The sequence below is a fragment of the Strongylocentrotus purpuratus genome, unplaced genomic scaffold (assembly GCF_000002235.5).
Source record: "Strongylocentrotus purpuratus isolate Spur 01 unplaced genomic scaffold, Spur_5.0 spur5_contig_860, whole genome shotgun sequence".
Taxonomy (NCBI): Eukaryota; Metazoa; Echinodermata; class Echinoidea; order Camarodonta; family Strongylocentrotidae; genus Strongylocentrotus; species Strongylocentrotus purpuratus.
In genome coordinates, this window is record NW_022145569.1 from 217,765 (window position 1) to 283,247 (window position 65,483).

The 65,483-nt window shown below is 38.4% G+C and overlaps 2 protein-coding genes across 5 annotated transcripts; one reads left to right on the forward strand and one right to left on the reverse strand.

Moving 5' to 3' along the window:
* Positions 1–2,000: 2,000 nt before the first annotated feature.
* Positions 2,001–35,398, reverse strand: LOC115929482. 3 transcript variants are annotated; one of them, XM_030998477.1, is made up of 7 exons: positions 35,331–35,398; positions 30,774–31,084; positions 15,614–15,719; positions 7,983–8,113; positions 6,950–7,084; positions 5,442–5,585; positions 2,001–3,674 (listed from the first exon to the last, which is right to left on the reverse strand). In XM_030998477.1, exons 2-7 carry the CDS (start codon positions 30,936–30,938, stop codon positions 3,603–3,605), a joined length of 753 nt encoding a protein of 250 aa, XP_030854337.1. In that variant the 5' UTR covers positions 30,939–31,084; positions 35,331–35,398; the 3' UTR covers positions 2,001–3,602. The 3 variants fall into 3 exon arrangements, with proteins under 3 accessions (XP_030854337.1, XP_030854343.1, XP_030854347.1); XM_030998483.1 differs by lacking the exons at positions 30,774–31,084; positions 35,331–35,398 and adding an exon at positions 25,653–26,279; XM_030998487.1 differs by lacking the exons at positions 30,774–31,084; positions 35,331–35,398 and adding an exon at positions 23,492–23,643.
* Positions 35,399–40,714: 5,316 nt separating this feature from the next.
* On the forward strand, positions 40,715–58,775 carry LOC105437709 (extracellular signal-regulated kinase 2). 2 transcript variants are annotated; one of them, XM_030998496.1, is made up of 13 exons: positions 40,715–40,908; positions 48,797–48,895; positions 49,583–49,612; positions 50,498–50,588; positions 51,323–51,453; positions 52,344–52,513; positions 53,408–53,605; positions 54,424–54,558; positions 54,928–55,033; positions 55,712–55,970; positions 57,476–57,580; positions 58,181–58,290; positions 58,560–58,775. In XM_030998496.1, the coding sequence occupies exons 1-13, from the start codon at positions 40,843–40,845 to the stop codon at positions 58,758–58,760; spliced, it is 1,701 nt and encodes a 566-aa protein (XP_030854356.1). In that variant the 5' UTR covers positions 40,715–40,842; the 3' UTR covers positions 58,761–58,775. The 2 variants fall into 2 exon arrangements, with proteins under 2 accessions (XP_030854356.1, XP_030854361.1); XM_030998501.1 differs by lacking the exon at positions 57,476–57,580.
* The last annotated feature ends 6,708 nt before the right edge of the window (positions 58,776–65,483 follow it).

The following is a 65,483-nucleotide window of genomic DNA, read 5'->3' on the forward strand; positions in this document are numbered from 1 at the left end:
AAATACACAATAAATATCCAAAGCTAGGTATAATGACGAGCTCAATCTTTTGATACACAGAAGTGAGTACACATACATAGGAGATTTGTAGAACTTTCCCACTTGCTATTCATTACCACTTCAAAGATACCATATCATCATATGTGAACCACCCCCTCAATGTCCTCCTATCTGGGGAAGTCCTCCTTTAAGTGTACGCATAACCGAAACACGTTTTGCTCTCGATATACAGGGTTTCATGTTGCTATACTGCAGTCAAACAATGAGCTTCAAATATTTCTTCTACAAAGAGATATTGAAGTTCAAATACACGCTTAGTGAACTGTAAAACATTGTGTTGAGTAGCCTACTTAGAGCATGGGTACACACTCACACAGAATTGGGCTCGCACAGAATTAAAGTCTGCCTTGAGTTCAATACACACCCTTTCTTCTTTAATACCGGTACTCCTTAACGGTTTACCTATACAATGCCAGGTCAAGTTTTTTGAGGTTGATTTTATACATTTTAGCTATACACAAATAATTTTTTTCAGGTGATACACTTTGACTTGAATAAGCTATATGCAATTCATCACATCATCTACCAATTAGTCTTGGTAATTTAATTTCCACCTATCTTGCTTTTTGATAGGTCTTTAATATATGAATAGATATAAGACACCGTAAACAAATTATACAAGGTGTAAAAAGTAGACTAACACAGGAAGAATTAAGGAACAGATGATCAGTTTTGTTAACCTATCCTAAACAGTGAGCAGGGACAATCCTACATGTTCTTATTGTGGCAAGAAATATTATTACTGTGATCTACAGTCTGGTGACTTATCCACTAGACCACACCTGGGTGGAGAGTGGCAAATATAGGTTACATCTTGCCAAAGGATGTTAGTACTGGGCTCGGATTTGAACCCCATACCTTGTGATCTACAGCCCGGGGTCTTATCCACTATACCACAACACCTTTGAATTTTCATCTTTGCAATGACCATTCTAATCTCTGATGCATTTAGGCCTTTATCATATATAAAACATTACTTTTTAAAAATCACAAAACAAATCATAGAATCATTTGACGGGACAATCCAATCATAAATAAATTAATCACTGAATATATCACGTTGTATATGGCACATTAATATATTAAGCAGATTAAATAGCATTAAATATTGGCGACTACATAGTCAGTATCTATTTCACAATAAAATGATACAATGCAAGTTGAATCGCCTTGATGCAAAATGGACGAAAGTAAAACAACTCAATAGATTGATTCTCAACAAATTTCCAGATCAAGAAACCTGAATTTCACTACATGTACATCATGTATTTCATACACCTCATTAACATCACATATTTCAGGTGTGGGCACTTTGCAAAATTTGATGAATTGTTTATAACAATACATGACTGATAACTTAATACATTTTCCACCTATACATTATGTAAACATTCCAATTTCAACTGAACTTAAGCACACTTTTAAGCTAAACCCTTGTTCATATTCACTGAAAGATAAGGCAAGGCTTTCATGAAAATGATTGGAGGGATATTATTTTAAAGTGCATCACATATGCAAACACACACAGGGAAATTTTATGCACATGGACTTCACTGGTTAAGTATATAGGAGCAAAATTTACCTCTAAATTTCTGGGACTTCTGGCATCTGTCTAAAGTGTCCTGTTTGTACTCAGCACACATTTAATTCTAACTCATAACAAACTGAAGAACAATTAATGTTCTACATCAACATATAGCCAGATTCATGTCTAGCAATACATAATTATTATAGCAATACATTTCTAACTAAGTAGAATATTGTATGAATTGAATATCTTTAAGTAGCATTTATGATTACAAATACAATGTACATTTCATTTCATAAGGCATGGTTATTTACATTTTCACTACAGTACTTCTTGTTTATATTTACAATTTATTAAGTCACAACATGACTACTTAAATACCTGCGTTTGAATTTTCTCTACCTCTTCTTGGTTACTCAATAACAGTGTGTAGCAAAGAATTCAATCTTCTTCACCATTGGAACAGATTCTGCCCATCTCATATACCTCTTATTATCAAGCTTCTTTCAACAATTTGGATTGAGGTTAACTATCATAGTAGGTCTATGACCAAATACTGTATAAGCAGTTATTTTTGCAGAGGTTTCATTTTCACGAACTTTGCAAATAACTTATTTTTCTGCTCCATATTCATTCAATGATTCATTGGAGGCGTTTGGAAGAACAATATTTTGGAAGCACTTTTCATGAGCTAAGACACAATGAGGTGATAGTCTAATATGTCAGACATTAAGTATTTATAATTGTAAATAATAGTTTTAGTCTCATCCATGCATGATTGTATTTTGTCTCCTGATAGCCATTCAAACTCTGACTTGATTCACATTTTTCTAACATTTCTTTAAAAATTTCTAATGTTTTCAAGAGAGTCAGAAAAAATTCACCAAGACTGCAACGATTCTGATGTCTCTTAGCATGCTCCATCTCCCTGTGATATTTCCGCTTGTAAAGAAGACTTCTTCAAGAAACACAACCTCAAGAAAGATTACAGAGAGTCCTTTTCAGGACTCCTCAATCCTCCCTCTCTATCACATGGTGCACCTGCAAGCCTACTGTATAAGAAGACTTCTGTTATGTAAAGGATTCATTAACACCTGCATAAATAAGTAAATCAGAGAACAGCTTTATAACCTCCTCATGCAGCAAGTAACACCTAACTAGCATGTAGGTGGACGGCATGGAGAGGTCATGTGATGCTATCTCTAACACCACACTCTAAAAAATCAGTAGGAAGCACCACAATGGAGTGTAGAAAAATCTTGTAGAGGGGTTGACGCTAACACCAATCTTGAAATCAGCAGTCAGGACCTAAAGACTAGAGTAGAGACCGATGTCCCAGAGAGGGGGACTTGTGTTCACGTTGGCACTTCACTTGAAACGGCATTCAGGAACACCAGGATAGAGTGTAGAATGAGAGAGGTGTCACAGACGGGTGATCTGGTGCTAACGCTAATGCCAATCTTGAAATAAGCAGTACTTGGTACTTGGTTGGGTAATCCCTTTGGTAGATCACTCAGGAAGCTATACTGGGATGGTAGGTGAATACGGACCACCAGAGTAGAGAGATTGATGTCCCAGAGAGGGGGACTTGTGTTTACATTGACACTTAACTTGAAACAGCATTCAGGAACACCAGAATAGAGTGTAGAGAGAGAGAGAGAGAGAGGTGTCACAGATGAATGATCTGGTGTTAACGCTAACGCCAATCTTGAAATAAGGTGTCACAGGTGGGTGATCTGGTGTTAACACTAACGCCAATCTTGAAATAAGGTGTCACAGATGGGTGATCTGGTATTAACGCTAACGCCAATCTTGAAATAAGGTGTCACAGGTGGGTGATCTGGTGTTAATAATAACGCCAATCTTGAAATAAGGTGTCACATATGGGTGATCTGGTTTTAACGCTAACGCCAATCTTGAAATAAGGTGTCACAGATGAGTGATCTGGTGTTAGCGCTAACGCCAATCTTGAAATAAGCAGGTAGGAACACTGCACTTTAAGTGTCAAGAGGTATCACAGAGGAGTAAATTGGCACACAGCGTTGAAAAGCAGCTCCAGGCACTTGCACATTTGTGTTGCTTGGGGCTACAAGAAAGCAAAGAATATCAAATTAAAAAAATTATTATATAAAAGTACAATGTTATGACCACTGATTTGACACAAATGTGAAGCATCTATCCTAAAAAAAGAAATATTCTATTATTTAAATGATTGCCAGCTTTAAAGCTTATCTGCAGTAGTTTATAGGAGAGATTAGACCACACTGCAAGGTCACTGGACAGGTGGTTATCCCATCAACTCAGCTCTCAATTAATATAAGATAAGAAAAAGAGGATCATGGGGGACCAATGGTCACCGATTAGGCATTGTTTTCTATATAGAGGGAGCAAGTAGCTACAAGTAGGACAGTGTGGCTTTAAAACCTAGAAAATCACATACAAATCTATGACCTAAAGCCCTTGAAAGATGGCAGTTGTGCATTTGATGAAATACCCAATCACAATCCACCTGTCAAAATGTGGCCCAATAAAAATACCAGAGTTATCAGAGGTTTTGTTTGGCACATGCACACCAGCTTTGCAAGTCTCTTGGGCAACCAAGTCACTAATCCTCAAATACTTGACGGGTAAATTCAGTGAGTCAGCCACGACCTTTACAGAAACACCAACAAAATAGACGGAGATAAAATTGATAAACTCTGCCCTGAAGGGATTTGTAACCTACAATTTTTGGATTAAAGAAAGAATGATACGAATCTAGATCTTCAATGATCTAGAACCTTAAAAGTCCTGCTCAACCCTGTATATATCTAAATTTCTGTTCTACAGATGCAGTCATCAGGTATGTGTATGTACATTTAGTTGAATGATTCCCCCCCCCCCCCCCCCCCCCATCTTCGTTCAAAACGTACATATAAATACAGGATGATTGCATTTAGAGAAGAGAAATTCAAATATAGTGAGGGAGGAGAGGCAGAGAGAGAGACAGACAGACAGAGAGAGAGACAGAGAGAGACAGAGAGAGAGAGAGACAGAGACAGAGAGAGACAGAGAGACAGTGAGACAGTGAGAGAGACAGAGAGAGAGAGATAGAGGTAGAAAATTGAGTATTTGACTACTGTCAAAACAAAGACAGAGAACATACATGTAGTGAACGAGAGAGCAAGATAGAGAGAGAGAGAGAGAAAAAGGGAGAGGGAGTAAGAGAGTGATGAAGAGAGATGGAGAGAGAGCAAAAAGGAGAGAGTCATAAGACTAAAGATAGAAACAGAGGCTCTCAAGTCTCAATACATGCATATAACATCCAAAAAGTAAACAGCGATAAAGACAGGGCGTTTAGGGGAAAGCGATTGAGAGAGAAGGATAGAGGGGGTGAGGAGAGGGGAGGGGGGGGGGGGTGGCAAGAAAACAAAAATGAGAGAGAGTGAATGAATGTGGTGAAGAGAGGGGAAGAGAGAGAGAGGCATTAGACTAGAGATAGAAACAGAGGCTCTCAATACATGCATATAACATCCAAAAAGTAAACAGCGATAAAGACAGGGCGTTTAGGGGAAAGCGATTGAGAGAGAAGGATAGAGGGGGTGAGGAGAGGGGGGGGGGGGGGGGGTGGCGAGAAAACAAAATTGAGAGAGAGTGAATGAATGTGGTGAAGAGAGGGGAAGAGAGAGAGAGAGAGGCATTAGGATAGAGATAGAGACAGAGGATCTACAGAAATGTACATGCATATAAAATCCGAAAAGTAAACTGGGATAAAGACAGAGCATTTAGGGGAAAGCAAGAGAGAGAAAGAACGATAGAGTGGGTGAGGAGAAAGGGAGGGGGAGAGAGAGAGGGGGAATGAAGATCTAGCTACCTGATGAGTACATTCAAAGAGTAGACAGTCATAGACCTCCTCTCCTTCTTGACCTAGCTTGACCGCCATCAGGTGTCTTCCTAGACTGTCCTCATAGTGGACGGCTCGGATGATCTCTACCAGACCATGCCTCCATCGTACCACCTGAGAGATGCACACAAACACAGAACACAAGAGCAAACAATTATTCTAGATGAACATTAAAGGCATCGTTTATCAATGTTAAATCTGAGATGCACGTGTTATCAGTGTCTGTGATATGGTGTAGTAATGAAGCCCTAAACAAAATTGAGCTTCAAAATGATCAAGAAGTGCCTCAAACAGTAAATATCTTTGAGTGACCGGTTTTACTACACTCGTTTTCCCCCCATAGACTGTAGTGTTATGAAAACCGTAAACGCAAAATTTGGTTTCGATTTCCAATCATAAACATCTTGATAATCAGACAGGTGATCGGCTAAATCCAGGATTTTGTTTCAGAATCTGAGACAAAGTTACTGGATCCCTTTAATGTGAATAATGTGCTAACCCTAGCATGACCAGAGGACACACACAAAGACAGAGATAGACATGTAGAAAGAACGGAAAAGTTATTCATGAAAAATTAAAACTCTGAATTGCGATTGAGGTCTGACTCAATAAAGCATGCCGAAAAGCATGCTTTCACTGTTTTGATGCCGACTATAATTCATCCAGCACAACTTGTGCATTGTGATACTATGAATCAACTACTGAAAGAAAGTAGAAGTGACTGCAAAAAGATTTCACTAGTTCAACCTGGCTGCTTCCAAGGGTCAGATTTGCAATGGAGGGGGGGGGGGGGGGGGGGACCACGTCTTTTGGTTCAGAACTGATCACCAAATTTGATTTTCATTGTTCTTTGATAAAATACTGTTTAGAATTATCAGCCCTTTTGTCACTCTATTTTGGTGGTCACACTGCATCCCTGATAAGCTTTCTGATGAGCAGGTATGACATGTCAACATTTTCAATGGTGACTAATGTTAAAAGTTGATCTCTTGTTATTAACACTTAGAATTCTATAAATTTGTTATTAACAAAAATGCTTACGAAAGTAGCCAAAGCTTTCTGAAAGTACTGAGATCTATCACAGTATCACTTGAAAGTTTACATGGAGATACAAATCACAATCATAATCATAAAACCAGGGTATTTTGTGATTCTGGGTGAATCTATGGATTTACATCTATGTCACTAATCACTGGTTATTTTATAAAATGTCATATTATCCAATATGTATGTAATACCGGTATATTTTATGTTTTACTTATTTCATTGTTATTTTGTCTGTTACCATATACATGACCAATATGAAAAACAGCTTTGGCTCATATTGTCATCCAGTATAAATATTTTTAAATAAACAAATATATAAATAATAAACAAATAAATATCACATGATTGCAGGGCCCTTAGGAAAAACAGCATTAAGATTTATGAGGCTACCCTGGGTAAATAATATTATTATTATTATAATTATGACGAACCTGGGGCGGTCTGATACCGGCTGTCATCTGATATCTATCTTGAGGGATCTTCTCCAGAATCTTGATGCCATACTTGGAAAGATTCAAAGTGACAAAGTCCTGGTCACTTTCTGCAAACTTGAACTGCCCATCCATCTGATGATAGACAATTAAACAGAGAGGTGGGATTAACAGCGTGTCCACACACAAACAAAATTATCCCAAAACTCTATAAAGAAACGTCGTATAAAGAATCATCCTATAGCGAACAGGGCATCCACACACAAAACATTCTTTATCGACTTCTAGTTCAAAACATTGCCCATACCCTACTTTCGTTATACGTTTCTTTATACGGCGTATGATGATGATGATGATGATGATGATGATGATGATGATGATGATGATGATGATAATGATGATGATGAAAATGATGATGGTGATGATGATGATGATGATGATGATGATGATGACTGTGATGATGATGATGATGATGATGACAGTGATGATGTTAATAATGGTGATGAAATTGACAGGATGATTATACTTATGATGAGCACTAAATCCACTGAGTTATTAAGCTACCATTACTATCATTGTTACTTGACATGAACCTGGTCCAGGGAACCGTTTCACAAAGCCTTTTTTCAATGACAAATGACAAGATTCAGTGACAAACCTGCCGATGACCAATCAGAAGCAAGGTTTTAGTAGCTTATAACAGTAGCTTGTAACTTGTTATTGATGAAAAGTTTTGTGAAATGGGGCCTTGGTCTTACCTGTGCCTGGTCCAGGGCTTGGATTAGATCAAGGTGGTCTTCTTGTGAGTGTTGTAGACACTGAGCTGAGGCAATCATCCCTACGTAAAGCTACCATTACTATCATTAATGGACCTGAACCGGGTCCTGGTCTTACCTGTGCTTGGTCCAGGGCTTGGATTAGATCAAGGTGGTCTTCCTGTAAGTGTTGAAGACACTGATCTGAGGCAATCATCCCTACGTAAAGCTACCATTACTATCAATGTTACTGGACCTGAACCGGGTCCTGGTCTTACCTGTGCTTGGTCCAGGGCTTGGATTAGATCAAGGTGGTCTTCTTGTGAGTGTTGAAGACCCTGAGCTGAGGCAATCATCCCTACATACCTCACCATGAAGTCCACTGATAGGGTCAGAGGATCCCTTACAACTGAAAGATGAAAACAAAAAGAGAATAAATGTTATTATTATTTATTATTATTTTATTTGGCATTTTGTATAACAAATAACAGACAAACATAATACAAAGATCGAATATACATAGGCTACATGAATGATTTTTAAAACAAATATACATGTATGGCGCCATACAAATGCTGTTCATGATCATCTTCATCAGAATAGTTTCTAAATAGTTGAGAGGCGACTTGGCTCAGTCTGTAAAGCGTCTGGCTGTCAAACCAAAGATCATGGGCTCAAATCCAACCCAGGCAGAAGACTGAAGCCTGCATTATGTGTTATCATTCCCCTACCCTGTTTCATAGACCCAGGCTATGTTACAGTGGAAAACACTCTGTCCCTTGGATAGGACGTTACAAGTAGGCGCCACGTAGAGGATAGTCACCCCCTTTGCACATTAAGAACGCCCTACACTATTTGTATAAGAGTAGGGGAAACCCTGGTGTAATGGTCCACCTGCACACCCCAATCAGTTATAATGGAAAGAGATATTCAAGGGTTACAGTGATTTAGTTCACTATTCACCTCCCAGGCAGGAGACACTTAAAGGCCCACTGCACTACTTGTAGCTACTTGCGCCCTCTATATAACAAACAATGCCTAATCGGTGACCATTGATCCCCCATGATCCTCTTTTTCTTATGTTAACTGAGAGCTGAGTTGATGAGATAACCACCTGTCCAGTGACCTTGTAGGGCGGTCTAATCCCTCCTGTAAACTATGGCAGATAAGCTTTAATACTTCATAGTAATCTCCTGCTCTCTCTATCTCTTTCCCTGCATCTTATTTCTCTCCTTGTACTATTCTTATAACCTCTTCCCTCTTTCCCACTCGCACTATCACTGTGTCTCAGTATCGCTTCCTCTCATTGACCTTGTATTGTTTTGTCTCTTGTATTTTGTATGATTTTTAAAAGTAAATACAACAGTACCATTTTCCTCAATAAAATATAATTTTCAAAACAAAAAAAATAATAAAACTAGAAATTTAATTCGTCATGGGGACGAATTAGGTGGTCTGTCTTCAAGTCTTATGAGAGATTATAATATTTACTATATTGAGAAAGGGAGAAGTTATATAGACATGTAAACAATGATGATCATCAAGATGATCTTGATAGTAATGGTGATGACGATGATGATGATGATGATGTTGATGATTATCATCAACAGACCACGATGACATCAGACTGAACAAAATTAGAAAACATTTAGATAGCGTATAGTCTCAGCTACAACATACTCAAAAATCAACAAAAACCAAGCCGAAATAACGGCGATATTGCTCGCAAAAGACAAGAATGTAGAATCCAGATTTGAGAAAAAGTCATCTCCCATAAGGATTACACGCCAAAAGTAATGGATCTAGTGATAATAGGGTAATAATAAAGTAAATATGGTTGTTTATTACATTATTTGCGATTGTACGTGTTTTAATATTCAAAGGAGATGGTAGAGTGAAAGGTCAAAAAGAAAAAAAAGTGAAGAAAAAAAATTGTTGGAGACGCCCGGACTCGAACCCGGGACCTCGAGGTCGGAAGTCAAGTGCGTTACCGATATACCAAAACATTTCCCATAGAGATTACACGTAAACGGAAAATGGAATTATCAAATCCCACTTTGTAAGTGAAATATGAGCATGATCCCGGCATCTGATCGAAAAATAAAGGACACACTTGTGATAGATTATTGTCTCAGCTACAACATACTCAAAGCTCAGCGTAAACAAAGATAAAACGGCGGAGATATTGCTCGCGAAAGACGAGAATGTAGATCCAGTTTTGAGAAAAAGTCATGTCCCATAGAGAATACACGCAAAATGTGAAAAATTGACATGCCTCCTTTAATCGCAAAAATACGCCATAATACCATTGTCAAAATGAAATATCATGGTGACCGCATTTGTAGAGAATATACTCAGGTAGAACATATCAAAATTTGGAAGAAAATTAATCAATATTTACAAAGATACAATCAATTTTCCAAAAATATGATGACGTCATAATATGCAAATTGAAATTTTGAGTTCGGAGGCCATTATGATGACGTCATGAGTCAATTGAGGGTCAAATGAGACATGGAATCATATCTCAAACTCATGCTTTTTCTAACCATGATATAAAAGTTGGGGTCAATGGACTATCTGAAGAGCTATTATGATTTTTAAAATGGCATGTTTTTGATCAAATTTGCATTATATTGCCCATAGCAGCACGCGCGGATTTTGAACTTTGACGCGCGCTCACGGCCTTATGAAAGGTCAAGGGTGACTGAAAAAAAATGTAAATTGTCATTTACGGTAAGAGCAATCTAAATCATGTAAAAATTTTGAATTTGACCTTTTCTGCGCGCTATGAGCGCGCGCAACGCGCGCGGGGACACTTACGGACGGAAAATTTTGAAATGCTTAAAATGACCTGATTCGTACTCTCCTTTAATAGTTAAGTGATTTTGAGCATTTGTAAATTTTGACGCACGCGTACGTGCGCGTCATGACCTTTATGTGACCTTTGATGACATGACTTGTTGACCCTTGACCTGAAGTATATGTGATATGAATATGAATGACCTTTGCTTATGGATCACGAAGATATGATGGATAACGTGATTTCACAAAATGGCGCCTGGATGACGTCACGATAATCTGATGACCTTGAAAATGTTCCTGTCACGTCTCATGACAATGACCTATGACTGTGTCAAAATTGAAAGAAATTAACACAACCGATCTTGAGTTAACCGATAAACAAAAAACGGGAAGAAATAAAAATAAATAATAATAAATAAATAAATAAATAAATAAAGAAAGAAAATTCTGACGAAAACAATAGGTGATCTGTCGAAAACGACAGACCACCTAATAATAATAATTTAAAAGATGTTAGAGGGCCCATACTTCCTACGATAAGTAATAAATAAACTCTCCTGAAGATGGATGTATGGATAATCCTAGGGGGGCAAAGGGGCAAAGGCTACAGCAGAAATGTCCTCTTCTTGTCTCTTCTTACAAAGTTAAAAGTAATGCCTTCCTGGACAACACTTACTATGTCGGCATTCAAGTTTTTGTGAACATACTAATTCTTGAATTTATATTTCTATGTGACACTACATGAACACATATCACTATAATTCACTTAGGCAGTAACATTTTCCCTGGATAAATGAAAATAAGTTGATAAGCCTTTTTCTTAATCCATCTGAATCACAATGTAATAAAAAGTACTTGTGTACATTGTAGATGATGATCAATGATTAAACAGTACAGACAGTGGACTGTGGTAGAAGTGCTTAACTACATCACGTCCTTGATCATGGATATAAGAAAAAAAAGGAATCGTGAGTTTGCCTTTATGTTTTCTCATGTTCTTTTGGCAACCATGGATTGGTTCAATGTTGGAGAGACGCAAGATATATAAAAGAGTGCCTCCTTTCTGCCAAAAGCTTTCATGTGAATCCTAATAAATGGAGAATGATATCCAGACTAAGCGAGCAAAGCGAATGAGATTAGGGTGGGCAGGAAGGGGGTTGGAGAAGGCTGTACCCAATTATCAATTCATATTAAGAATCAAATAGGATGGTGAAGATGTTCAAGGTTCGACAGGGAGAGTGAGAACTTGGAAGGGTGAGAATAAGAAGATGGTGACAGAGAGAAGACCAGAGAAGGGAGACAGAGGCAGGGAAAGAGAGAGAGAAGTAATCAGATGAAGAGAGAGAGATAGTAGGGAGAGGCAGAGAGGAGTAGCAAATGGAGGAGCGAAGTAGCAAAGAAGGAAGAGGGGAGGGGGGAAAGAGCTGGGAGAGGGAGGGGGAAGTTGAGAGGAGATGGGAGTAGGGAAAGGGAGAAAGAATAAGGGAGATGGATAGAAAAGTACAGAGAGGGAGCTAGAAAGCAATAGAGAGAGAAAGAAAGAAGTAGGGAGAGGGAGACTTAAGTACATGTAGGGCGATAGGGACAAGAAGTAGGGAAAGAAATAAGTAGGAGGATTTTAAAAATAAAAATAAAAAAAGGAAAAAGGAAAAAGAAAATAACACAAATAAAAGAATAAAACAAATATTGCATTAGAGAAGTTTGAAGGACAGGAAGGTGTAAATGGACAAATGTCTTCTCTTTTAGAAAGATATCCAGTGATGAAGAGAGAATTTGCAAAGATGAGATCAAACAGGTTGAACTAAGAGATGGGACAGACAATCACAACTTTTGATGAAACAGAAAGATAGTAGAATATTTATGATCACAGACTTAAAGAAGAAAAGATACTCCTTAACATCAACAAAGAAGGAAGAACAGAAGTACGAAGAAAAGACGAGAAGATAGGTTTGAGGCATGAACATCTCAAGACATCTTATTAGAGCAGCTGTGCTTCCTACCTACACCCTCCATCGAGACATTCCATCTCTCGGATCCTTTACTACCCAACCACGGGATTGTAAGAGGAAATTGAGAGTGGCACGCTCCCCTCCCCCTACCCCACGCTTAGATTAAATCTGCGACACAAGGGGAGGATCTGCGTCTCCTATCGTGATTACCGTGCCACGAACCACACAGAATGAACAAGCGTGACAGCCGCTCAGGCATCCAAACAATTTACGGATTCGGACCTGATCTCTTTTTCATCTCTAATGCGTAAGAGATGGATTTTGTAGCGTGTTTTACACCAGGGTGCGGGGATAATCGCCTGCCCCCGGCCAGCTTATCTGTCACATGCGCCATCCATAAACCTTGGAATTTCCTTTCAGAAAGCAGTGGGGTCACCGTGACCTTTCTACAGCATCTTCGGTTGCATCCCTTACCCCCCTCCCCTCCTTTAAAACTTCCTACACCACTGCAGGCTAGAGCCCTTATACTTAAAGTTCTTTACTCTTCTCTCCTTTACAACTTCCCAGCCCTCTGCAGGCTGCAGGCTACAGGCCTTTTATGTTAACACCCCTCACCCTCCCCTCCTTCATTGCATCCTATGTGTCTGCAGGCTACGATCCTTTGACAAAATTAATGGACTATTAAACCCTCCCCTCCGTTTGAGCTTTTCAGACTTTAAGCCTTTAATATCTAACTTGTAAACCCTCCCCTCCTCTACTACTTCCTCCAAACTCTTTAAACTCAAAACCTTTCACATTTCAATCTTACTCACTCCACTCATACTGTACTTCCAACAGCAATTTAAACTACAAACCTGACATATTTCGAACCTAAAGTACTGCTACCCATTTTTTTATTAGTATTTTGCCATGTTTTCTCCAATGTCCTTCTACACGCATGTACTGTATACATTCTCTATTCTTATTACTGCTAACTGGTTTTATAAAACGACCAAATAATTATCATCCAACTGTTTCCATGTAAATCTGGGCATCGATAATTAGCAAAATGTTTCTTAGCAAAATGTAAATTAGCCAAATGTTTCTTGCCATTAAATCGACAGTCAGCAACGATTCATGAAAGGTTAATGTTGCAAAAATTTCTAGTTTTAGAGTTAACCTGACAAGTTTATTACTATAACCCCAATTCCTCTTGGACCAAAATAGGTTTACTGACTCATAAACTAATCTCAACTGACCAAAAAGCTACAACATGGTACGACTAGGAAGGAAAGGGCATGCCAAAATTAGAGAACCATGTTCAAGATAAGGTTCAAGGTGATAAAATAATTGAGGACTAATTAAAACAATCAATCTTCAAATCTGCTGAGACAAGAATGTTTCCATCAGTTTGTCCTGAGGAATCTGCTTTAAATTGAAGTCAAAAATAGAAAAGAAATTGCCATTGCATTTAAATTCAATTAAGAAATTTAAAATAGCATTTGTGTTGAAATTTGTAAAGCAGAAGTGTATAAAATGTTGATTGGAAATCTCTTGAGCATTGTCTTCACACTTAGGGGTGGAGACAAGATCTCACTTGTGGCCCTGAAGTCTAACGGTTCAAAATTGACTTGTAAAACTAGCCGACGTCTCTAAGGTCCCGATTCTACCAAAATGGTTTCGGTCTTGAGAATATCTGTTTTCCTTCAGGCCATCCAAAGGTTCATTGAGCTTGGCTGGGTTCCCTGAGAAGTCCAGATAAACTACAAATGTTCCAACATATAAACTCCTCTAGATTTGTCTCACTTTAAAGAACCTATGTCACTATTTGCCTGGTAAAGTTGTAGTTAAAACCTTTAAAGGCCCACTGCACTACATACAGCTACTTGCGCCCTCTATATAACAAACAATGCCTAATCGGTGACCATCGGTCTCCAATGATCCTCTTTTTTTATGTTAATTGAGAGCTGATTTGATGAGATAACCGGTAACTGTCCAGTGACCTTGAAGGGTGGTCTAACCCCTCCTGTACACTAGTACAGATGGGCTTTAAGTTTCAATTGATGACCCACCAATAACAATGCAAATTCACATGGCATCAAAACATTTGACTGATTCTAGTTTTAAACTTCATTGAAGACAAGCAGTCATTGTAAAGTTCTACGAGCTGTCAAAATCTCTAGGTTCATTGCATCTAAACAGCAACCAACTCCCAACTGCTCAGAATATTTGTGTTAACCATACAATTACTTGTGGTTAAGACCTTTGAGTGAACTTTTGAGTTCTAGAAACTACGAGTACATACACAAAGCCCCTCGAAGTGTTGGGAGCCCAAATTTGCTTTAAAAATTGATGGCAAAATTTCACTTAAATCGTCGCTGTTTTCACGAAGTGACGGTAGTGAAAAAAAATTGCATTCACTTTGCGTTACGATTTTCCTCACTACCGTCACTTCGTGAAAACAAGGACGAAATTGTGTAATGATGTGAAAAAAGATGTCATGTAACACTCAACTCTGCAAGGATTTTCAAAACAATTATGTTTGAAGACGAATATTGATGAAAGAATACAAAACTTGGGTTTTGTGTTGTATGCAGAAAACCTAAAATCTTTTATCAATATTCATCTTCAAACACATTTATTCTGAAAATCCTTGCAGAAGTCAGTGTTAAATTTCATCCTCTTTTATTTCGTCATACAATTGAAGTGAATGATTGCCATCGACTTTTTTAGGCTCCCAGAGGCTTTAACTACAAGATAACTTCTAACTAATACATTAGAACTGTTGCGTAAACCTAGCTATCATTTCTTGCTGAAAGACCAAATGTTTCATGAAGCCTGCTTTAAAGGGTTTACAATACAATACAAACATCTAAATAAAATATTACAGGACAGTGATACACATATGATTACAACTTTCAAAAATTCAAAATTTTCTCAATTGTTGTCCGATTCTAGTCAAACTTTTCATAATCGAATGCCACGTCAGTGTTTCCTTTGACACGTATACTTACAAGGAGGTTTTCTGTCTACCACTATACTGCTGTCTTTGTACCCTATCTTTATACCCTGGTGTACCTATAGTGATTACAACTCTCAAAAATTCATAATTTTCTCAATAATTGTCAGAGTCTAGTCAAACTTGTCACGCCAGTGTTTCCTTCACGTATACTTACAAGGAGGTTTTCTGTCTACCACCATGCTACTGTCTTTGTACCCTGGTCGTGATGAGGTGACAGCTTTGGGGTCTTGACGGAGAGGGATTGCTGCTGCAGGATGGGGCTGTAGCAGGGAGGAGAGAGAGACAGTGAAGAATAATAAATAATCATACAAATGGTGCTTATAAAGCGCTTACCACCGAAGTCTCTAAACGATAATGATAAACAATTACATATTAAACAAAACAAAATGAAAAGAAAATGCAAATAAACCTACAAATTACAATACATATGAAATATACATCAATGTGAATAGAGTACATGTAAGTTAATCATCACTAGCAATTTTTGAATAAGTGTGTCTTAAGACAAGTTTTGAATTGGTTAATAGTCTGACAGTTTTTGACATTCAAAGGTAGTTTGTTCCAAAGTTCAGCAGGAGCTTCGCAGAAAGAGCGATGACCATAAGAAAGAGTTGACACCGAAGTAGACACAAGGTTTAATTTTGAAGATGACCATAGAGACAGGAGAGGAACAGTGTGAAAGAGAGATGGTCAGATAGGAAAGTGAGTATGAAAGATACAGATTATATATTTTTCAACATCATTCAGATTTCAGAGTAAAGTATCAAAAGTTGTCTCATCAGTCTTGCTTTTGAAATGCTTTTTATAATGCCTAGAGAGCTAGCTGGTAGTTGCTTTTTATACATTTTTAGGGGTTCCTATGTAGCCTTCTATGTAACCTTTTTCAGTGTTATTATGTATAATATTTCTGTTTGTTCCCCGATAAAATGATATTCAAAATAACAGAAATAATGGTGATGATGCAATTTGTCCTCACATACAATGATTTTCAAATAACTTAAATCACCAACACTTTACAAACTGGTTTAGATTACTAGAGTTGCATTGTCATAAGGCCGTCTTCATCAGCTCGAGATTGCCAAATAACCCACTATTTTCTGATTTGGGAAATAATCCCGAAGTTACAAATTGTATCTTCATCAGCTCAAGACCTCAAAACTTGAAACTCGAGCTCCAGAAATTAGCTCAAGATATCTTGCTCAGCGTTCGTGCATAGTGCAAGTCTTCGGGCTGGTGAGGACGCACCAGACAAATAGCTGGATATTCTGCAAACTAGCCCAAGATATCTTGGGATGATTATCTCGACCAAATATCCCGCTAATTGCGAGTTCGGCTGATGAAGACGCAAATTAACTGGATAATTTGCGATTGGGATATATAGTTCAAATAGCGGGATATTTGGCAATCTCGAGCTGATGAGGACAGGCCTACAGATTTTTTGCAGAAACTGCAAATCATGAAGTGTGTTAGAAATTGAATTAGCCATCTCAAGAAAACGGGAACAAGATCCCCACTCTCCCTCTCTTCTTCCTTCCATCTCTTCTTTTTCTTGTTAGGTGGGTGGGTAGAGCATTAAGATGACTCAGAATCAGTCAGAAGATATATCGTGTGAATGATCAAGATCTGATGCTGATAAGAGGTCACTTAATCTCGGAGATAGATACTAGTTAAGTTCCCACAACAATTGTTAAGTCTAAGTTTTAAGTCAAGGTTTTAAACTTCAAATTATGTTGTATTTTTTACTGTGCACGCACACTTGTCGTTGCAAAACTTCAAGTTTACTCAAAGCTATAAACAAAGTGCCCTCATAAGGTTAGCCCGATAACCACGATCAGCGGGTTTCCTAATACAAAGTTTTGTGCCATGTGGATGCACTTAACTTTGAGGTTATGCAGGCTTGTATGTCTGCTTGCATGGCTTATACTTTAATTCGTTGAATATTTTTTGTTTCGGTCCCGTCCGAACCCTCATCATTATTAGTGGATCATGGTTTATAAGTTAGGGGGTTTGGTAAAATTGAAGCTTTAAACTACAATAGTGTCGTGTGAACTTAGCTACTAAAAGCAATAAATATATTATAGATGAATACCTATGCTCATGGGCTCTGCAGAGGCACTGTCAAATTGGCATCATGTGCAAAAAATAACAACTCTCATGGTACCTGGAAGGATCCACATCTCAAGGGTATACACACTTTCACCATCATCCAATTTCCCATCTTGCTCCTCTCCTTCTCAGAAGATATAAAGAATGATAAATTCATTTCTTTATTTTAGCCCCTTGATTAGATGCCTTTACAGTGCGTCCCAAAAAAAACTATACACTTTTGAAATGGCTGCCGAATAAAAAAATATATGATTCTGGGGGAAAAGTTTTATATGAATGGAAAGCTCATAAACTCAACTTTCATATGACACCAAAAAGTCTGAAAATAATTCATGCTTGGTTGAGCACTGCTCACTTTTGTAAAGGGTATGAAAATTAGGTTGCGCAGGAATTAGCCTTCCAATTTGTGAGAGGTAAATCCTTTGGTGCTTACAAAATCGAGGGTGATATGAAACATTCATGATTTGCTGAGTGAATTACATGGTTTATAAAAACCAAACTTTTATGCATGAGTGAACAGGAATTTCATTTTTTATTGTAGCATTGTAACTTTCCCTGGTAGACTCAGTGGATAGGTGTGTTCATGGGAGTCAAGATGGGGTGATGGTACATGTTGTAATTTCCATCTTACAAAATGTTATTTTTTACATCTGTGACTTTGAATAAAAACCTTCACCCCACATTTCAGTTATTGTAAGATAAGTTGAACATCTCATTGATTTAATTAATAACCAGATGGGGATTATGTAAATTGATTATTCAAATACGGTTTGTTGAAAAGAGGAATATCACATATGTTGGCTACTTATTCTTCAGGTTACCCATTTACCATTTACATAAACTCAAGTGCTAAAATGACTGGTTGGTTGGTTGATAGATTGAGTGATTGACTAAGTTATTGATTAATTATTATTGAACGATTAAATTGATTGAAAAACTGAATGGTGATTGAATGCTTGATTGATTAATTGATTGACTGATTGGCTGATACCGTACATTGTTGATTAAGTGATTGATAGCTGAATGTAATGGATTGTCAAGTTATGCACAAGCACACCCAGGCAGAGAGAGAGAGAGAGAGAGAGAGAAAGAGAGGGGAAGGGGCATACATGTCCTCTTGACCCTTATCCAATCTACCAAACAAAGTCCTACCCTACATTTCACCTTCCCTGCACCATGTACCATCACCCCGTCCTGACTCCCATGAACACTTAACTGAGTCTACCATGGAAAGTTACATTGCTATACGGTAATAACAAATGCAATTCCTGTTCACTCATCCATAAACCACAAATTTCACTCAACAAACCCAAACTCATCAAAATTTATCATAAATTAGTCATATCATCCTCAATTCCGTAAGCTCCAAAGAATTTACCTCTCACAAATTGGAAAGCTAATTCCTGCGCAACCTAATTTGCATACCCTTTACAAAAGTGAGCAGTACTCAACCAAGCATGAATTGTTTTCGGACTTTTTGGTGTCATATGAAAGTTGAGTTTATGAGCTTTCCACACATATAAAACTTTTCCCCCAGAATTATATCTTTTTTTATTCGGCAGCCATTTCAAAAGTGTATAGTTTTTTTCGGGACGCACTGTATAGTGACCTTTATAGGGATGCTCCTAAAAGCTGCAGTGTAGAATATCCTTTGATTTAAGCATCTTAAACTTCAACTTAATATCGTAAAATAAGGTTAACAACAGATTACTAAAGGGGGTATCTCACTGAGCGGCGGAAGCTTACGAACGTTGCGAATAAAATCAGCGAATTTTAGTGACGTTTCGCGATAATTAGCAACATTTGAGCGCATGTTCCTGAAAGTGTTTGCGAAAGGCAGTTGGCGACTATCAGCGACTGTAAGCAAATTTTAGCGACATTTTTTGCGAAGATTAGCAACTATTTGCCAATCCTTTGCCACTATTTGTGAATGTTTGGGACCTTTTGATAACTCCTGGTACTCAATGGGTCAATTTTATAAAGGAACCGTATGATAGCATGGTTGCTAGCATTGGCGAAACAAAGAGAACTGACGATAACAAAGAGTGACACCGTCTTGCAACCGTTTGCAAAGGCTTACAAATGTTTTGCAAACGCCTGCAACTGTTTGCGTAAAAATAAATTAGCAAACAAATTTGATGCGACAAGAAAAACTGTTTGCGACAATGAAAACTGTTTGCGAACTTTCTTGCAACCGTTCGCAACCTTTTACGAACCCTGGTGAAAACCCAAATTCGCTACTTTTGCAAGCATTCGCTGCTCAGTGAGATACCCCTTTATACAAACATTGATAAAGGATATATAGTCAGGAAGGGAGAAGAAGAAACTTGAGAATCTAAGGTAGCAGTGACACCTGTCTGTGGTCTCTTCTGAGAGTTCCTAATATCCTTCAAAGCTTACTTGGGTTTCAAATGTTTGGAAGCAACGCAAAAATCAGGAAAAAATAGATTTAAAATTCACAGGATTCAAAGTGTCCTGTTCCAGAGCAACATTGCAGTTACTTTAAAAGAACATGATGTTCATGGTCCACTAAATAAAAGATTTGGTTTCATTTCGGTATTCACTCATGGGTATTGATCTGTACATTGATATGAATAAGTGGCATATCCAGAAAGAGCAGAGTAATAAAATGTATTTTACAAACATATTCCAAATATATTTAAAGGAAATATTATGGAGGGCAAATGTTGAAAAGTAACACCTCTGGAAAAAATGTCAATTATGATTTTTTTTTAAGCGTATAATAACTTTTGTGATACAAGTGTAATCTATGAGTTGTTTTTTTTGTAATCAATATAAACATGTGTTTTTATATCAGTATTATTCAATTAATAAATGATGGAACAGAAATAGTAGTGTATAGTTTGGAGGTTTCAAATCAACTATCTAAATCTAAAAAGAAACCAAACAAACTGTCACTTGACTCTCATATGATAGAGTCACTTTAGAAATTAGTAAAAAAAAAAGAAAAGAAATCACAAATCAGAGGATGAAGTAAGAATAGATGTAAGGTGAAATAAAGATTTAGGCCTACCGGTATATAACTCAAAATTTACATCTTTAATTCTATAGGAAAATAAAAAAATCTTTTCAAGGGGGTTGACCATTTGACCTCTTGGTTAACTTGGCCACTGCCAAACGTACTAGGTGCAATTTGATTGTTAGGATCCACATTGACCTTTATATTCCAGGGTTATCTTTCCTGTCTAGAGATGTCAATATGCAAGATTTCATTATAGTCTCTGAACCTCTTTTCATTTTTTATTTGTGTCTGTAGAATGCATTATTAAAATTGATTGATTATAAAGAGTTTATTTCATAGAAGGATCTCTCTAAAAAAAACATGGTTGACCATGCTCATCTGTGGTCAAAGTGTTTATATACAAAAGAGAAACCGTTTTCTCCTTGTAAAGCGCTGTGAAACCGATTGTGTGAGAGTGCTGTATTTAACCAAACATATTAATATTATTATCATTATTATTATTAAGTGCTAACCTAGGGCTCGGCAATCTATTGTTAACCCTCAACAGCTTCTACATGTACCAAGTCATGCATCATGTCACAATATCAATTTCTTGATGCATTTTTAAAAATTGCTTTTTTTTTTGCTACAGCCCACGAGTCTGTCAATCATATTTCATAAACTATGGACAGATGTATCAGGGAACGAAGCAGGTTAGTGGCACCCCAGGCCTTGATCCTAGCACAACCCCCTGCTCCCACTCTCCCCAAATTCTGGATGTCGAGGCTTAGCGGAATTCCTACCCCTTTCTCGCTCGGAGGTGACGAGTGGTGAGCCTTCCCTCGCTGCCTTGAGCGCCACTTCCAGTTTTGAATTGAATCATAACAGGATGGTCATAAATTGCCTAGATGAGGTCAGGCCATTTAAATTAAAAAATCTATTCTGAACCTGCAACAGCTTAAAGGCAGTTCATTGAAACCTGTACATAAGACCAATCAAGGGAAATATGAAAAGTGGTCTTTATAGGCAGGTGCTTTTATGTACAGGTTCCTTTAGTGCAGATTTCAATGGGTTTTTTTTTTTTAAAGTTTACTTTAAAGCCTACTTCTACTTTAAACATGTACTAAAAACAACACACACACATTCAAATCATTTGATTTCTTAAATCTCAGATGAACTAGATGGATGTTATTTTTAGATGCTGAAGTAGAAAGTTAAGCAATAAGATTTGAAAAACATTTTGTATCCCTGGCCTAGGATGTAAATTCAAATACAGCCCTCTGTAAATGTACATGTATGCAGCCCTGAAAAATTGGCCCGTGGGGGGGGGGGGGGGGGGGAGGTATATGGTTTGTGTGACAGGACTCCTACATGCCTCTGTGAGGTTGCAGTATGGTGCACTTCTAGGCAAACAGTGGATGACCCAAGATGACATTCCATTTCAGATTACACTGAAAATCATCTCATATCATAGACGGAGCATTATCATTTCTGGCACTCGTGTAAAGAACTTTTGAAAAAAGCGTATTTTAAAACAATATTGAGACACATGTAACAACTTTCATTCCAATATGCTTCTTCAGTTAGTTTAGTTTTGTAAGGGTTAAAAGGGCTGCATGTAGCCGATCTAGCTACAGTACATACGGTAGTCATTGATTCCTAAGAGGAAAGCTTTCAGTGAAGGAATTTCCACACCAATAGACCTTTCTAGATTTCAAGATTCATTTCGAGAATAAAAATTTCAATCTGCTGTACAGGTGTACTGCAGACTGTATGCAATGCATGTAGAGCCTACATGTACGCGTTTTCATGCAGTTAACAACTAATTTATTCATAACCCTTACCAAGTTTTGTACTTTTTTTAAGGGAGGCTTTACTACTTCAGCTAGAAGGGATTAGACCACACAGCGAGCCAGCGAGGTCACTGTGACAGGTGGCTATCTCATTAACTCAGCTCTCATTTAACATAAGAAAAAGAGGATCATGGGGGACCAACAGGCACCGATTGGGGAAGTTGTCTATAAAGAGGGAGCAAGTAGCTATAAGTAGGACAGTGTGCCTTTAAGTATTTTAATAATTGATTTGTTCTGATTTATGTTTTTTGAGAATGGGACTTGTATGTTTAAGCTTACATTTAAAAGTATTCAACAAAGGCCCTAATTAAACTAATCCACCTTTCATTTCTTGAGTTACAAAAAAACCCAAAAACATCAAATTGGGTATACATGTAGATATATTGCAATTGTTCACTGTACATATGTATACAGTACCCCTGAATAGCCATGGACATTAAGGAAGAAAAAAAATCTCCATATGGGCTGTCCGCTCCTGCCTGAAAAATCAAGTTCCCATTTCAAAATAATGGATTTATGCTAAAAACCAACTGTCTATAATACATTAATATCGTATCGGGTGGCAGAGGGCGTTCGAAAACTACTTTTCGAATTATTCGCATTTAAAGATTTGTTTTATATTTAAACTGCTTTCCATCCCGAAAATTGGTTTAAAACATAAAAGACTAATAAGTAGTAGAAATGTTGTAGTAGAACACGGCCACAATTTTTTTTTCTCGGAAATAAGTCAGTTTTTATAAAAGTTTGAGGCGATTTAGTGCTAACGCCCTTCTGCTTAAAGTTTCATTTTTTACCTGAAATTTGAGCTAACGCCCTTCTGCCAGCCAGGCGACGATATATCAGGTAATTATGTAACCATAACAATATCATGATTACCATAGACTATTTCACTTACAAAGTATGAAGCAATAGTTGTCCAAATATAAAGTTTCAAGGATTCAAACCTCCACCCCTCTCCCCCCTCAACAACAAAAATCCCATGTGCCTAAAAAAGTGCACTGCTGTGGCAAAGTGAGGAATGGAGGTACATGTACTTAACTGTGCTTCCAAACTCTACGTACAGCTGTATGACTTTTCTAAGGAACTATTTATAAGGAAAACAAAAACTTACATTTTCATTGTTTGTCAGTCTTGACTCCATTGTTCCACTTTCTATCCAAGTCTTCAATGATTTTTAATACAGGCCTTACACTAAACCTAACCGTACATGAATCCTATTAGGACTTCTCGTTTGAGAAAGGTTTTTTAGAAAGGTCTAGATGGTCACCAAACTCTCAATTTGTTTATCTGTATGAAAGACAGCGTCCAGATTTATGACTGGTCATTGTAAGAGATAATCCAGAAACCTAACAAAGGACCAGGTAAAAGTGTAAACACTTGAATGGCCATAAGGTATGTGGATGATTTAAGCTGTTTTCACACTCACCTCCAAAGAGGATCTAGTCTGGGTTAAAACCTCTTTCATATCAGGGGTACAAGAGGAAATCCGGATCAAGCCTGTTCAGACCGAATACCTAATCTGAAGGTTATAATAGCATCTCTTGATCCGTACTTGATGTGGACCCCTCGAACAGCTTCCAAGACTAGGATCAATTCCACATTTAGTTCAGACCAGAAATAGATTCTTGGTATCAAAGCCTGTCTGTACTAGTTTGGCCAGAAGGGATTAGACCACCCAGCGTGGTCACTAACAGGTGGTTATCTCATCAACTCAGCTCTCAATTAACATGAAAAAGAGGATCACGGGGGAACATGGAGGACCAACAGGCACCGCTTATAGGCATTGTTTTCTACTGTAGAGGGAGCACGTACATGTAGCTACAAGTAGTGCAGTGGAGCTTTAATTATGAACATGATCATGCATACATGTATGTACATTTCCCACATAGTGCTTTTATGTACCCACAATTATTAAATAACATTATGCACACTTTGACTGTAGTATGTACAGAGCATGCATGCATCCATACAGGATGTTATAAGTCATTCAACTATTCTTGACTCTTTTCCAAGTTAGTGTGTATCACTGACAATGATGCGTCTGCTCCATTACCTTGCCATGGAACCCCTCATTAATTTGTGTAAATTTCCTGCCCGTGACATATAGGGGGTGTATAGTGAGAGAAAACGTGTGTTCACCGCTCTGTTGCTTTCTAAACATCCTGTATACCGTTAACAACTAAATCATTCATAACATTACCACGTTTTGTGTATAATGATGGTTGATTTGTCCCAATTTATGTTCCTTTATAAAGAATGTGACTTATAAAAGCTTACATCTGAAAGTATTCAACAAAGGCCATAATTCAACCAGTCCACCTTTCATTCTTGAGTTACAAAAAAAAATACAAAAAAACATCAAATTTACAAGACATATGAATGATTTAGTTGTTAACTGATTATCCTATCACTTATCAGGTACATATACATGTACAATACAAATATTGGATACACTGTTGACCTTGTGGGATATGTGTGTCAGTTCATTATACATGTACATATAGTTTTTTTTTTTTTTTTCTTCATTTTTTTCCCTCCACAGGGATTTTATTGATATATATATACATGTAGTACATATAGTTCATGCAGATTCATTATTCGATAGATGTTAAAAGGATTTGAAAAGGAAAAAATGATGCCAAGGCTAAAAAAATTGTACAACCCATTCCAGAAAGAGAGGAGTATCTTGTGTGGGGGAACAAAAACAAAATCATTTTATTTTAGAGTATAAGAATGCTCAAGATTACAAGCAAAGTATTGAATGACCAAGTCACACGCACATGAAATGTTGATCCGGATCATAGGTCAAAATCAAATCTCTTTTATTTCCCACCTATCCACTCCAGGGTATATTCAATCAAATTCTCACATCATTACTACTAACCTTGCATGGCAAGACTCTTTATTTAATCATAAAAAAACAGCTTTGAATCATGATTGATCACGATTCAATTTTATCAATAAAGCGACTGAAGCCAGAAATGTTTGCCGCATGAAACTTTCACAAAAATCTCAGTCTGCTTCTATCAAAAGCCAACATAAGATCAGAATAGGCTTCCCTTTAAAAACTGAAATTTTCATGGTTAGAAACTTTTAAAAATAGCAAGATTAGTATTGTGATTCATGAATTTTGCAGCATGAAAATTTCACAAATCTGAACCCATGCAATTAGTGAAGATTTTTTGCGAACAAAAAATTTGGGCAACTTTTACGATTTTATAAGGGGAACTACCTTTATTTCTAATTTTAAAAATGAATAAATGTGACTGTACCCTTGGGCTTGGTCTGACCATGAGGACAACACCTGCAGCTTTGTAGTTGAATGCAACCACCTCCACAACCACACATGTTTGTGACATCGTCTTCATAACAAGCAAAACCCGCTCACTCCCGAGTCAGTCTAACCGAGCCACTTCCTCGGCCGGCCCGCACAGCAGTTGGTGGGTCGGTTGGAGGTTGAGGTACTTTGTAGCTAAATAAAGGCTCAAAACCACAAGCGTGTCAGGAGTTTAAAAGCACCTATGTTCAGTCATCATGTATGTGTTTGTTGGTATCCCTTGTTTAGTGAAGCTTTGAAGCACTTTCAAATGAAGCGGTGTCAAGTAGTGAAGATGCAGGAATTCAACATCTGTTTTTTTCACAAGATGCAGCAGGCTAACAAACCTTTAAAATTCACTAACAGATCATCGAACAATAAGTGCCTAATCAGTCAATCTTAGGATTTCTTAAATTAAGGTGATTTCAGAGCGTGCCCATTCTATAGAAACAGTGCATGGATCAAGGTAGATCGTCTTTTGGAGCTGCTGCGTGTAGAGGAGTGAGTAGCTATAGGATCCTGGATCATACCTTCACCATAAAGTCATCTTTGGTTGATTGATGTCAATACCTAGCAGACAGACGAACAACTATCTCTACTCCGAGGGTAGCTGCAACAACACTCTAACACAGCTCAAAAGGAGAGCTCTAGACAATTTGAGGAAAGCTTGCATTCCATGATCCTCTTTGACAGTGGTCATTATTCCAGCACGCCTCCTGGAAATCATATCTACTCTCAGTTTCAACAAGCCTCGATGACATCATGAAAACCTTTTAGAGACTTTTGGAAAGAAAGACCTGCACTTTCCTTTTTCCCTCTAGTTGTCTCCCAATCTTGCTCCTGGCAACACAGATGTCAGTTTGCCTCAGAAGCTCCCTCACATGATTCCTCATGGTAAACTCTTTGAAACAGGTGTTCAAATTCCATTTCCATCGATCCAAAAGCAGCGCAGGTTCCTCCTAGTCTCCCCTTGCAAACCCCATCGTCACAACCAATCTTCTCCCTACCGCAGCTTGATTTTGATTTGACGCAAGTTATTATGCTCTAGAATTGATTCTTGGTGGGTGGAAGGCAACTAGATCACAAAGTCTACTGGAGTAATGAGGATGAGCAATGCGTAATCTCCACAAACGGACACTAAGATATCAGTCACCAAATGAATCAAACGCATAGTGCGCGTAAATAGACTTGTCACTCTGGTAACTCATCCACAGAGAGAGAGAGAGAGAGAGAGAGAGAGAGAGAGAGCATGAGGCACAAAGAAATCATAGCAAGTTCATCGACTTAACGGCTTGCTTGCCTGCCTGCCTGCGTGCGTGCCTGCCGGGTTGGTGGGTAGGCTTTAATCAGACCTTGGTGTCCCATAGGACTGTAGGGGGCTGGCGGCAGGAAATCCAAGCACTCCCTTACAGCGATTCAAATTTCCACCTCGGGCAGACCTGCGAGGAGCAGGTGCCGCAGCTATGTACAGTGATCGTAGCATGTGTAAGGACCTGACTGCCGGGAGGGGGGTATACTATCAATTTGAAGACAGGTGAATTACAGTAGTCTTGTTACACAGCTCTTCTTGAACTAGGTTTACAGTACAAGCTATTTGATTATCTAATTTAGTTTGCCTGCCCTATTCATTGCTGTGAATATTGATGGAATCCATAAATCAATCATCTTTATTCGTTAAATAGATGACTATCAGAACCACAAATCTGTCGTTATCACTTGTTTTGTTAATAAGAACACATCCTTTAAAGTTTTGTTTTCATTCCTTGGGATGGCTGCCAAAATTGGATTGAAAGTAAGTTGAAAAAAATGACACATAACTGATGACTTCAAGTGCTATTGTTGTAGTAGTTATTGTTGTTGTTGTTGCAGTCGTTGTTGTGTTTATCCACTCATCGGGTAACAGGCTTCTTATCACTACATGTGCACAGTTCTGAATAACAATCACAAATGGAAAATAAGAGAAAATGTGAAAACATGAAAAACTATGTTCATTGTTTTAAAACATAGATACTTGCAAACTGACGTCCCCAAAACAAATCATACATGTATGTACACTAAAGGAATTAAAGGGAGCCAATCACTTAAACTTTTTGGGGTATATATTTGGGGTTATAACAGTTTTAAATATCAAACCATTTTACTTCTATTAAGAGATACTACAAGTTATGATACTGATAATGAACTTGAAATTAAAGGAAGTGTCTTACAGGTAGATTAGCTTTATATGCACTCATCACAATTATACTGCACAGGAAGTCAATTCTGATTAAGATCTTTGGAGGTACATGTACATGAAATCATTTCTTTCTCCTTGGCTTAAAAGCCTGATTAAGTTCTTGGTGTTTTTATTTCTTATTTAAAATAAATGTTGTTTTTATATTCCTCATTATCATTTTCAAGAGATAGATCAATCCCCTTTAAGTAAAGACGTGCTGTAATTGACCACAGCTAATTAGCCAACCTGCCAATGGGAAATGGTTGGATCGAGAGCTGAATTAGGGATTGGAAACATCACTGACGTAGATTTCCTCTACTTCCTGAGGGCATTATAAATCCAAGATGACCACATGCTGAAACCATGGGCCTAGCTACGCTCAAACTAAAGTCTTGGAGTGGCACCTCGAAAAACATGATAACTTTGACCAGGCACGTACGCAGCGGAGGGGGGGGGGGGATGTTTTGGGGGTTGAACCCCCCCCCCCCTCAATTTGTTTTAAAAAAATTAAAACTTAAAAAAAATTGTGGTAATGGGTGACCAAAAAATGGGGTGACCTTACACCCCCCCCCCCCCCCCCCCCCCCCCCCCAACGGAACGATCGGTAAAATGTATATGTTTTCGGGACAAAAAAAAAAAAAAAAAAAAAAAAAAGTGCTCTTCAAATCTGAACAGGCCTTTAAAACATAAAAATATAGCCTAATTTTCCTTTATGGGTCAAATTTTTGACTAAATTTTGAAAAGAGTTCCGAAAGCACATGTAAGCACATATTTTGAGGGTCTGTCTTGCATGTCTATTTCTATTTTTTTCCAAACTGGCATACATGATGTATTTGAAGGGGAGGCATTCTCATATATTGAACAATACCGGTACTTGGCAAATACTGAGCATGAACAGGATGTAGTATGGAGTTTACATTTCAAATCTAGATGTTCCCTCTCAATAGGCCTGTTTTCATCAGCTCGAGTTTGCCACATAACCCGCTATTATAACTATCCTGGTCACAATCCTCATCAGCCTGCAGTTGCAATTAGCGGGATATTTGTTTGTGAAAATATCCCGAGAAATCTTGGTCTTGTTTCCAAAATATCCCACTATTTAGGAAATAGCGGGCTAATTTGCGCCGGTTCGAGCTAGTTTGTAATGAGCGTATCGGTCTGGTGAAGACGCAATTTCGATCTTCAGGATAATATCCCAATTATCCGAGTCTCATAATAGCAGGTTATTTGGCAAACTCAAGCTGATGAAAACAGGCCTAATAAGGAAGGAAATGATGCTATCTCAAGATCAATTAGAAAGAAAGAAAGCCTATCTAACCAAGAAACAAATAATCTAGTATTTTTTTTCCGTGAAACTGAAATAAGTCCTAGTCTCCTTGGAGCAACTCAATAGATACTACGTTAATCTATATTTTAGTGTAAGCTGTCCCACCAAGAAACATACAAATCATTGGCCGGAGCCAAGGCGATGATTTATGAAACCACAAACCTTGTCGACTGACCTGAAAAACAGATCTCTTTTCTCAAGAGTGAAGGGGAAATGCAAGACTTGACCCAAATTTCAGAAAGAAAGCTAATGACCGACACATTTAACACCGAATGGGCATACAGTTAGTGATGAATATGGCTGGTACAATAATTAGGAGATCCTTGAGGGGGAAAAAAGCAGAGCAAAGCGATTGTTGTGAACAGCCATTTTTTCACAGAGCAACTAGCATATTATTCAAAATAATTTATTAGGGAATGCTGTCTATATTGTATCAATGTAGTCACCATTAATATACATGTACAACCTCAATATCAGAATAGGGATGAGAAGGTCTGCAGACAACGGAGTGAGTTGAGTTCTTAAGTTTGTCCAACAGGTTCATGGCCCCCTGTTAGTAATTTGTTGGTGATGTACTGATAGTGGTGTTTTTGAAAAACCCAAATTATGTATTCTTTTATCAATATTTGTCTTTAAACACAGTTGTTGTTTTGTTTGTTTGTTTGTTTGTTTGTTTTTTTGGGGGGGGGATTTTTGCAGAAGCGTGTCTTTAATGACATCCCCTTTCACACTATGATACAATTAAGTGAAACGTTGCCATCACATTTTTTTAAGAATTTGGGGCTCCAAACAATTAAGGGGGGCTTTAAACGGCACAGTATGAATGCACCTGAGAAAGTCTTGAATTCAAGGAAGATGCTGTATTTTATCAATGCTGTGATCAAACTTAAGCAGACATAATTACTATGGATAAGCTCTGCAGTGTCAAATTTGGCAGACAGTTAGTGACTGCAGTATGACTCATTGGCAGTGTTCAGTATGTAATAAGTGGCTTTAATGAGTTACTGATCAAATAACAATCGGCGGTAAGCTTTGTTCATACTTATAGAAGAAAATTGTCAGGAAAATTTATAAGCAACATGCAGCAAACGGTAATGACATTTATAAGCAAGGTGTACTTCAACTTTCTGTATCTTATAATGCACAGATACATGTTCAAATAATGTACACTGTACATGTAAGTAAGTACCAGGGATGCCAGTTAGAATTGATCAGAGGGCCTGAAAATCACCTAGAATGAGCTATTTGTACACAACAAAGCCTAAACTATGGTCTGAAAATAACTTGCCAGGTTCTGAATTCAGGCTATTGCCTGAAAACTGGCATCCCTGAAGTATGCTTAGAGGCTTACTGTATGTTGCATGCAGTGATTATTATCCTTCCCCAGAAACACATCGATCCCCCCCCCCCCCCCCCAACCTGCCACTCATTTAGATCTTGCTCAAGAGAGCTTTTTGAGGCATTTACCACATCACGTATGAACGCAGCTTTAATATAGGGCAAGCTAGCAGGCTATTTTTTATGCTGCTACTCACTCGAACTTGGGCCGAGTTGTTGCTGTGGTGAGAATAGGACTCCTCTTGCTTCGGGACGGAGCGGCGAAGTGGCACTGCATTCTGGTCCGCAGACACCGCCGGGTGATTGCTGGCCCCGCCGTCACGTCGCCTCTTGAACATAGAGCACCAGGCGCAGCAGCTCATGAACACATGGGGGCGCTATTGACCTGTGCTGCCAGCAGCACAGCAGCTTGCTGCATCGGAGTTGAGGTTGCAACTGCGTCTGTCCGTCTCCAGTGGGGTCGTGTCGGTGATGCACGGTGTATTGTGACTCAACCTTGGCTATGTACCTGCAACATAACAACACAATGCAGTAAATACATTTGTAGTAGGCCTACATCATGACATTCTTAGGTACAGATTGTGTGTAGGTTTACAAGGGGGAAGGAAACGGGATCTGTCCATGTACAGGTATTCATATATAATAATTATAATAATAAGGTGCCAAACCCACTTAAAAATTAAATGCTTAAGGGGCACTAGTGCAAAACATGAAAATACATGAAAAAAAATTGCGATCTGCATTTCTGTTGTGCTGCATTTTTTTTCAATATGAAAGAAGAAAGCCAAAGGAACAACATCACTTATTTTACGAGAAACAAAATTACATAAAAATAATGAACAACAAAATTAAAATATGAAAGACAAAAAGTGGGCAGGATTTGAGGAGTGTAAAAGTGATCTACCTTACATCATTTATAAATATAAAGTACCTAGAATGATTTGTATTAATTTTTTTTCGATAGCTCACTTCTTCCCACTGAAGTTGCAGCAACAGCATAGAAAAATTCTTGTTCACTGACCGGTGAAGTGGTTTTCACACGGTCATGCCTCATTCTACTCAACAAGAAATTCTTTTTAGAGAAAAAAAGAAATTCCCTCTAACTGCCCCTGGCCTTGTTCCCTTATTTATTTATTTTTCATTTGTACAGTCCTCCACTCATTAACACCACACTGATTTATTATAACAAGCGTCATTGCATCCAACACTGTCAAAGAGAAAGAGGACTTTGATCTCTGAATACATACATGTACATGTTAAAGTACACATCGAGTTAGTGAGTCGAGCCAATCCGCGCGTTGGTGATGCAAGAAACTTGATGCATTTCTAATTTACTGTGTAGAGACTTTCACGTTACGAATAAGGCGTCTGAACGATTACTCAATTTTCCCTTTGGGATCGTTTTTCACCATTAGGCCTAAAATAAAAACTTGTTGGATTGCCCTTTGCGACCCACCCCAAAATCTGAAAACCTACGGTCGGCATTTTAAAAAAGGTTTTTTTTTCTTTTACCATTTTTTAATTTTGTTTGTATTAATGAATACAAAAATATGTATTTTGTTTGTTTAAATGAGATATGAATGAATAAAATCAAATTCTCACTCGTCTTCAAAGTTCTGCCCTAGTTTCAAAATCCTACTAGCGTAAACGTGCACGTACTGCAGGTAGACCCCGGCCTCGTGTACGTGCTAATACGCCCGTTTATACCATGCACTGCACCAGCTAGAAACCAAGGAGATTTGGGCGACGGTCGCTGTTTAGAGTTTTCTACGGAACGGCTCACTACACTTTTATATTCATGACACATTTTGAAGGCACTAAAAAACATTGAAATTTACGTAAAGACGAGATGAACAGACATATACATCGAAACAAATTTTAAAAAATTTCATCAATTTGGAATCCGTTCACATTGCTAGCAAGTTTTACAGGTAGTTGAAAACCAACTTCGTCAGCTGGGAAACACAGAGTGTTGTCTCAACACAACATTGCAAACCATGGATTATTATGAGGTGAAAATGATATGAATGGAATGATGACGCTGTTCACTTAAAGCATTACAAACTGAGAAATATCAGCCAAAAGAGGGCGGGAAAAAATTTAATTGCTACTTGAGCGCGAACGCAAGCTCCACTTAACTTTCTTCCGCCTTAGGGTCTGTATGGCAATTCGCAAACACGCACACGCAATAGCGTGTGTGTCCGAATGCATATTATGCATGTGCTGATTCCATGTGCCGTCGCCATGGGTTTTGGCGACTCAAGCCTCCCTACTTAGCTGATCCGAAAATGGGGGGAACAGTATTTTCAAATGTAATAACTTGTGATCCCTTTGGGCTAGCAAAAAACCAAGTGCATGGATCGATTCCTTACCACTGCGACTACTAATCGATCAGGATGTCATTTCTAAAAAAGTGGCAAATTTCGGAGCTAGGATTCAAACACATTTAAATCGCTTGACCAAGATATTTTTAGAATTCTGAGATGACAACCTTTGGAAATATGGAGATTGATCTGCTCTTTCATATGACACCTCATTTATTGAGTATCCTTTTCAGGATCACAAGAAATGAAGGTATGAATCTCGATTTGGTAATAACAATTTAAAAACTTTGAGCAATTATGCATGATCACGCAATGCACATACGGCCTAGCAGGCCTTAAATTTCAACATTTTTAGGGCAAGGCCACTTTTCTGTAGGGCACATTTCTATATTACAGCACACATAGGAAGAATTGGAAAGGGCACGCAAAATCTCCAAGGCCAATGAGAGGGGCATTGAGGCCATTCAAAGGGGCATCCAAGGCCATGGCCTTGGTGGCCTTGGATTAATTTAAGCCCTGGCCTAGACTGCATACACCTGTAGGGATGCATGCGATCTCTACGGGAAGGATTTCAGGACACAACATCGGGTGTGCGATCAGATAACCTATTACGAGTGATAAATCCTCGGGAAGACGGACAACTCATGAAAGTAGGCGGTGCACGTAGAACTTTAGCTTACAATTAGGTAGCGCATGCGCAGATCGTTCATCTGATCTCAGCCTCATTTTCGTAAGTTGGCGCCTAGCCTAGCCGCCATGGCCTTCAGATTGGCTATCGCTGTTCTCCATTCACAATGCTATAAGATATTTGTGCGAGGAGCAAGCTTGCGATTTTTAAAAAAAAATTTTATACCAAGATTATATTTCAGTCAAACCTTTTTTTCACTTAGAGTAAAGGAGCCGGTAATCGGCCAGCTCCAGTTTTCGGCCGATTGGTTGGATGCAAGGTAAAATCCCTCTAAAATACATCGCATAATAGCATAACACATATCCCACACATACCATACCATGCCAGTGTCACTGAAGAACCACATTTGCAATGAAAAATATATCCTAAAATATCACATTTTAGCGATGTAATCGGCGGTCCCGCTACCCGAATCTGAAAAATCGAGTATCTTACGCGTGTCTGTAAGAAATATGGGTACCATAAAATGAGCTTTATTTCAAGTATTTTTCAGATTTAGTGCCAGATTTTGTGCTAGTCGCAAGCTCAAAAGTATCTCATCGCATGTATTAAATCAATGCAGCCGCACACCGCAACGCACACACGATTTCTCTGTCTAATTCAGATTCCAATATCCGATCACCGCAGTACTAGTTTTCGGCCTGGCGAGCTCTGGGGAGCTCCGGCGTGGGATATCTGCTCCGCCCGCTAGTGCTATAGATCAGCGTGGAAACGCACGGCGCGTGCGCGCGCTTCCTATTGACTTTGTACATGCGGCCGAAAACTGGTACGCTATGCCGAAAATTGACTCCGAAATAGTGAAATGAATATTGTCATGGCTATTCGTGATTTTTTTCTGGGATTCTTGTTTTGTTTAAATAATAATAATATTTGCTTCATGATTTGAACAAAAAAATGATAATAAATAGGAAGTAAAGGGTCCAAAAAATAGGATTTTGTCTTAAGTGGCCGAAAACCGGCTCCTTTACTCTAGATCTACAGTAGGTTAAAGTTTTACTCAACTATTTTCAAAGTTTTAACAATTCTCATTTTCGTCATATTTAAGGTACAACTTGAAATTTATTCTGAGATGTTCGTTGATTTTTCTATTTTATGTGTGCGTCAGTTATGTGTGAAGTGCGTCACCTGTTTAAAGCAGGACGTGTCAAAATCTCTGTGGTGTGACGTACTAATTACCATTGAACTTAAATTGCGCTTAAGTTAATTAGACCCTCTCTCACTTAAAATCGAAGCGTAAACTCACTGTACAGCGCTCGATGCGCAAAGTTCTTCGTGCAGTGAACTGGGGATATTTTTATTACGCGGAATCCGTATTTCGTATTGCCAGCGGCAGCGCGCGGATGGGGAACCCGAAACCCGCACAGTGTCAAAGAAAAATCCTCATTTTTAAGGACGCAATTATTCAATGTTTACAAGGATATCCTTGTAACCAGCGCCCACAGCCAGGATAGTACCATGCTGCTAAGTGTGGCTGCAAGCTGCAGTTGAGCTGTGCGCCGGATATATAGGAAGCGTACTGGAACGGAGCTCCACCCACTTTTTCGCCTGGCTCACCGGCCCGCGACTCTCGCCACATTCCGATGATTCTTCGCGGAGATCAACAAAAGTGGGCCGGGCCAATTTAATTCAATTAATCACCAGTTTAGATGTAGACACCAATCTTATACACACCAAATACTTTTTGGATAAAATTGAATTTATAGATACTCTGATTACACATAAGAAATTAAATGAAATCTTACGATTTTTTGAGAATGAAATGATTTCTTGGATGTTTTGAGACGTCCTTCCTTTTTGTCGCTAATAATTATGGTATCCTGGAAGAAGCCAAAAATAATAGGAAAAAAGACAACCTTTAAAATTCAAGATTCAAGATGTAGATCTATCTAAGTTCATCGTTTACAAGATTAAATTCATGCAAGAAAGTTATTAAGACATTGAAAATGTGGAAAGCACAGCTTGTTAAACACAGATCACCGTTACATGAACAAGAACAATTTTTTTTTTAAAGAAGTAGAATAGAATATAACAGAAATAGAACCGGAAAAGTGAATAAATTTACAATACAGGGGGGGGGGGGGAGCTAACAATTCTAATCTATTTACCTATACTGAACATAAATGAATATAAGATCTATCACTTACAACGTGAAAAAATATATATGTACATTTATTTGAGATTTTCGACATATAAGTCAGGCGTGCACTTTACATGAAAAGGTATCATCCAAATTGGTCCCAAATTGGTCATAAGACGTAGCAAAAATCCAGAGGGCAGGAGGCACAGTGCCCCTGCACTTTTTCAAATGCTTCAAAAATGCCCCTTTTTACAAAGGAAAGTGCCCCTTTACCTTTGTAAGAAGGGCCCTTTTTTCATAGTAAAAGTGCCCCTATTACTCTGTCAAAGTGCCCCTTCCCCTTTTCACCTCTGATAAATGCCCCTTTCCCTTCGACAAGTTCCCATTTAACTTTGCAATAAGTGTCAATGTTCCATTCTCATGAGTGTCCCTTTCAATCTCTAGCAAGTGCCCCTTTTCAGGAACGAGAAGTGCCCCTTTTCACTTTTGATTAGCGCCCCCTTCACTGTGATAATTGCCCTATTCCAATCTGAGAGGTTCCCCTTTTACTTGGACAAGTGCTCCTTTTCCTTTGTAAGAAGTGCTTCTTCCCCATTTAATAACTACCCCTTTTTAACTCGAATAAGCGAACCTTTTATTTTCACATGTACCCCTTTTCCTTTTTTAAGTAAGTACCCTTTTTCCTTACGATAAGTGCCGCCATATAAAATAGAATCCCTTCCCCTTCTCACAAAAGCCCATTTAATTCTCATAAGTGCCCCTTTTCATCTCTGGTAAATGACCCTTTTCAGGTACGAGAAGTTACTCCTTTTCAGTCAGATAAGTGCCCCCTTTACCTCCGATAATTGCCTCTATTCAAATCTGAGAGATGCTTTTTTTATTTTGACTTGTGCACCCTTCCCCTTCTTATTAATTACCCCCTTTTTATATCTGATAAGTACCCCCCCCCCCATTTATTCTAACATGTGCCTCTTTTTCTTTTTAATAAGAGCCACTTCCCCCCTTTTAATAAAATCCCACTTTCACCTCCGATAAATACTCCTATTAAAATTTGATCGATGCCCCTTTTCTTTCAACAAATGCACATTTTATTTTATTATAAGCGCCCCTTTTTTTCATTCTCATAAGTGCCCCTTTTAATATCTGGTCAGTACTCATGGATCGATAAGTGCCCCTTTTCACATCTGATAATTTCCCTTTTAACATTGAATCGTTCCCTTTTCGTTTCTAATAAGGGACCTATATCCCCTTTTCACCTGTTATAAATGTCCCTATCAAAATCTAATGGGTGCCCCTTTTCCGTCGACAAATGCCCATTTCACATTCTCATGCGTGCCTTTTTTTTAAATCCCTGGTGAGTGCCTCTTTTAGGTGCAAGAAGAGCCCCATTTTCATCTCTGATAATTACCCTTTGTACTTTGGCCCCGGCTCCTTTCTTTTTCTAATAAGTGTCTTGTCCCTTTCGTGTCCCCATTTCCTCTCATCATCAAACGTGCCCCAAATTTAAAGCGACACTTGAAGAGCAATTTCTCCCAAAGCTCTCCCGCTCGCAATGGTAGATGATATAATAATTATGTCACAGATCAAGGAATTTTCAGTCTTCTGTTATGAGAATGTGCTTATAACCCAATCAGGAATGGGTTGTTCCTTTAAAAAAAATGTAACTTTTCGAAATGCGACCTCACAAATCTTAACATTTTAAAATGAATATTCAGACTATCACATCCAACTGCAAAGTATGAGAAGCAATATTTTGTATAATGTATAAAGAGAACAGGTATTGAAATCATCCCTGATGATGTAATCACAATGTAGGATCATATACCAATGTCTAAAAAATTGTATATTTTAGTTTTGAGATTTCCCTTTGTGGGTGCCCTTTTTACCAGAAAGTCTATAAACAACTTTGGAACATAAAAAAAAAAATGATGGACAAGGTTTTATTTCTCATATAAAAGCACCCTAAACTTGCACAAGGTGATACAATGGGTCTTTCACATTCAAGGCCTTCTGAGGCCAAATTGTAATAAGTATGAGGGGAAAATGTACCGAGCTGCCATTTTGAAAAACGAAAAATAAAAAAGGGCCTCCTCCTTCCCTTTTTTTCATCAGAATGGCAGGACGCTGTAAACAAGTTTTGCTTTGTTTTGTTGGCCTAATAATTATGGGCTTATACACCTCGCCTGTATACCCGAGCAGAGTCATAGTGCTCAACAAAGACCCACAGACTTGGGTAAAGAGGTCCATTATTTGTTTTTTTATTTGATCATTTTTTTCATTGACAGTGTACTATTAAATATCAGGTATATTGGATGCTCTGTTTCAAATACGGTCAAGACTGCCGAGCAATGCAATGAATTACCTCATGTTACTTGTCCTAAACCATATCTTACTGGTTTTTTTAAAAGATTTCATTTTAATTTCTATTTCCCAGCATAATTTTGAACTGTCTTGAAGTTGTTTTCCTTTTCTGGAAATGACACTACCGCCCCATTTTATTCTTTACCTGTAGGAATGTTGAAAGTGCTTGTCCTCCCTGTCAAGGAGAAAGAGTCTCTAGTCTTGGGGTGCTATGAAATGGAGACTGAGGGAGAGAGAGAGTAAGACTGCAAAGAACTTGAATAAGAAACATAATTATATCAACTTTAAATTCGAGCTAGCGTATAGCGAGCTGGCTTTGGGTGAAATTAAAGAAAAGGTTGCTCTTAATCGCATTAAATTAAATCCTCACACTTAATAAGGGGCTCTCACAAAAGATGAAAATGGGCACTTGTCAGAAGGGAAATGAAACTAATTAGAAAGGATAAGGGGCACGTGTCAAAAAGGGCATTTATTACAGATTAAGACCTGGCGCCAATTAGTCCGCGTCAATCTGTATGAAACAGTCAAATCTGTCTATAGCGACCGCCGAAGGGAAACACAAAAAGTGGTCTTTGTAGACAGGTTCCTTTAGTACAGGTTTCAATGTAAAACAAGTTTTTAAGGGGAACAAAAATTGCGGTCTTTATAGAGCAGGTGGTCACTAGAGCAGGTTTGACTGAATAATAAACACTTACTGCTTATAGTTTTAGCTGTAAATTTCGTAACGACCGCACCAAAATTTTCTGTACGTGAATAATACCTCCACCCCCCCCCCCCCCCACCACTCCGGGAACCTAGGGACCGCATTCATGTTTCCAAAATGTCCGGTAAAGGGGTACTTTTCACGCAACAAAGTCCGGCTCGTAACACACAGAAAATCGGCCCGTATTAGTAGACACCGGACTTAGGGGGGGGGGGGGGGGGGTGTTTTCAAAAGGAAGGAACATGCATACGTGTACCCTAAATAACACTGAGTGGGGGGGGGGGCGGGGAATAATATAATACGTACAGGGGCGGCGATCCCGGGGGACGGGGGGGGGACACGTCCCCCTCAACTTTTTAGGGGAGATCGTCCGTCCCTCCCCCCCCCCCCGGAAAATTTGAAAAAATGTACACAAAAATGTATAGCAAATACTGACTAAAGACTGCAAAACACTTTTATTCTCTGGAGAGAGGAAGAGTGCAGCGTTTAGACTAATGAAAGTACAGAAATCTTCTCGGTCGCTTCGCTCCCTCACATAATATCCTCCAAAATGCATGTACATGGAAATATTGGGCCCCTGGATGCTTATCTGACCGTAATTAAATAGGTTAAACCATTTAAAAATAAAGCGATTCGAACTAGGGCAAAATAGACACCTTGTTGTGGTATATATAGGCCTACTATTTCATTTCGATATTAAATTCAATAGTTATATTCGGGCGCCAAGGTCCCGAATAATTCGGGCAGCGAGGTGTCTAATATCAGTCATATCATCACCATGGGGATTACGGGCCTCGCTGCCTGAAACCAACTTGTGTCTAATTTTGAGAGCGGGAAAATACACTTTACTATATCTTTAAAATGTTGTTTTTTAAACAAAGTACAAGCGAAATCTTACTATATATTTGGGCATCTTGCAGTTTCTGAAGCAGGCGCGTACGCAGAATTTTTTCAAGGGGGGGTTTTAACATTTATAAATCGGGCCGAAAATTTCGCAACGACTCAGCCAGCCGCTGAATAAGCAGGGGGGGGGGGGGGGGGGGGGTCTCGAAATTTGAAAAATTGACATTTTGCTCCGTTGGGGGGGGGGGTAAGGTTAGCTTTTTTAGGTCAGCCATGGGGATTTTTTTTTTTTTTTTTTTTTTAATTTAAAAATAAATAAATCAGAACAGGCGCGTAAACCCGGGGGTGGGGGGTTTAGGGGGTTATGGGGGGGGGGGAGTTTACACACAAAACATTACCAAAGGGGAGGGGGGGGGGTTAACCCACCAACCCCCCCCCCCCCCCCCTGTGTACGCGCCTGTTCTGAAGGTTATATAGAGGGTCAAAATTTGAGGTTTTGTTTACCCTTTCCTTCATCTTTCCCCTCAAATGCCTCAGAATGTACCTAAGAGCACCTTAAAATGCTCTTAGGTACATTCTGAGGCATTTCTGAGTGAGTAAACTTAACATTTGAATTTATTTTTTATTTTTTATTTTTTTTTAATTAAAAGGGGTCGACGGGGCGTGCGCCCTCACGTCCCCCTGGATCCGCCCCTGGATAGGCTACATCATATCATGTCCTGTGTGGTGGATCTTCTTATCGTAAATATCGCGCTGTATGGTTGTATGAGGGAAACTCACATTTCCCTGGTTTTATACAGATTTTCTTCATCTTTTTCGTTTTTTCCCCCGTAAACGGAGGCGGTGCGTTGCCAAGGTATTGCGTTAAACAATTCTCTGACGTCCGGATACGATCGAAGAGTTTAGTATGCGCAAATTACATGGAGCAGGAGCAAATCGTCCCACAGTGCAATGTAACGGAAACCGTTTCACTATTGACGTTCTTTAAAAAAATCCTACTCATTAAACAATTTCAAATGAAATGCAAAAAAAGCAATGAAATTCAAAATGATTTAAATCTAACATATGTAAAGAGATATTTCACTCCAACTAGAGCATATTCTACCTTGAAACAAAATTACAATTCCGAATTTAGAGCACTCATTTATGCTGAGCGGAGGCATGTTAGTTTGTGATACGGCTTTAGCTATGTACAAATTGGCCTAATTTTGCACGAGAAATGGGAAGGATATTTGATTAATACACTGAAAGTAGAGGGATTTTTAGCATCATGACCTCAGAAGTGGAAGAACATGTCATGGCCAAATATGAAATCAAGAAGCGCCTTGGAAAAGGAGTAAGTTCTAGTGAACTATTATAAATGTTATGAGTGGTTGTATTGCAGGTGCTTGAGTGGGGGAATCCGTAGTCTAGCGGCAATCAAAGAGTACTAGGCCGCTAGGTCGGGCGTAAAATGACCTCAGTTGCCGATGCGTGTTTTTCGTATGGATACCTTATTTTATGTAGGTACGTGAACGAAAAAATAGGATTCATTGAATTTCCTTAAAAATAGTACCAATCGAAAGAGCATGAAAAATACATCTAAAATAATACCAAGATCACCACCCTAGGTCAACAAATAGCGAAATAACGAAAGTTTAATGGTTTAAAAAAAAAAATTGTGTTCCTGCGGCCCCCCACCCACGCAAGTCATTGAAGGATTGTGTGACAACTTGTTGATGAGTTCGAGGGTCTTAGATTTAATAGATAGAGTAAAGGAGCCCGTAATCGGCCAGCTCCCGTTTTCGGCCGATTGGTTGGATACAAGGTAAAATCACTCTAAAATACATCGCATAATAGCATAACACATATCCCACACATACCATACCATGCCAGTGTCACTGAAGAACCACATTTGCAATGGAAAATATATCCTAAAATATCACATTTTAGCGATGTAATCGCCGGTCCCGCTACCCAAATCTGAAAAATCGAGTATCTTACGCGTGTCTGTAAGAAATATGGGTACCATAAAATGAGCTTTATTTCAAGTATTTTTCAGATTTAAAGCCCGATTTTGTGCTAGTCGCAAGCTCAAAAGTATGTCATCGCATGTATTAAATCAATGCAGCCGCACACCGCGACGCACACACGATATCTCTATCTAATTCAGATTCCAACTTCCGATCACCGCTGTGCCCGTCTTCGGCCAGGCGAGCACCAGGGAGCTCCGGCGTGGGATACCTGCTCCGCCCGCTTGTGCTGTACATCAGCGCGGAAACGCACGGCGCGCGCGAGCGCTTCCTATTGACTTTGTACATGCGGCCGTAAACTGAAACGCTCGGCCGATAACGGGCTCCAAAACAGTGAAAATTGAAATGGATATTGTCATGGCAATTCGTGATTTTTTTCTGGGATTCTTTTTTTGTGTAAATAATAATAATATTTGCTTCATGATTTGAACAAGAAATGATAATAAATAGGAAGTAAAGAGTCCTAAAAATAGGATTTTGTCTTAAGTGGCCGAAAACGGGCTACTTTACTCTACTCATGATAATAGACGAGTCGGCAGTCAGGTTTGTGATGATGGTGAACATGTTTATTGAACTACGACGGATACCGGATATATCGGATATCGTATATCGTAACATCCCCCTTCCTCTGGAAAGATTGGGAATCAGTGAACATCACTGATCGATGATTAATGACATATTGCTTTGATAACAATACTTTTGGTAGTATGCAAGTTTTGGTTATTTGCTTCCTAATAAACTTTTTCCAATCAGGTTATATAACTAGGGTGTCTGAACGATTTTTCAATTTTCAATTTGGGATCGTTTTTCACCATTTTTGTTTGATATTTGAATAAAAAAATGTTATCAGAATAATACATTTCAAATTTCAAGTCTCACCGATGTTTCTATCAAAAGTTACAGCCCCTCCAAAACGCTGGTATATTCATATCATTTTGGTCAAAATCGACGAAAAAGACGCCCACGCAGAGTGATGTTGTTTTGCTAAATTTAGCCAAACAGCTGTATCGCGCGATATGCAAGCGTATGCATATCGTACGCATGCTGCTAAGCCAATCCGCGACTTGCAGCTTGAGCTACGCTGTCTCCGCGACATGTGCCATTGACTAGTATGGTTGGCGTTCGTCGCACAATAAACCCGGAAGTGAATGCACGTTATAGTCAATGGCAATATCGCGGAGATGTCTCCGCGATATTGCCATTGACTATAACGTGTATTCACTTCCGGGTTTATCGAGGGAATTGCCAACCATAATTTCAGTCACTATAATGTGGGGTTTCGTTCGTGCGCGGAGATGTTACGCGATGTAACCATGGTTTGGACTGAGCGGAGCGCACGCCCCCTAATTAGCTGATCCACCAAATAGCGAGAAGGGTATTTTTAAACTGTTATCAGTTGTGATCCCTGGGGGCTAGCGAAAATATAATCACATAGAATTGTTCCTTAGGACTGGACTACTTATCGATCGGGGCGTCATATCTCAAAAGTGACAAACCTCAGAGTTAGCCAGGACACAATGTTTAAATTGCTGTTTTGACCAAGATATTTTTAAAATTTCGGGGGCTACGCCCCTTTGGAAATATTGGAATTCACCTGCTCTTTCATATGACACCTCATTCTTGAATCTTGAATCTTGAATTTGTTGCACCCAAAAAGCTACGTTGACAGCTGTCCATTCATTGATTATCACCTTCAGGATCACAACAGATAAAGGTTTGAATCTCGATTTGAAAAAAAAAAAATTGACTTTTTTTGCATGGTCGCGCAATGCACGTAGGCTGCATAGGGATGCGTGTAATCTCTATGGGAAGAATTTTAGCACACAACATCGGGTGCGCGATCAGACACCCTAATATAACATAAAATCTTGATTTGTTTTCAATACGTTTCTTTTGTATTGTATTAACGAATGAGTATTTACTGTATAAATAATTATATCGTTCTACTTTCAACTTCACAGTTGATCTGCAAGATTGAACATAGTTTTGATATAACTCGATCCCTTTATAAAATGGATTTCCAAACGAAACATGTTTGGGCTAGCATCTGTTTAGACTTATAAACATTATGCTTGTCATACCAAAAATACTGTACAATGATTATACATACATATGAACAATAAACTTCTTAGACTACATTAAACTAAGCGTCTTCTGTGTTCTTCTTTATCTTCTCTCTTCTTTGAAGAAATTTAAGAGTTCAGTTTCAATCTTCAAACATGTATCTCGCTGGTGTACGGATGTTGCGTCCATATCTTGTTGTGGTTTGCGAGTTTGATGTTGGTCCTTTAGCTTGAATGTTCTGAGTTTCTGGTGTTGGCTGATGGTTGTTGCCATTCTGTTGTGGTGTTTCTGCTTGAGTAGATGAAGTGTAGTCTTCGTCGAACCTAACACGCTTTGGAGTAGGGTTGGTTGACGATGGAATCTCCCTCAGGTGAGATCGGTTTCGTCTCAGGATTCCTCCGTTAGGTGTTGATACTTCATACGACCTAGGCTCGTCGCAGACTTTGGATACTTTGGCTGGTATCCAAGTATGATCTTTGGGATGTAGGACTCTGACTGGTTGTCCTACGTGGAGTGGTGGAAGATCTGGACCCGCATGTCGATCGTGCGTTTCTTTCATCTTACTCTGTCGATTCAAGAGATGATCAGTGGTGGTAGATTCTCTTGAAAGATAATGACTTGGCAGTGTTGTTCTGATGGGTCTTCCAAACAACATCTCTGCAGGTGATCTCATGTGACTGTCAACGGGTGTTGCTCTTAGGTGTGACATAGCCAGTTGACTGTCTTGGCCAGTCTGTGAACACTTTTTCAACAGATTCTTGACGGTACGAACCATTCTCTCAGCTAGTCCGTTGGATCTTGGATAGTGAGGTGAAGAGGTTGTATGGGTGATCGACCACTTCCGGCACATGTCCTTGAAGTGCTTCCCGACAAATTGTGGACCGTTGTCGGATACGATCTCCTCTGGTGGACCAAATAGACTGAAGATTCCACTCATCACGTTGGCTACTGCAGCACTTGATGTGTCAGTCAGCTTGTAGACTATCGGATACTTGGAGTAATAGTCAGTGACGAGTAAATAGTCTTGTCTGTTTAGCATGAACAAATCTGTTCCTAGTCTAGTCCAAGGTGCTGAAGGTACATCATGGGGAAGCAACGGCTCTTTCTGTTGCCTTGCCTGGTGTTCCTGGCATGCAGCACATTGCTTTACGATCTGTTCAATGTCCTTGTTGATGTGTGGCCAGAACACTGTCTCACGAGCTAGTCGTCTCGTGCTCTCGATTCCCATGTGTCCAAGATGAAGTTGTCTGAGGATATCTTCTCGAAGTGTCTTCGGTATGATGACTCTGCTTCCTTTGAAGAGTACTCCTTGAGATACTCCAATCTCATCTCTGTAAGACCAGAATTCCCTTAGGGATGTCGGCAGCTCCTGAAGAGTTTCGGGCCAACCCTGAGTGACTGTCTGCCACAATGACCTAAGAACAGGGTCATTGGATGTTTCCCTCTGGAGTTCTGTTCTCTTGTGTTGTCCGAAGAAGATCAAGTCGATTTGATGAGTGTCTTCTACTTCGGAGCAGATTGATTCCACTCTGATGTCTAGTGGAACATCGCGTGCTTCCTTGGGGTTAGGAAGACGGCTCAAGGTATCTGAAAGAATCATTTCTTTCCCAGGTCGGTACTTGACTTGGCATCTGTATCCTTGTACCTTGATCAATAGTCTCTGTAGACGAGGTGGTGCGCTTCTTAGAGGTTTCTTCCAAATTGTCTCCAAAGGCCTGTGATCTGTTATCACAGTGAATTCCTTCCCGAATAGGTATGTATGGAATCGGACGATACCAAACACTAGGGCTAAGGTTTCCCTCTCTATGTTCGAGTAGTTGGACTGTGCATTGGAGAGACTTTTGGATGCAAAAGCTACGGGTTTGCCATCTTGGAGCAGGCATGCTCCCAGCCCTTTCATTGATGCATCTACCTCAACGGTTGTCTCTTTCTTTGGGTCAAAGAACTGCAGGCATGCACCCGATGAGACTGCGCTTTTCAGGCTGTTTAAGGCATGTTCGTGATCCTCGTCCCAGACGAATGGAATTTCCTTGTGAAGGAGTTCACGAAGTGGTGCTGACTTCTCTGATAGATTAGGAATGTATGGTGCTAGGTATGTGAATAATCCTAGGCATCTCTGAACATCTTCCTTGTCCTTGGGTGAAGGCATTGTGTTGATAGCTTCAACCTTGCTTGGATCTGGGAAGATTCCAGATCTTGTGTACATGGATCCAAAGTAGCTGATAGCTTCCTTCTTGATAGTACACTTGGAGCTGTTGAACACGAGTCCTTCCTGTTTCGCTGTCTCCATGAGTAAGTGGAGATTCTTGTCGTGTTCCTCCTCTGTTTTCCCGACAATGGCAATGTCGTCTGCGATACATACGCAGCCAGGCACATTCTGGACGATCCTATCCATGTGTTGCTGGAAGATGTCTTGGCTTGTGCATAAGCCGAAGGGTAATCTTTGGAAACAATATCTTCCAAATGGTGTTCTGAAGGTGGTCAGGTCTTGGCATTCCTCTGCTAGGTGTACTGACCAGTATCCAGCTTTTGCGTCTAGCTTGGAGAAGAATTGAGCTCCTGCGAAGATTGGTTGGATTTCTTCCAAGGTTGGAATTTTGTGTGGACACCTTTTCAAGGCATCGTTCAACCTTCTGGGGTCAAGACATATCCGTATGGATCCATCTTTCTTCACAACGGTGGTCATCGAGCTACACCAATCTGTGTGGTTTTCTATCTTTCTGATGACTCCTTGCTTCTCCATGTTATCTAGTTCGGCTTTGATCTTGTCCTTCAGATGGACACTGCACTTTCTAGGTGCATCTATGGTTGGCTCTGCATCATCTTTCAGATGCAGCATTGCTTTCCCGCTAAAGCTTCCTATGGCATCAAACTGATCTGGGTACATGTATGTTTGTTTGAGGTCACTAACACTTGTGATAGGTGTACATGTATGTGTAGGTGTGTCCTTGTGCATTGTGTGGATTGTGATAATCCCGAGATCTGTGCAACCTAACAACCCTAAGATAGCTGGTCCATTCACGTCTGCTACGTAGAATGTATGTGTATACCATTCTGGACTCTTGTATCTACACTTTATGTCTAGTGTACCAACGCATGGTATTGATATTTCGCCATATGCTACTAGCTTTACTGGTGTACGTTTCACTACTTGCCTCCACTTGTCACCATATATTTGTTTGGCTGTGCGTACTGTGATAGTATTAGCGCTTGCCCCAGAGTCTATCTTCAGATATAGGTAATGCTGACCTGATTTCTGTGGGCATATGATGTCAATGTTTGCAAAAGCTACTGTACCCTTTGAGTTGATCACTGTGTGTGTTCCGATCGTGTGTATGGTGTCAAAATGTTCGAAGTTTGATGGACCTGCTGATTGTTGATGTTCATGATCTGTGCTAGTATCATGTTCAGTGTCCATTTCACTTATCGGTTTATACTTTCGACCCTTTGATTTTGATCGTGATTGGTTACCGTGTTTCGGTTTACGGTCATCAGATTTATGGTCATCTGATCTACGATCTGGTTTTCGACTACGATCGTTCTTAGCCTTTCTACAGAACTTGGCCCAATGGCCCTTTGTGTCACAGGCACGACACACATCGTGGTACGCAGGGCACTGACGAGGTTTGTGGATACGTCCACAGTTTCCACACGTCTTTCGTCCCTGGTTCCGCTTGAATGAATCTATGCTTTCTTTAGCCGGCTCAAGCGTTTCTAGGCATTTTCTGCTCGCCGCAACTGCCTCGTATTTTCGGCCCTCTACTAGAATTGCATCGATTTGATATCCTTTAGGCTGGTCCAATAGGAATTTCTGGAATTCTAGACTTGGTGTTGAGGTGATGACTACCTCCATTATCCGCTCGGCAAGTTCAGATTCCTCAAAATTGCATGTTTTGGCTTTGTCTCTACATCGAGTAACGAATGCGTCAATGCTCTCATCTTGTCTCTGCCGATATCGCATCAGCTCGAGACGATGGACCCGAAAATTAATGTTTACCTTTATTTGTTTCTCAAATAATTTCCACAGTTCTTGTGGTTTTTCTTGGTCGGCCTCTGATAGCCCAGACGCATTGATGCGGCGCAAACCTTCGTTGCCTACAGCGATTTTTATTTTTATAGCCTTTTTTTTGTTTTCAGTTATTTCTTGATCTGCCAACACAAGCTCCATTCTCTGCTTGAATAGCTTGAATTCTTCGGGTAGGTCTGGTACCTCCCATTTCATCTCTGGATACTTATTACTCATTGTATTATGTTCTCGTGTGCGTATTGGTTACGACAGATTATATGAATGAGTGTAAATCTTTGTGTTTATCTTAGTGTGAACAGGTCCTAACCGGCTGGTGTTGATAAGGTTCGTACACGTATACCTGTGTACACTCTCGCACCTGTGTGGATGTCATTAAGTGTCTCATGCAATGAAAATGTTGGTCACTCTCACTCAATGTCTGACAGTGACAATTCCTCACACACCAGATATTATTGTTAATATTATCTGAAAACAGGTTTAATGTTCACACCTCTGATTTAGTTTAATTTTAGATTTAAACTTTACTAGTTTAGTTATTATGCAGACCCCTGTGTCAGTGATTGAGCACAGTTATAACTTGATTAGGCTATTCTGAGCAGGCTTTATGAACCTTTATATGCTCATACACACATCACCATTCACGTACGAGTTCATCGGGATTATGCAGTAGCATCAGTGTCTCGGTACACTGTGCTGTATATATGTACGGTGCACGTACAATGCATACGAAAAAGTGCGACGTGACAAATCGCTAATCGACGATAATTTTGCTAATTATACTTCCCAACTGTCGTGAACTGGATCAATTGTGTCTTCAAAAATCAAACTTGATTTCGAAGATCCCAGCAGCTGCCACCATGATGAGTTCGAGGGTCTTAGATTTAATAGATACTCATGATAATAGACGAGTCGGCAGTCAGGTTTGTGATGATGGTGAACATGTTTATTGAACTACGACGGATACCGGATATATCGGATATCGTATATCGTAACACTTGTGACCTTTTTTTTTAGAAATGTCTCCAAGAATCTTCATGTTTTAAAAATTTAATATACTATCTCTGAACCTAAGAGGCAAAATGAGAAGAATTAACCTTTCTTCCTTGTTCTTTCCTTCACAGGCATATGGCATTGTATGGAAGGCCATCGATAGGAGAACGAGGGAAGTTGTTGCCTTGAAAAAGATTTTTGATGCCTTCAGAAATCAGACAGATGCACAGGTAAGAAGCACATGAATAGCAGGAGGTTCAAATCATTGTGTACATGTAGACTGTCTTCCTAGAATTTAAGGACAAACTTACACATGCTGTTCAGATTTTTTATTTTTTTAAAGATACAGGGGCCTAGTTAGTTGTTACTCAAAACCGTAAAAATTCTAAGTTCATGGACATCCCATTAAAAACGTGTGTTATTGAATCAACACACGTTCCTATGGGATCTTCTTCTTCCAATGTAGTACATCCCTCTAAAAGAGTATTGTCGTACTTTGATATCCACAAACTTAGACTTACACTGTAATCTGTATGATGAGTTTGAGTAACGGGCCCCAGGGCTCTATAATACAATAACAAAGGTCCAGTACACCTCAGTTTGGGCGATGTTTAAGCGTGGAGTTCTGGTTGATGAAATTTAATAGAAATTTGAATATTTAGCCTTTAATTATGTAAATTTACATGAAATAATTATCCTATAAAAGGTTATAAATAAAGTTTTATGGTTTGTTTAAAAGTAAAGAACTACATATAGGCTGTGTAGTAACTTTGATTTCATTTTTTTCCATATTATTTGAATGATTTTCTAAGATGTTTAAATCCTTCTCTCTCTCTCTCTCTCTCTCTCTCTCCCCCCTCCCTCCCCCTCTCAATCTCCTCTCTTCTCCTGCTCATTCTCTCCCATTTTTTCTACAGAGGACATTTCGAGAAATCATGTTCTTACAAGTAAGTCATTTATCATGAATGTATGAAATCACATTGTTAGATATTAAATATACAATAATTTCCTTTGAGGTGATATGCTACATGACTATGATTTTGCCTCTTTTAAATGTAAGATATTCACAATATCTACAGGTGCATTCATTGCTTTTTCAATTTTCAGGCTTACAGTTAAGTATGGTAGTATTCATTTCCCAAATTTGTCAGCTTAGAGTACATGTTACAACCAAAGTTAGGAATTATTTATACAGGGGTTCTGCGGTCAATAATAAACTGGATGAGTCATGGAAATTTTTAAACAAACATGTATTTTCAAGTCCAAATGACTTGCAAATCACCAAAAGTATCAAGGAAATGGTTAATGATATGAATAATTTGAATATAGATATATTAGAAAGCTCTTTGAGGTACAAAGGTGTGATCGGTTCACAGCTCATCACGTGATATTGATTGTGAGGATCATAATAAGTATAGTTCTGCTTGATACCATATCCAAGCAACCCTGCGCGCACTGGCACATATACCCATCATTTGCATTGTTTTAGCAGCGCGCATTTGATGTGGAAGGCTGGGTGGTTTGAGAAGAAAAAAAATGCATCTGATTGAATTTACCCTTATGTTTATGTGACAAAGTGTAATCAAAGCTATCTGATATAATAGATAATGAATGGTAGGTTGTGGAATATATAATTTTTTTACCTCAAAGGACTAATATTTTCCCACAGTGCAGTATGCTTCGGGACATTTTTACATCCTTTGGCGGTCAAAATCCTTGTCATTTAAAAAAGATATATAATATATATACCGGTATATATTTTTTGTTTTTGTTTAATTAATTGAAAAAAAGTTTCATAGCTCTTTTTGTGTCTGTTTTATTTCTGTCTTCAGGAATTCAGTGACCATAAGAATATAGTCAAGTTACTGAATGTGATGAGAGCAGAGAACGATAAAGACATCTACCTCGTATTTGAGTACATGGGTGAGTTTGATCAAGTTGTACATTTACATAAAAACTGTTCGGGGGGGGGGGGAGTCTAGAGGCAGACCATGATTAATTACAGGCAGACAGTGATTAACTTAGGCCTGATAAAAACCAGATTTAAATCAGTTTCCTGATATTTTTGATTTTCCCGATTTTTTTTGTCTTCCCTCTTTTATCCTGATTTTACCGACTTCCCTGTTATTTTCTCTAATCTTCCCTATTTTGCCCGATTTTTTTCACAATTTTCTTACTCGAAAGGGGGGAATGTTGTTAGATGCCATTTTTTTTCCCGCGAATCCTCTTCTCTTTTTTTAACTCAAGGGGGGCGTGGTTGAGATGAAAACGAAAAACCTTTTTTTTTTTTAGTGCTCACTATCACCCCTGTTAATTACAGGGTACTGCAGCTGATTGTTTGCTTAGTGTCATTCTATGCAAGTGTATTGCTCCAACCTGTATTAATAGTCGTTGAAATGTTCATCACATACATGTATGAAGTGCAACTTGTTTATGAGGTGGTAAGTGGTTATTGTACATTATTGTGTAAGCGTATCTCCAGAGAGAGAGAAAAGAGAGTTGGGGGGGGGGGGGGATACACTTCTTTAGGATTGAGTACTTGGCACTGTCATATTTTTTGTTATAGCGCTTAGAGACTTTGGTGGAAAGTGCTTTATAAGCACCATCTTTATTATTATTATTGAAGTATGTTGTCTATTTTTTCTTATCATTTACAGACACCGATCTCCATGCGGTAATCAAGAAAGGAGGAATCTTAAAGGACATTCACAAACGTTATATCATGTATCAGCTTATTAATGCTACCATGTATATGCATTCTGGAAATGTCATACACAGAGATCAAAAGGTAACTACTGAGTAGAATCTGTAAAATTGTTTTTGTGTCATGTATTCAGTATTCCATACACCACATTTACCTTGGAAGTACTTGTTAGAATTTTTAATTTTTTTTTAAACCGGTAATACAAAATTTCAACATCGATGGTATGTTAATCAAACTGCAGAATTTCCTGGCCGAATGAATGCATCATTTAACCAAAATTTGTTCATAAATTTGTGTAGTTTTGTTTAACAAATGTTTGCAGCACTTGGCAAAAACGTCTTTTCTTTAAAATGAAAATAAAGACTTTGCAGGATATGAGTTTGATTATTAGATTTTAGAGGAAATACTGTGTGAGCCAAAAAAAAATTTACACCTAGAAAATTGCTAATTATTTTAAGAATCATCTATGAACAGTAAATTATGATACATCTTATGAAAGAGCGTTTTATCCCAAATCAAGTGGTATCATTTTTGTGTGGTATGGGTTCACGCTTGGATGAACAGGAGGCATTGTTTGCAAGAGTGCAAAAATCGACTTGCGCCAAAGTGATGCCTACAGTATGTGATATGTTGGGATTAAAGTGAGAGACTGAATTGAATGAATGTATCAAATGAGATGCATTGCATATATATGCTTTTTGCAGAAGCAAAGTCACAAACACAAACACACACACACGCACCCTAGTTCGTTCATATTTGATACGTGTGGCATGATTAATTTTGTTAAGGATGTTATTTGGATCTGCAATGACCGAATTAATACCCAAATCCCAATTGTTTTATGCAAACATCACATACGCAACTTTGGCGCAAGTCGGTTTTTGCAGAATTGGTTGAGAATATTCATGTGACTTTTGAATATTGAATGCCAGCATTAGAAACAAATTTTCTCTGTATTCTTCTTTCCTCTTCAGCCATCAAACATCCTGCTAGACACAGAGTGCTTTGTGAAGGTTGCTGACTTTGGTCTCGCCCGTTCAATAACCCAAATTGATGCTGTTCTGAGCGAAGACAATCCTGCCCTGACAGAGTATGTGGCAACAAGATGGTACAGAGCACCAGAGATCCTTCTAGCTTCTAAAAGGTGATGGTTTGGAATGATACTTAAAGCCCCACTGCAGTACATATAGCTACTTGCGCCCTCTATATAGCAAATGATGCCTTATCAGTGCCTGTTGGTCCCCCATGATCCACTTTTTCTTATGTGAATTGAGAGCTGATTTGATGAGATAACCACCTGTCAGTGACCTTGCAGGGAGGTCTAATCCCCCTGGCCAAACTAGTGCAGACAGGCTTTAATCACTGATTAGTTCCATCTCTCTATTCTTCTTCATTTCCCTGTCTCTTTCTGCCCATCTAATGGATATATACAGTGAAACCTGTATATAGAGACCACTCAAGGGAGACAAGGAAAGTGGTCTTTATAGGCAGGTGATTTTAATGTACAGGTTCCTTTAGTAAGGGTTTCAATGAGAAATAATTTTCATGGGAACGAGAAATTGAGGTCTTTATAGACAGATGGTCTTTCTATACAGGTGGTCTCTAGATCAGGTTTCACTGTACATATTTATCTGTCCCTAATACATTCATCTCTTCCCTTATATCTTTCTTTCCTCATGTATTTCTTAACAGTGTCTCTGTGTCTACCACTCTGTGCTCCATTCTCTTTCTCTGAAACACAAGCAGCTTTTCACAAAACCATCATTAGCACAAGTTTGCCGACATCCCATTGAAATGCATGTTAATTGTGAAACACACGTTTCAATGGGATGTCCACGAACTTGTTCTTGCATGTCAATGTATGATGGTTTGTGAAACAATACACAGTTTGCCTTCATGTATTTTGTCTTGTATAAGTTTCGATTTTGTTGTTGTTATTATTGTTGTTTATATTGCTGTCGCTGTTGTTGATGTTGTTATTGTTGAAGAAGAAAAAACTGAATAAATTTCTGTGGTATGCATATTTTTGTTGTTGCAGATATACCAAGGGAGTAGACATGTGGAGTGTAGGCTGCATCATTGGAGAGCTTCTCAAAGGGAAGCCCATGTTTCCTGGTTCATCCACATTCAACCAGCTGGAGAGAATTATGGCCATCATTGACCCGCCCACCAAGAAAGACATTGAGGCTATCCAGTCGGACTATGGAGCTACGTTTGTAGACATGTCAAAACTCAGGTAAGAATGCAGATGATTTGTAAGGCGGCAAGCTTGTGCTGGTATTTCAGGTACCTGTTTCACAAAACTTGTCATCAGTGACAAATGACAGTTTTTGTTATAAGCTAATGAAATCCTTGCTTCTAATTGGTTATCAGCAGATTTGTCACTGATTTTTGTCATTTTTAATTGTAAAAAGGCTTTGTGAATCCGGTCCCAGTTCTGTTTGTAATATGTGTCTGCTTTTCAAATACATGATCACAGTATACTCTATGTATACATCTTCTTCAATTCAAAACTGAATAAATGATGTCAATATTGAAAAATAAAAACATATTGTAGTGTTGCACTGTTGATGTATTGATTTGTACTGTATGCACTGTATAGACAGCTGTGTATACACAGTTTTTTATAAGCCTATAAGACAGGTTTCATTGAATTGAACTCTTAGATAGAGTCACAAGTTTGGTTCAGTTTTTAGTTCCTATCTGTGTACTCTAGAATTAATCTAAAATCAGAAATGAAACATCACATTCCTTGCTTTTTCCGTTCGTTGCAAGTAGAACAATATACATGAGGCCTATTATTGTTATTCTTTCCTTGAACTAATTTTTGATTCTTTTTCATATTGATGTATTTGTAAGTTTTCTTTATATCTTTGAACATTTCAAGTTTGTAATCTTTGTTTGTATCAGTCTCCCGACTGTTTTAACAAAGAATTTTGATTCAATAAACTGAAATGAATGAATAAATTAATTAATATATCAAGTTTCAATCTCTCTTTTTTGTTGCTTACTGAATTGAACATTTTCTTCATTCTTTTTGTTCTTGTTCACCAGGCATAGACAATCAATTGAGGAAGTACTACCGGGGGCCCCAGCTGATGCAATAGACTTGGTCAGAAAACTGTTACATTTCAACCCAGACAAGAGACTCACTGCCAAACAAGCTCTGTCACATCCATATGTAGCAAGGTATGTATATAGTGGTTAAGTGTGACATCATCAAATATCTATTTTGGGAATTTCTCAATTTTCTTCATTTTTCTGAAAGAGCATCAAAAATAATGTCTGAATGTCGAAAACCAATTGAATATGTTAAGTAGTGGCTGAGAGTTGACCATCTGAATAAAAAGATTTACTGTTGGAACTCAGTGTTATATTGCTGTGGTTCCTAATGCTCTGTGGAGCAAGCGAAATTAAATCCCATTTATTAGGAAACTTATGATAAACCTGTAAAGATGAAATTTGTTTCATGTGAGCCTGCCTTAGGATAGGTCATAGATGTTGCTTCTTCAGATTCACTTTTCATAAGGTCTTTCATATCCTCTTTTAATGCTTCAGATTTCGAAACAAACCTGGAGAGATATTTCTAGACTATGATGTAGTCCCACCCTTAGATGATGATGTGCAGCTCTCTGTTAATGAATATAGGTCAAAACTATATGAGGTAAGCAAAGCATGTGCAGCTCTCTGTAAAGAAATACAGGTCAAAACTATATGAGGTAAGCAAAGCATGTGCAGCTCTCTGTTAATGAATACAGGTCAAAACTATATGAGGTAAGCAAAGCATGTGCAGCTCTCTGTTAATGAATACAGATCAAAACTATATGAGGTAAGCAGAGTATGGGAGTATTTATCATAACCTTTCACATGGTAGTACACGAACAGAAGACTGTGCTCTCTTATTTCCTCAAGTGCTTCTTTTAAATATTTACCTCTAAAAATACTATGTTATTGAAGAGCCTTTGAAATCAGGGGGGTGGGGTGGGGGCATCATGACCACCCCTCAAAGATTTCCGCCACGTTAAAGACCATTCTATGCGAAATTTTGCTCTCATTTCCAAAATTACGTAAAAATAAATACCAAGATTCCATTTTCAAATCTGTTGAAAATCACTGATTCTGACATTTATAATTTATGTGCTTCTTTTACATATTTACCTCTAAAAATACTATGTAATTGAAGAGGCTTTGAAAACAAAGGGGGTGGGGGTCTCCATGAACCCCCCCCCCCCCCCCCCCATGAAGTATTATGTACATTACTATCCTTTTTTTCTCTTTCCCATTATTCCCGCTCTGTTCTCATGCATGTATGGATTAACTTCCTCTCTTCATTTCTGCCCAGATGATGAAAGAGAAGAAAGCCCGACACCGTCAGCAGCTGAGGGAAGCCCAGCAAGCCCAGAGGAGAGGGAGCCAATCCTCTACCCCACCCTCAGAGCAGGGTAGTCCTATGGTCAACGGCTCTACAGCCTCAGCCAGGTCTAACCAGGCTGCCAGCAGCAGAGGCACTAGTCGACAGAGACCAGCTGCTGCTGTCGGGCCTGGAGGAGCTGCAGCAGCACCTCAAGCACCAACGTCAACAACATACACAAATTACGCGGGTATGTTAGACTCTAATTTTGGTTGCATGTAATCTCATTCAGACAAAGCAGGTTATACTGCTTCAAAGAGAAAAACTTGATAGATAAATTTTATAATTTTAAAGGATTGACAAGAGGCAATGTTGTAAGGGTATCAGACCTGCCAACCAGTACGATTTAGTAGTATTTCGTACGATTTTTAAAAGCAAATACGACAGTACGATTTTCCTCAATAAAATACTATTTTCCAATTTTTAAAATTTTAATTTGTGTGTGTGCCATATTTTCAATGGCAAACTGCCCATTCTGTCCTGTAAAGTATCCTACAAGCATCTCACATCGGCAATTTGGGGATGTTCATTGGTTCATCGAACACACCGGTCGTGACAAAATCATGCATATTCAACCAATGATCCTTAAAAAAATTCTTCCTGTATGTAGGAACTGTAAGAGGCATTGATCCGCGTAACAGTCCGCGTTTATTTTTAAGAATACAACTTTTGTCAGTAAAATACAACTTTTGGGATTAAAGAATACAGTTTTTGAACTCCAGAGGTTGGCAGGTCTGGGGTATAGCAGTAGTTAGTTGCAATGTCCTCTACATGTACACCCTGATATGTATGTGATGATATACAGAAAAGAAAATCATACTATCCTTGTTTCATTCATTTTGCACTGGTAGTTATTTTTAAGCACTTCTGTCACATGTCTCGGTGGTGATTAGTTTTGCAAGGATATATGGGTTTTGGTACTGTATGTGTTGGATTATTTTGCATTAAAATGTGAGTATCTTGCTGGAATTTGAACCACCATTTGTAGAATAGTACATGTAATTCCTATTTTTTTGCCCGCACGGTCATGATATAAGCTCTGGAGTCCTCTTCCCCTTGCAATCTTCTGTATAAAATACATTGTTTCTATTTTGCCTTGAGAGATTCCAAATTTTTCCTTTGGAGGGTTGCTGGGCAGCTATGCAAGTAAGTGCACTTGACTTGTGGCTGTTAACTGAAATTCAACACATTTGGACGTATATGGTATTGGATACAATTATCTATAATTTTTCTGTCAAGTTCATCATGTACTGCAGGTCAAGAATCTAGGCCTCTGATTGGTAAAAAGTGTGGGCATCAAGATCGCTTCTAACTGCGTATCAAAAAACAAAGTACCTTGTGTTAAATAAATGGCATTAATTAAGTAAAGCACGTACAGCTTCTATTTGAATGTGTGAAGGTAGATGCCTCACTGTATTATAAATAGTATGAATTCCCAGGGTCTTTTTTAGATAGATTTGCACACCTTTGTGTTGTAGATATCAATGTTGTGTTACAGCAAGTTCCTCTAAGCAGCAAAAAAGATTTAGAACCTCACATATCTTAATAATAGTGTGTTTCATTGTGTATTTCTTTGATTTCTATTTTGTTTGCATGTTTATTGTCTGGTATACCTGTGTTCTGTGCTGTGCTGATACCATTGCTTACTGTGCCTCTCTCTATGTGCTGTCTTGATGTTGGCTTGCTGTGATGTAGCCGAGGCAAGGAAACATAGACCCCCCTTGAGCTCCGCCTCGGGGAACGGCCACACCCCCAACAAGCGCCTACACCATACCTCCAGTGCCCCCGTGTTGCATGCAGGTGAAACACCATGAATATTATACAGTAGGCTTGGAGTTTTGGGGAGTCCTGAAAAGGACTCTGGGTAATCTTTCTTTCTTGAGTGTGTGTAGTCCTGAAAAAGACGGTTGGTTATCTTTCTTATTATATATTTTTAGGGAGAACTATAGCGCTGGAGAGGATGGGTGGTAGGAGCATGAATATTGCTGGGGGGTGGTTAAGGGATTAAATTTTCTTTTTCATTCCCCACCTCACAACATAATGCTATATTGAATATGCCATTGTAATCATGCTTTATTTCATTATCTATTATATTTGATGTGTCGTAACAAAGTGAGCTTTACCATCAAAGGTAAATTTTGTGAACGGTACATGTATTATAATAATAATATTTCGTTCTCATATAGCGCTTTTTAGGCCCTCTCAAAGCGTTTTACAGATATATATCATTACCCTGGTCATCGGATTCAGGTTTACCTGCACACAATGTATGCACATTCTCCACTCCCTGGGGAGCATTCCAGCCAGGCATCATTTTTACAAGCGCACACTTACATGCGTATACTTAGCTCATCAGTTGATGCTCATGATTATAACCAGGTATATTTTTGTGATTTGCAGGTGTAGCCTTCGGGAGGTCAACGGCAGACCCACCTCCTGTGGCCATGCAGAGGAAAAACTCAGTCAGACAAAACTTACAGAGACAAAATAGTGTAGAGAACATTGCTGCAGTGAGTATTACTCAATGATAGACTTATTTAAGTTTTCAAGTTTATGACAAATATTTACGTTGATTTGAGAGGAAGAATACAGAGAATAATGAAAAGATTGAGAACAAGAACAGCAAAGTAATGGAAAAATGTGGAGGGGTTTTATACTGAGAAGATTATAGCTTGTAAAATGTAGACCCAATTAATGAAATGAAAACCGTTAAAATAATGTGTTATGCTCTGTGTAAAAACATAATTGTATTACTATCGTCATGACTTGTTCTGTACAGGGTCAGTACAATGGCAATGAGAACCAGTACCAGTCATCAGGCATTGGTCAGCAACGTCCATCATCTGGTCATCACCAGCGCACCAGGTCATTCTCAGCTGGCATACGCAATAGCACCATCACTAGGGATACAAAGGGTCAGCATGGAGGGAGTCTAGCCGTGTCAAGCTCAAGACTAGTAAGTTATCATCTTAGGGCGTAAAAAAAAAAGATGTTGTATTGCCCTTTGCGATCGACCCAAAAATCTAGAAATCCACGGTCGACTTTTTTTTTGTATTAAAGCATTCAAAACTGAGAAATAACAGCCCAAAGAGGGGGAAGAAAAAAAGTTTTTAAAAAAAAATTCCGACCGACCGACCAATGTTTTGGCACCTAAAGGTCAATGCAACATCTTTCTTTTTTTTAGGCCTAGTTATGAGGAGCAAGTGCTCTACAGGTGCAATCACATTGGTAGAAAATTTCAGGAAGTGTGATTCCCAGAGTTAATGCTTGTGTGAACACAACATTCCTGTCAGCAATTTTTTTTTGGAGATATTTCTCTTGAATTTGATTCTTGAATTTGTTACTTCCGTAAGGTGATGCGCGTTATGGTTGGAACTATCAGGGAGTCCTGTTTCCATTGCAAATTTTAACCTTTGGTTGTTTAAAAGTTCCATTATGTAATGTTTAATTATTTTCCTCCCCTCTGTGAGCAATGGATAATCTAGGTTGATTCACTTACCTGTGCATGCACCTTTGTGATAAGATAAACAATACACTGGTTCACAAATCTCCAAATTTGAATGATGAAATGCAATTTGATGGGGGAAAAAATGGAGATTTAGATCTCAAACTGGTTTAGCCAAATGTATATCATGTTTTAGATGTGCCATGATATGTCTCTATCTTCTTATATCTGTCCAGGGGAGTGTATCACAAAGACTGAGATCAACTTTAAGTTGGACTTAACTATGACAGGCTGTTCATGCCACTGTTTTCTCTCACCGTTTACTGGCACTGATCTCTCAAGAGACGTACAAATCATGGTCACAAATCTACAGAATTTACATTCTTTGATAGTTCATTATTATAGGAAAAAATATTATCTAAAGATCATAATGGTGAGAGCAAACAGTGGCATGAACAGCCTGTAATAGTTAAGTCCAACTTAAAGTCGATCTTAGTCTTTGTGTAACACTCCCCAGGAATTATTCTAGCTATTATGAGTCATACCGGTAAGGATACAGTAAAACAAATCTAAGTAATTTCTTCCTGCTTTCCTCCAGTGAAAGGAAACATCCGACTCCCTGGTAGGTTGTGTAATGCAGTTTCACAATTCATCTCCATCTCCATCTATCTTGTGTGATTTCAGTGTTCTTTTTAATCACCTGATACCTTTTTAATCACCTGATACCTTTTTAATCACCTGATACCTTGCAGTGAGTGCATTCATTGTATGGATTCATGTCAAACTTGGGAAATTAACTCATGATGTGTACATGTTCACCTGTATCAGGGATGAGAATCCTCCGCCGATTTCAAGACGGGGAAAAAAAACTTAAACTTTCAGATTATCATTAATTGTATATCTAGCATTGACCACAGTACTACCTTAACAGCATTTTTCTCTCATCTGAACAATGTTATAGAGTCCCTTTAAGCAAGATGGGGTAACAAATATTTCTCAAGTTTTGAATTAAAGCAAGGAAAACGTATCCTTTTACGTACATATATTCTAAAGTTGTCTGCCCCTGCCAGGCCAGGGGCATTGCCCCCGGGCCCCATTTAATCTTCCTCCTTTTTGGAAATTTCTCTGTTGCCATCCCTGTTGTATGCTACAAGAGTTATTGCTGTTCAATCCATGCGATAGAGACAGGGCAATTATAAATCACACTTTGGGAGCGATACGTAAGAGGGTCTGAAAATTGGACAGATATTGTCATCACGTACCCAACAGAATGCAGCAAATGGATGTATGACCAGTGGATAGATGTACATTACTAGAAAGACACATTTTAAGAGTTGCCAAACAATATGTATATAACACATTTCAGTTTGCATATCATCTGAATTGTCAGCAGTGATGGGATGTCTTTCTTTTTTTCTTTTTTTTTTAAACTAAAAAATTGAAAAGTTTTGAGAACCAACAAATATCAGCGTCCTTCTGCTGAGGGGGCTTTTTTTCTTTCTTTCTTGTAATACTGTCCAGTAATGCAGTGTAAACTTACATTTCATTAAAGTTTGAAACAATATATTGTTTGTTATTTTCACTGGGTGGATTTTTGTCATGGTAAATTATATTCTCTTTGTTTTTCTTCTCATCATTAAATAATTCCTGTAAAGCTAGGAACTTTTGAGGGCATGAAATGTTTGCAAAATTCATTGGTGGGTCATATTCCCTAGTTCCATGACTCTTTGAATTGAATCACAATTGACACAAACACAAAATTGTTGCAATTCACTCAAGTTTCTCTCCATGTAAATGGTAGTCCTTAACTATTCTCGAAAATTTCATGTTGCGAATGTTCTGCTTTACAATTTCCTCCTCGATTTAAGGGAAAATAAAAAATATTCTGAACATTAAAATAACCTTAGGAGGTTATATGTATCTCTGATAAGGAAGTGGTTTACATAAGTGCCTTTCAAATTGCAAAAATGTGATATGTCTAAAAAATTGTTTTGGAAGATAGTTATTAATTGAGTATAAATGGCAGGAGGGTGAAAATCAATAACACCATCTGTAATCCATCATTGAATATTATGCAAAAGCGATTTGTTGTATTTCCATCTTATTTTACAAATGTGATTTCTTTTTTGTCCAGGTCCCTGCTCAGAGACCTATTTCTGCCCAAGAGAGCCGACATGCTCAACCAGCAGGTCGTAAACAGTTTGGGTCAAAGACCAGCGGTTCCTCAGGAGCACCTCGGTCTACGTTTGGCAGCTACAGCCAAGCCCATGGTACGATATCAGCAAGTAGTTTGGCTAAGCTGCAGGGAAGGTAGTCTTCGGTCGACCACACCCAGTCCAGCAGCACGATGAGAGCAAGCGGTTTGGCCAGGCTTCATAAAGCAGTCCTCAATTGTTTACACCCAATCCTAGAGTATGATCAGCCTGGGACCCATTTCTCAAAGCCTTTTTTCAATGAAAAATGACAAAAATCAGTGACAAATCTGCTGATAACCAATCAGAAGCAAGGATTTCAGTAGCTTATAACAAAAACTGTCATTTGTCACTGATGACAATTTTTGTGAAATATAAAGGGATCCTTTATATTTGTTTTTATTTCTTTTTGCCTTTTGGACATTGTCATAGTATACAAACATTGACTGTTCAGAGTTTAAGCTATTGCCAAAGTTGATTGTGAAAATTGACTGTGCCATGTGATGAGTCAAGGGGCAGAGTAAAGGGTCAGGTGCGAATTGATGCCCACACTTTTGACCAATCAGAGGCCTAGATTCATGATACGTGGTACAATACATGATGAACGTGACAGAAACTTTAATATCTTTCCATTTTATCCCATGTTTCCTGGTAATGACAATTTAGCTCACTGATAGATACAGGTTTACTGAATTCTGAAATGGCTGAATGGGCTCGTCTTGCTCAAAATATATCTCTGTCTCAAAATCAGTCAGATTTGACCTTAAGTTATTGTTTACAAAGATGAACTACAGAAGTTTTAGCTGTTTAAATACACATCATAAACATGTATTAGATACTTTCCAAGTATGGACATAGTAAAAGAGTGTAATTAAGATAACAGTAACTATTGTGAAGAAGTTTGAAACATATGTTGTCAAAGTCTTTCGTAAGCTAAAGTTCCATTTCTTTTTGTCTTTATTTTGAAAAGTGACATTCCAACTTGAAAGCCATAGACTGAAGTATTTATTTACCATTCTCAAATCTACGAATTGAATGTGGACAATACTATTGAAGGAAAGGAAAGTTGTAAGCCATTGACCAAAGTATTTATTTACCATTCTCAAATCTACGAATTGAATGCTGACAATACTATTGAAGGAAATGCAAGTTGATTGATTGATATAAAGTTGATGAAATTGTCTGGACAGAGCAAATTGGAGAGGAGCAATTTATGTTTCACAGATGGCAACTTAAGAAATTCATAACTTTCCTATTTTTAATTGGATATTGCTCAAACTTTCACTAATTTGTTTCTCTTGTTGTTTTGAAACTTCTTTTTTTTTTCAAAGTTTAATCAGTTCACCTTGACTATTATGAGTATATATTTGCAATAGTTTGTTGTTTGTTTCTTACTCTCTCACCCTTAAGCATTTTCATGATCTGTCCTTTGTGCTGCTCTTCCATGTTTTCTCAGTAAAATATAAAGTAGTCGAAAATAGTTTTATAAATAGTGAAAAAACAGCACAGAAAATATGTTTTTAAAACTATTTTCAACTCTGGATATATGTTTCATCTATCTTTTCTTTCTAATCCTTAGCCTAAAATACGTTTTTCTGTTTTTCCCCATTCTTCTTCCCCCGTTTTTCTTCCCCTGTAAGAAAATTTAAGAAAAATGGTTAAGTTTTCAATAAAATATAGAGAAAATAGACAAAATATATGTGGAAAAAGAACAGAGTTGTTCTTCTTTTTTTGTTTAATATCTATTTCATTGTTTATCATTTTCATTTCATTCTTTCCTCCATCTCATTTTCTTTAATTTCGCTCTCTACTTTTATTTGAATATTCATTATTACTCTGCTTACCATGACAATTTTTCAAGAGTGAGAACCTTTCAAATCATTAAGGGAAAAAAAAACCTCCTTAGGAGGGATGGGGTTGCTGATAATCTCTTTATATTCTTGTTTTCAATTATTATATTGGAATATTTTGAAAAAATTATGATGTTCATGAACTTTTCGGTTCCTACCAATTTCATATTTACCAGAACATAGGGAACAAGGAGAGATGTATATGTTTTATTTAGCAGTTAAAGTATATGTACAGTGTATGTAGGTACAGTACATGTAACAAAGCCAATATATCCAGGGAAAGACATTGCCAAGACAAGTGGAATAGTTGAAGTATTCAAAGTGTATATCTCTTTGCTTGTGTCATATTGAGGATTCTTCCATTGTCTTATTTATGTAGAATTATATATTGACATATCATTATTTACAAGTATTTAAAGGGAACCTCAACCTGATGAATAAGTGTAGGTAATAATAATAATAATAATAATATGTCTTGTTTACCCAGGGTAGCCTCATCAGTATTTATACTGTTCTCCCTGAGGGCCCTGCAATCATATTATTACCCTGGTCATCTGATTCAGGCTTACCAGCACACAATGTATGCACATTCTCCACTCCCTGGGGAGCATTCCAGCCAGGTATACTGAAATTGATGTTCAATATTCCTTACGAAAAATGAACAACCAGTTTATAAATGAGGGTATACATGTACTTGGCCTGATGTTGGGCTGAAAAACGGTATGCATTATGTTGAGAATATCTTGCTCCTTACACTTGCACTGGTGAGGTGTCTTGTAGATTAATGGGCAAGAAAATAACAAATAGAATTAGAATAGCTGAAGTTATTTCTTGGGGTGAGGTTTCCTTTAATATGGCATAATTAATGAAAATATGAATTCAGCTGTGATTATTAAAGAAATATTTCTGTGAAGTGCTGAACAGTGACTCTCTAATGATACCTTGATTATAGAGTAAGCATTCTTCATGAATGACTTGCATTTAGAATATGTGTGTGTGATTCAATATATTTATAATAGAAGTGTCTTAAGAAATTGTTTAGACCAGTCCGCTCATAACAATCTATGTATTTTGTGTTAAGTGTATATAACATGTAAATGAGCTTGTGTATAAAGGTCTTCAAAGCAATGACATAATGTGACTATGACATCAAGATGATATTAAAACAGAGAGACGGTAATACTGTTCTCTTATATAGAAATATTATTGTTGTGATCTGTTGTTTTCTGGAGTGGATGCTAACTAAGGTAACTGTGCCAAAATCGTTGTGCAAACAGGTTGATATAAATGTATAAAAAAATCATAATTTTATGTCATAGCTGTAAAGTCAAACCTTTCTATAATGGCCATAAATGTCGTCTCCCTACTTAAAGATAAACTCCAGTACTGGTAAAAAAAAAAAAAAATTCTCACAGAATCAAACGAAACTTACACTGAATGTTCAAGATTACAAATAAATGACATGTGCCAAACAATTTTGGAAGAAAATGTATACTGGCTGAGTAATGAGCATAGAAAGACAAGGAAATCAAGGTAGTACTAGCCCCGACACCATGTGTGTTGTCCCATATATAGCTTTCTATGTGAGTGCTTGTTACTTTACCAAGACTCGGTCAAATTTATTATGATTTTGATGACTCCAGAACCTTGCAGTGCACCCCAATACTTACATGCTACATGATCAACTGTTTCTGATCCTTTCCACACCTTTTCTTTCACAATGCAACCGCATTACCAGTACTAAAGTTTATCTTTAAAGAGATGAATGTTTGTTAAAGACCTTGTTTAGAAAAGGCTACCTGTCTAGAGCGACCACTTTCTCTCTTTCCCTTGGGTGGCCTTAATAAACAGGTTTGACTTCACTATGGTTAGGACAAAGAGCTGATAATATATCTCTGTGAACTTGGTTAGGCTAAATGATATCAAAATTCTCATTCAAATATGCATGTGTCAAATTGCAACTTTTGTCTCACCAATGTCACCAAAAAAGTATCCCGTTGGCTTTCATTATGCACCGTTTTGTGCCATATTTCAAGCTGACTGCATTTAAAAACAATTGAACTTGTATTAACCTGAAATATTTATGGCGGGGGAGGGGGGGGGGGGGGGTCAAATAGAACGAGAGAGCCGACAATTCAGAGAAGGAGACTTAATTGTTTATAATATGAAATAACTAGACAATTATTAGAAAGTTATGATTTTTTTTTAGACACTGC

What these genes read in the sequence shown, in the direction of transcription:
- LOC105437709 (XM_030998496.1), top strand. Translation starts at nt 40,843, where the DNA reads ATGACCTCAGAAGTGGAAGAACATGTCATGGCCAAATATGAAATCAAG. An exon ending in TCATACACAGAGATCAAAAG is followed by an intron (nt 51,454 to 52,343) that starts GTAACTACTGAG and finishes TTTCCTCTTCAG; the next exon opens with CCATCAAACATCCTGCTAGA. An exon ending in TCACATCCATATGTAGCAAG is followed by an intron (nt 54,559 to 54,927) that starts GTATGTATATAG and finishes TTAATGCTTCAG; the next exon opens with ATTTCGAAACAAACCTGGAG.
- LOC115929482 (XM_030998477.1), bottom strand. Translation starts at nt 30,938, where the DNA reads ATGAGCTGCTGCGCCTGGTGCTCTATGTTCAAGAGGCGACGTGACGGC. An exon ending in GGTAGACAGAAAACCTCCTT is followed by an intron (nt 8,114 to 15,613) that starts GTAAGTATACGT and finishes TTCATCTTTCAG; the next exon opens with TTGTAAGGGATCCTCTGACC. An exon ending in AAGCCCTGGACCAAGCACAG is followed by an intron (nt 7,085 to 7,982) that starts GTAAGACCAGGA and finishes GTCTATCATCAG; the next exon opens with ATGGATGGGCAGTTCAAGTT.